This window comes from Hordeum vulgare, chromosome 3H (genome assembly GCF_904849725.1).
Source record: "Hordeum vulgare subsp. vulgare chromosome 3H, MorexV3_pseudomolecules_assembly, whole genome shotgun sequence".
Taxonomy (NCBI): Eukaryota; Viridiplantae; Streptophyta; class Magnoliopsida; order Poales; family Poaceae; genus Hordeum; species Hordeum vulgare.
In genome coordinates, this window is record NC_058520.1 from 614501944 (window position 1) to 614574032 (window position 72089).

The window sequence follows — 72089 nt, forward strand, 5'->3', positions numbered from 1 at the left end:
GCGTAGCACCTGTCGGCCAGGCATGACTTGACATCTCCACTGAAAGCTCCGCGCAAGACAAAGCCGCTCCATCTCCTGCCTCTGTTTTCTAGCTCTGCTCCACAAACGATGCTCCCAAAAGAGAAAACAACACCGCAGTACCGTTATCATCCTATCTAGAAGAACAGATCCTAGAGTTTTCCCTGAAGCAGGATGAATGGTTCTACCGTAGTTACACGACGATGCCAAAGTATCTAAAGCTCGTAGCTATCTTTCTTTTTTGAAACGGATGCAAAAGCTTTGCCTCATCTCATTAATTAAGAAGAAGAGAGTTTCCCGGTTGATTAACAAAAAACCGGGCGAAAACAGTTACAACACGTCCACACAGGACACACAGCGCCCTAGCAACCCACACAAGAACGCACACACGTCGTCGAGGAAAGAACATCATAGAGGCTGCAACCCTTGTGCCATTGTCATCACCCCTATACAAGGACGACTCCGACTCAACCATCGACAACCATCGAAATGTAAGCGTCAGCCGTTTTCCCTGAGTTGTTGGATGGAAAAAGGGATCCTCACCAAATATTTGTGTTGTTCATCTCTGTCTTGGAGCTCTGCGCGCTGCTGCCCTTCTTCTTCAATATGAAAGATTTCAACTTAAGAAGAAAAGGGGGGCAAAGGTCTAGGCACAACTTGGAAAAGGAAGAGTCCAAATCATACATTTTGCATCATATGAAATGCAGCACTGGTGGGCATGCTCAGGCTGACCCACCGGTTAACTAATAACACAATTAACAAGACAGCCTATGCTTAGGCCGGCGGTTAGGTAGCAGTGTACTCCAGTTAACCAGTTTTTAATTAGTGGTGTCTTTTGCTCTGTCAATTTTCTTGTAGCAAAGAGAAAGGGTCGGGAACCATGCGAAGCTACTTCGTGCTGCTGATCGATCGGTGGATCTGTCTACGTGGTGTCAGTGTACGTAGTTTAGAGCAAACTAAAGTAGACCAGTGTGCAAGTGGTACTAATATATATTTTGGCCATGGATCTACCTACCTTGGCATGATTTTCCTGATCCATCCATCTTATCGTATCAATTAATCATGAAAGCTTCTATCCAAACCTTGGCTTCATTTTCCTGAACCATCCACCTAAAACAACTTCGACTCTTTCTCTTGCAATTATATACTTTTGCTCCCCGTGATAAAAAAACAGTCTTGTAATTAGATATTTTTGTTCCCTGCCAAAAAAGTACTTATGAAGATGATGAACGAAAATGGGACGAACATTTGTGAAAATAAACTCTGAAAATTATAAGTATTTTCAATGTCCTTTTCATTATAGTATTATTATGCACATAAAGTATCCAATACAGCGAAATGGGTCGAACAAATGCAATGCAAGTGGTCAGCCATGGCGAATGGTAGAAACGCTGTGCTGATCGCTGCAGATGCACTCTTTGGAACAAGTAATCAAGAAGCTAGTCAGGCCCGAGGTTAGCCAATACACATTTGAAGAGTAAGTTGTTAATCAAGTCGTGTCTTTTGGCTTTTGCTATGTTTGTTTCTAGGTAGGAAACCGTGCGGAAGCTACTCATGGATGGAGCTTTCTGAGAGATGAGTGTTCTTGTTTTCTCTACTTTGACAGCAAGTCAGTCGTGTAGAGCCCCTCTCAGTGTAGGATCCAAAGGAGTATAGTATATAATTTGCCCTCTCAGTGTAGGATCCAAAGGAGTATAGTATATAATTTGGTTTCGGGCCTACCTTACCTTGTTTTGATTTTCCTGGTCGATGGATCGATCTTATCGTATCAATCATGACACCTCCACCCAAACCAACTAGAATGAATTACCAAGAACGAATGAATTCCCTGTGGATATCTCTGATAGGGAAATAAGTTGCTTTTCCCCCCTATATATCACAGTAATATATGCAAAGTTGACGTTGAATTAAGAGTCTGGCGGCCATGAAATTCCACGAGTTCCTGATTTGTTTACTGGTAGCTACCTGCGTCGTCAACTTGGAAGAAGAATTTCGCGTTTCACTGGCTAATGATGATGTGTCTTTGCTTTTTCTGCAGAGATTAGGTGTATTTGCTAGTGACGAGAAAAAGGATACTGATTTCTTTACCGACAAAAAAAAGAGAGAAAGAGGGTTTATAAGGAGCGTGCTATGCATCCGCAGACTGATCTCCGGGCCGCGTCGGATTTGACGCATCGAAACGAGCTGAGTGCATCTTCATCAGTACAACACATGTTTTGTTTCAGAATTACTTCTATAACGTATGCCTTGTTTCATAATTTTTTGCAACTGTTTTTTCTTGTTGCATTTTTTTTTGTAATCAAGGTTTTGTTGTAAGCTTTGTTTAACTGAGGTTTTGTTATAAAAAAAATTCAGCAAAGACTGTGTTGTAAAACATAGACCCGTGTAGACCATTTCAAGACTATATTTTCCCTGTTGCAGGAGCGCCTTCCATGAAAGACGGTATTCAGGCCTAAACACTTGTCATGTACCGAACGTGACGGACGCGGACGCTGCCATCCGTAGGATGATGGTAAACTTTTCCGATGTTATGACTACAATCCAGAACCAAAAATGTGATACCCGTGGTGGTCGATCGATCGGTCTCAATCCACCGGAACAGAATCAGAGCATAACACGGCTCTGCACTAAACAATGATATGTTCGATTACACACTTTGTTCCCCACTCACCTTTAAAGTCCCTTTTGTTTTCTCTCGATATTTTGGCTACGCGTGACTGAGTGCATCGTCCAGTAGCAGTTCTCATATGCAGTATATTTCGAAATTCAGACAAGAAAGCAGAACAAAGTAAAAAAAAAAAAGTACAAGAACTGTAGTATTTTTTTTTGGGTAGACGAACTGTAGTATTGTATCTCAATACAGAATACAATCATAGAATTTTTTTTATTTTTATCTTTTGGAACTGGAATACAGGCATAGAAAATCAATCCATGTGCACATGCATGCATGCCAAGACGAGGAGCTTCAATGCCGTTTCTTCCAAGTTCAATGAAAAGAAATATGGAGCTACTACGTGCGTGCGTGGCAGCCGTCGATCGAGGTTCTACCACCTACTTCCATCGCCGGGGAGCGAGTGATCCGCCATGGACGACCACTCGACCAGCTTAGCTAGGACGCCGTATCAATCTACTTGTGGTTCAGAGAAAGCGGATATCGATCGCTGGTTGGCGCGTTCAGAATGAGGCGGATGCGCGCGGGGGGCACGGCTGCGACGGCCAGAACTGGGCGGGCTTGACCTTGGAGACGCTTGTGAGCACGCCCAGCGGCGTCACGTCGCCGACCACCGTCACCTTCTTGCTCGCGATGTCGATGTCGAACGAGGTCACGCCCTCCATCTTGGCGATGTGCTTCTTCACCTTGCCCGCGCACCCCTTGCAGTGCAGCGACACGCGCAGCACCACCACCACCTGCGTCGTCCTTCTTCTTTCCGTGGTCGTGGAGGAGGACGACCGCGCCAGCACCGCCGCCTTCTCCTGCTGCTCCTCTTCTTGGACGGCGGAGATCTCCGACGACGACGAAGCAGAGGACGTCCCTGACGACGACGAGGACTCTGCTTGGTGCACGGTCGACGGCGGTGCCTCCTTGGCAAAGGGAGCCGGCAGGGAGAGGTCAGCGGGGAACGCGTCGACGAAGGACGGTGTCTTCCCTTCGCCTCCGGGGAGCACGTCGATGAAGGACGGCGGCGGGGGAGGGGGCAGCGCGAGGACGTCGAGGTCGTCGGACAGCAGGCGGGAGGAGTTGAGGAGGAACCTGGACGACGTGGCCGGGCTGACCAGCCTCTTCGCCGAAGGTCTGCTACTGGCGCCAGTAATCCCAGCAGCAGCAGCGGTGGTGCTCTTCTTCTTCTTCTTCTTCTTGCTGCCATGGCCGTTCTGCTGCATCTTGGTGTCCTCTAACGACGCCGAGCCTTTGGTGGTGATGCTACTGGTGCTTGGCCTGGGCGGCTTGGAGGTGGAGGATCGGTGCGGGTCGCGGAGGCGCGGAGAGTGGCGGTCGATGGCCCGGCCGCTGCTGCTGCCGACGCCGGCGACGGTGCCTGTGGAGGCGATGATGTTGGTGGCGTCTGCGGAGGAGCAGGAGATGGAGATGGAGGGCAGGCCCAGCCGCTTGTGCACGCCCTTGAGAAGCAGAGACGCCATGGAACGGAACGGAGCAAGATGGTTGGGTTGGGTTGGGTTGGGTTGGGTTGGTTCACAAGCACAAGGATGATTCTCTTAATCTTCTGGCTGTGGGCGAGAAAGGAGGTTTTAAACTTGGGACTTTGGAAGGAAGGAAGGAGGCAAAGCAAAAGCCAAAACCGTCTTGTGTTGAAGGAGTGTACAGCTCTGCTTGTGTTGACGTGGGGAACGTACGTGGCACGACGTGTGGTCCACGTGTGCGTGCAGCTGCCGCATAATCATAAGCGTCCATGCTCTGATCCAGCTGGACGGTTTCGGAATGTAGTGAGTGTGAGCCAGTCAGCAACTGTGCTACTGATCACTGGCAGTAGTGAGTGTGATTCACTGGCTTCACCTGCTACCTAACCGGACAAGAGCATCTGCATGCTCACTGACTTCATCATACTGCATGTCCTGTCTGGAATCAGCCCGTTAGTTAGTTGGCTAGATTCATCCACCGATCGATCGTACCATCAGCAACAGCAGCAGGGTTAATCTGTAGTACTTCTCTACTCTCCGCCTAAATTTTACTGGCTAATGCGACGAACAGGCTCTGGAGCTATCTGTACTAGTAGTTTGATTGATGGTGCCAAATCTGCACATGCATGCGATGCGAGCTCGCACATAGAGAGAGAGAGAGATTTACTAACGCAGCAGCAGAGACCTGAATTGATTTGAAAAATCTGTCAGCTGTGACAGATCATGGAGCTACCTCTGAGTGTTAATACTATGTGCTGCACAGCTTGTTCTCTCACCGGTAATAAACATACATGTATATGTATGGCATCCAATGTTCATGTTCAGATACGTCCGTTCGTTCGCACGGAGTGTATATTCCAGTGTAGGATGAAATTAGGGAGCGCCATCCCTCACTGGCCTGGGAATTTCAGAAAATAACGTCATTTGATTCCCTCAGGTCCCAACGACCCTATCCAGCGATTCAAACACAACCAGCACACTGCACACACACACACACACACACACACACACACACACACACACAGCCAGATGAAAAGACACACACGTCGATCTCTACAGCTTGGTCGGATTACTGCTCGTCGCCATCCACCGTACTTATGGTATAAGTCGGTCAGTGAGAAGAAGAATACGACGAAAGTGACCCGAATAGATTCGAGACATTTGGTACACACAACAGACGCCACTCTTCCTTCCTCAATCCCTTCCTTTATTTCTTTCTCACATACGTATTTAATTTCCAACTCTAGCCGACGGAAGGAGAAAAGGACCTGAGAGGAGGAAGAGCAAGGCCAACTTCCTTCGTACACATGTCACCGTCCACCTTTTAATTTTGTTGACATTTACACAACCACCAAAGAATTAGTAGCACAAATTTATTTACTTGTGCATGTGACAGATTTGGTGCAGATCACTCTTATTGACTGACTCACTCCTGTTGATTGGTGTGTCTAATGTTTTGTTTGCTGAAGTGCATGCATTGCAATTTGATTAGATTGCTGCACTACTCATTAGTCTTGGTAGTAGTTGGTGTTTCATTCATACTACTCAATTACTATTACAACTAATCGTGACTTGTATCAGGTGGGTGCCTGCATCGCTCGATGCAGAAGCTGGGGGTTTTCGCATCTCGGAAGAAAGCGACTTGTATCAGCCTCCATCAAACTTGCATTGTTTGAGCTAGCACTATTTTTTTCTAAATTATTAAAATGTGCCAAAAGGAAAGCTTCCATGAAGCTAAGAAAAGACGCACTAAACATGAACGACGTGTAACGCCGAGCTAGAAGTATGTGTAACTGAAATTAGGCAGCGGCGGGAGACGGCTATAAAGGAGGAACACACCAAAAAATTCCAAGGAAGGTGAATTATTAGTGTTGCGCTACATATATGTAGGTAGAACATGCTAAGCACAGTTGGCTGGCACAATGGTCAAATTGATCCCTTAATTTGTGCACCACAACTAGCCACTTCTTGTCCAATATGGAGGATATATAAGCCAATTACTGCGCCAATACCTAGGCCAATTCTGGCAACTTGATTTACTTTGTGGTGTAATCATGGCGGGGCGGGTATGGAACCTCGTCCACAGAAGCTCCACTGAAACAATGGCGCGCAGAGGCAGGTGTACTGTCTTCTTAATTTCTGCATCTTTTGAGGAGTAGTGTAGCCTTTTCAGATGCAACCTTTTCTTTCCAGTGTTAAAAAACAGACGTCATGTTGGCAGAAAAAGAGCAAAAGCAGCTATAAAATTTCCGAGCCAACGCCTAGAGTTGTCATGCGAAAAACCGATAAAATTATCATTGATGTTGTATATATTTTTGTAATGTTTCTTCTTTCTATATCTTTTCCCCTTTGCGTTTGCTCTATCAAAGTGTGCCTTCCTCCCACGGTGGCATGGTGTTTAATCTTGACAATCTACTCCCTCCATCCTAAAATATAACATCATTTACTATTGTCGTTTTAGACAGAGTGATAATAGTTTTTGTAATAGTATTTTAACTGCACTATGAAAATAGAGAGTTAAATCATATACATCCAAAGTGGAAACTGGCATATCTTTACCAACATTTCGGTTATACATATTTTAAAATATAACCTTGTTAAACTGTAGATCAAGAATATATTTGTTGTTCAGCGGACCCTTCCATTTTATAAACATGTTAGGCACAATGAAAGTTCTGCTTTGGGAGTATCCTTGGTGCATTCAGTCCTAATTCGATTAGTCAACTGAGCAATGGGCACGGGTATGCAAAGCGTCCTTGCAAAACCCAGGATCTTTCCAAAAGGCAAGCTATCACTCGTATCTTTCTTCATCTGATAAAAAATTCTGATTGGTTTTGTGATGGACCCTTTGGGAATATTTTTTCGATAGGAGCTACATCTCAAAATAAAGTAAAATTGATCGTAAGCTGCTTTTGCTCTTTTTCTCTCGCGTGTGTATGTTTGTTTGATCCAAACACACACCACGCGGCATGTATACGTTTGGTAGAGGGAGCCACGACCGCAATGGGCTCAAATTGAATCTGATGCTTCCTAAGAGCATCTCTAGTGGATCCTCTGTATGGACATGTATTGTAAATATACAAGTCTTCAGCCGTTTTTTACTGTCCAAAGAGTCCCAGCGACTCGTGTAAACGAGGCGTGGATACATCCAAGCCACGACGGTACGCGGCGTGGAAACATCCACGACCAACCCACGCTCGTGCTCGCCTGCTTCGTCCCGCAGCGCTACCTCGCCCCAGATCGCCGTCGCGCCGTCGCGTTCTTCTCCGGCCGCCCAAGGTATCCATCAACTCACGAGCGGGATGAGGGGACGAGCTCACGAGCGGGAGGAGCGGCTAGCGGCGGGCGGGATGGGGGCGGCTGCTGGCGGGATGGGGGCAGCGGCCGGCGGCGGGCGGGATGGGGGCGGCGGCCTGCGGCGGGCGGGATGGCGCAGGGGCGGGCGGCGGCCTGGCGCAGCGGCGGGCGGCGGCCTGGCGCAGCGGCGGGCGGCGGCCTGGCGCAGCGGCGGGCGGCGGCCGGCGCAGGGGCGCGCGGCGGGCGGGATGGCGCAGGGGCGGGCGGCGGGCGGCGGCCGGGGCGCGCGGCGGCCGGCGCAGAGGCGGGCGACGGGCGGCGCAGGCGCGCGGGTTGCAGCTGCTGCAGGGCTGTGTTGAATACGACTGAATATTCAGTCATATGACTGAATATGTAAACACAATGGTTGGCTTCTTGTGTTCTTTTGCACTGGCATTGTGTAGGACTTTTGGTTTGGTTTAGGAGATGAAATTTCATCTGTTTGCAGCTGCAGGCAGGGTCGTCGAAACAAATGTTCGGGAAAGCGAGGAACTTCTTTGAAGTAGTCGTTCCAGAGAAGAAGAAATCCGGCATCTCTTCCTCGATCGATTGATTGACGTCCATGCTTGGAACCGCCATGGCGTCGAGCGTTCTTCCTCTCTTCCTCCTCGCGCTCGGCGAATGCTGCAAGTATGAGTTCATCGTCGCCAGATGAAGATGACGAAGAACTCATGTCCCAAGTGGATGTGTTCATTGTGTTGCGTGAGAGACGATAGAGAAATCTAGGTGAGAAGAGAAGTCACAGGTAGAAGTGTGCTGGAAGAAAGGTGATAGGGGTGGTTTATGTAGATCAGAAATATGGCCGTTGGAAATATAGCCGTTTGAAAATATAGCCGTTGGAAATATAGCCGTTTGAAAATATAGCCGTTGAAATATACACGTCCTGATTTCCACGTCCTGTATACACGTTCCACTGAAAAACTGGGACGTGTAAAATTTACCAAGGTGTATATGGACGTGTATATGAAGATATAGACGTCCAAATTTACACGTTCCACTAGAGATGCTTAACGGGGGACTGCTTTCTTTATTCATCTCATTTAGAGCATTTACAACTCCCTCAATCGATCCCACATAAGCCCACGGACGCATTTGACCCGTGACGGGACAGGACAGAGAAGAGAAAAAAAGTTACCTAACCGGATCCCTTATATCATCCCTATGTTGGCCGTAAATCCTCCTATCCATCTTAAATATAGGAAGGATATAAGGTCTTACGGACACACTTGGAAATCCGGTCAGTCTGTCATGTAGGACACGACCCCACCCGGACCACCTTTTCTTTCTTTCTTTTTTATTTTTCTTTTTTCCTCTTCACCAATCACGTGTGAATGACCAGACGTGTGACAGAAAAAATAAAGAGTATGGCTGCACGGACGGACAAATATGACACACGCCCGATCACTGACCAGACACGTATGTAGATGATCTTAAAGCATCTCCAACAGATTTGCAAGTTGCGTCCGTAGATGATCTTAGAGCATTTCCAACAACCTCATAGGCGCGGCACACAATTTTTTCTTACAACACGTGCAAGCGCATTTTTTTCGCCCGAGTAGTCATTTGCTTCATCAGGCCTTGTAAATTTTAGCGCGCCACTCATATTTCAACTATAGTTCATAGATAAAAGCTACTCCTCATCGATAGTTCATACATAAAAATATAGTTCATAGATAAAAAAAGATAAGAAACGGTAAAATCTACTCGTTGTCTTCCTCTGACTCGGCGGTGTCCTCCTCCAACTCCTCCATCATGATGAAGGCGTCATTCGATCGTTCATCATTGGGTTCCTAAGTCGACCCTTCTTTAAGCTCGATGTTTAAGAGTGCGGCCTTCTTTCGCATACGCCTGTCCTCGGGATAGGCAGCTCGCTCCGCCCTCCTTTGCGCAAAGAATTTGCGCGCGTCGGAACGTCCTGCGGGAATTTTTGGTGACATGCCGCCATGGCCCGCTCGTCCACCTCAGCGATGTCGAGGCGGCGCTCCCGCATCTGGTTCTCGGGATGGTCCTCTTTGATGACAAGACGCAGGGGAGGTACGAGCCGCTGCGCCCACTCCTGCGTCATCACCTCGGGGGAGTTCATCTCCCTACGAGGTCGTCGGAGACGCCGAGCCGTTGCGTCGTACGCGTGGTCGGCCTGGTTTGTAGCCAGCGCCAAGAAACTAGGGTCTGTAATCTATTACGAGTAATTGTCATGCTGAGGTGGATTGTAAAACTCTAAACTCTACTTCTTCCTTTTTTTAATATATGAGGCAAATTTTATGCCTCCGTTTAAAAAAAAAAGAAATATTTCGTGGGTTTCGATCCATCTTATCTGTGCTTCATTTTCCTGGTCGATGGATCCAACTTATCATATCAATCATGACACCTCCACCCAAACCAAATAAAATCTGGTAACAAAAACGAGGTATCTATGGATCTGTGTGATAGGGAAACAAGTTGTTGTTTTCTTTAACTTATCAGAGAAATATATAATGAATGTTGACGTCCAAGCTTGCAGTTTTTCTTTCACTGCTGTGCTGTTGATGTGCTACTACATGTCGGCTAATGATGGATTTCGATCGACTTAGTTTTGCACTTGTGCTCCTGCTAGTGGTGGATGGAGAATAATGATATATGTATAATCCATAAGAAAAATGTGATACTGGTAGTCATCTTTGTGAGACCCCATCCATGTCCTCCACCCGAATAGAATGGAAATGGAGTAGTAAACAATGAGAAACATGCACCAGCCAGGGATAAGTTCGATTCTACACTTTCTTCCCCACTCAACTTTAATTTCCCTTCTTTTCCCCTCGAATCCCGATATTTTGAGTGCACGATCGACTAGACTAATAGTACAGTATATGCTTCGTTTCGAAATTCAGACGAGAAACCAGAGTAAGGCAGTAAAAGAAATATTCAGAATACACGTTTATAAAATTCAGTGTCGTGTCTCTTCTTTCATCATCAAGGAAAAAAAAAAGAGAAGAAAGACGAAGCTAGCCTGACGGACTCTACGTGGACAGACACAGAGACGGAGCAGAGGTCACTGGTTGGCGCGTTCAGAAGGATGCGGATGCGCGGGGCGGGCACGGTTGCGACGGCCAGAACTGGGCGGGCTTGACCTTGGAGACGCTGGTGAGCACCCCGAGCGGCGTCACGTCGCCTACCACCGTCACCTTCTTGCTCGCGATGTCGATGTCGATCGAGGTGACCCCCTCCATCTTGGCGATGTGCTTCTTCACCTTGCCCGCGCAACCCTTGCAGTGCAGCGAGACGCGCAGCACCACCACCACCTGCGTCGTCCTCGCCGCCGTCGTGGAGGACGACCGCGCCAGCACCGCTGCCTTCTCCTGCTGCTCCTCTTCTTTGACGGCCGTGATCTCTGAGGACGACGAAGCAGAGGAGGAGGAGGAAGAGGACTGTGCTTGCTGTGCCGGCGACTGTGCCTCCTTCGCGAAGGAAAGAGCGAGCGAGGCGTCTCTGGGGAACGCGTCGATGAAGGACGCAGGCTTCCCTTCGCCGCCAGGGAACACGTCGATGAAGGACGGCGGCGGAGGCGGGGGAAGCGCGAGGACGTCGAGGTCGTCGGACTGCAGGCGGGAGGAGTTGAGGAGGAACCTGGACGACGTCGCCGGGCTTACCAACCTCTTCTCTGAAGTCCCAGCAGCAGCGGTGGTGCTCTTCTTCTTCTTGTTGCCATGGCCGTGCTGCCTCTTAGTCTTAGAGCTGTCGGAGGACGGCGAGTCTTTGGTGCTGGTGCTTGGCCTGGGCGGCTTGGAGGTGGAGGTGGAGGTTCGGTGTGGGTCGCGGAGGCGCGGCGAGTGGCGGTCGATGGCCCGGCCGCTGCTGCTGCCGACGCCGGCGACGCTGCCTGTGGAGGCGATGATGTTGGTGGCGTCGGCGGAGGAGCAGGAGATGGAGATGGAGGGCAGGCCCAGCCGCTTGTGCACGCCCTTGAGAAGCAGAGACGCCATGGAATTGCTATGAGTCTTTGGGTTGGGTTGGTGGTGCACGATGAAATGAATGATGGTTCGCTTCTTCTTCGGCTTGTATTGTATTTGTATGTGTGTGCCTGCTTTCAAACTTGCACCTTTGGAAGGAAGGGAGGGGCCAACGCCAAAGCCAAAACTGGTCGACCAGCCACGTGGCACAACTTGTTATCCACGTGTGCACACCTTTGAAAGAACGGGGATAAGGGCATATAACCAATGCATAGCTTCAGAATGATGTTTTGTATGTCATGTAAGATCGGATGTGAGAAAAAGCAGGTTTGAATAACGAAACGAGAAACGAAAACCTTTGCAGGAGACAATTGCTCGAAGAGAAAAAGTGTGATCCGGTGTAAAAAGCTGAAAAAGTTAGAGGAAAAAAAAGATGGATATGTATTGAGTCTTTATTTTTTATTTTTTGATAAGACCTACTAATAATAGCTTGTATTGAAAAGAAAAAATTAATATAAATATTTAAACTATCTTTTATCATAAGACATCTATATCCAGTACTTCATGTAGGAGTACCTAACCTACCCACCAACTAAAAGACAGCATGCACGTCGCATACTGACTGAGAACAGATCCATGCATGTCGCTGAATCAGTCCATTAGTAACTGGAGTCAATGCATGATCTGCATCGATCAGTTCACCACCAACAACAGATTCTAATCGACAATGTGTGTAATCACGCACACAACTTTTGCCATGTAACACGGCCGATACTATTAGTTTTAGGATATATATTTTTTAGATAAAAGGCGTAAGGAGCATCTGACTTTAAATTGTCGAACTCGAACAGGACCAGCCAGCTACTAATTAAGTCTTACTCCCTTCGTTCTTAAATATAATTTTTTTTAAAGGTTTTATCACGAAAATACATATGAATGTATATAGATATATTTTAAAATATAGATTCATTTATTTTGTTTCATATGTAATCTTTTAGTAAAATCTTTAAAAAGACTTACATTTCAGAACCGAGGGAGTACAATAAAATGTTTGTGTCTACATGGCAATTACAGACCAAGGGGACTATGCCCAAAAGATCAGAAAAAACTAAGCTAGGCTTCATCCATAGCGTATTGATTGATGGCGTGGAGACATTTGACAGCTCAAACAACTCCAATGGCCGCTTCACTGCCTTTCCTCTTCGCTACAGCCTACAGGGCTCCATTGATGCAAAAATAAAGACCATTTAAACATATACTCCCTCCATCCCGTATTATTTGTCGTAAAAATAAATAGAAATGAATGTATCTAAAACTGAAATACATGTAAATACATTCATTCCTTGGACAAGTATTTTCGGACGAAGGGAGTAGTTACCTGGATCGCTCGAGAGAGTGCTCAATAGCGAGTTTAGATCACTGAATTTCACATTTCTTTACATATAGAGTACTAATTTTAAGGTGATGCTGAGATGCCTAGAGATTCGATGAAGATGCTGCTACGTGGTGCCAAATCTGCACATGCGCTTGCACATATACAGAGAGATTCATTGAATAGATTGAGGCCTGCTAAATCATAATCTAAACTAGCCGCTGCGACAGATGGATCATGGAGCAAGCTCAGTGCTACTGCAGATCTTCGTCTCTTATGGTAAATAAACATACATACATGGCATCCTATGTTCAAGACACGTACGTGCACATACATATATTCTAGCTTAGTAGTTGATTGTAGATCGAAAGTACATTTCCTAGCTCAAGCTCAAATGTTCCTAATGTAAACAGTAAAACATCCACCTGATCTTCGTCTCTTATCTACTCCCTCTGTAAACTAATATAAGAGTGTTTAGATAACTAAAATAGTGATTTAAATGCTTTTATATTAGTTTGCGGAGGGAGTACCAAGCAAGTCAAAGACGACTAGCACATTCAAAAGCACAAAGAGTTAGAGCCAGAGGAAGAGGAAATTCGAGGAATAAAGGAGATAGAGGGAGAGAATGGTTTGTGTTGTTCCGTCGTCGCTATCGACCCATAGATCAAAATCATACACACCCGTGCCAGAGAGAAGAAGAAAGGGACCCGAATATATTCCTGACATTTGGAACGACAGCCGCCACCCTTTTTTCTTCTCTATCTTCCTTTCCTCTCTTCCTCACATGCTCTAGCTGAGAGAAGGAGAAAAGGACCCGAGAGGAGTATTCATGTGTACCTTCCGATCGGCCGGCGTTCTTCGTCTCAGCAGCAAGTAACAGCTACATAAATTGATCCCTGCCCGGCAACTTTTAGTTTCTGACCTTCACACCACGAACCTGCAAAGAATCATGAGAATTTTGTTTACATCTGTGATGGACTTTTTGCACATCACTGTTAGTTGAACTTGTCTTATCGACCGACTCACTGACTGATCTCAACTCCACTTAGTGGTATGTCTAGCTTGTAGCAGCAGCATTTTATTTGTAGAAATGCATGCATTAATGTTGATTACCACTGTAGTCATATTGCTTTATTAGTCATGAGTAGTCGGTGTTCTGTTATTGTCATACTCAATTGCTACCACTACTACTGGTTAGCCGCATAGATATATATCAAACTTGCATTGCATGAGCTGTTAGCATTTTTTTCTTTTCTTATTTTACTAAATAGAGCCAAAAGGAAAACATGCATGAAACTGAGAAAAGACGCACTAGACATGAAACGTGAAAGGCCTAGCTAGATGCCCACCTGAAATCAGGCAGCGGCGGGAGACGGCTAAAAGGGTAGAATTAATACACAGGTAAGAAAAAACAAGAAAAGGCGAATAGTGTTGCAGTAAGCAGTAGTGATGTGTAGGACTTGGGCACAATGGTCAAACTGATTCCTTGATTTGTGCCACCACATCTAGCAACTTCTTGTCCAATATATGTGGAAGAAAAGCCAATGACTGCACCAATACCTAGGCCAATTTGGGCAAGCTTATTTTTACGTTTTGGTGTAATCATGGCCGGCATACATCCTCGTCGCCCGGAGAAGCTGCACTCTTCACAAACAATACTAGCACGCAGACGCAGGTGTACTGTCTTAGTCTCCTTAAATTATGTACTAGCAGTAGTGTAGCCTTTTCGGATCCGTTTGCTCCACCAAAGTGCGCCTAATTCCTTCCGTGGTCGCATGGAGTTTAATCTTAACACTCTACTACCAATGAGTATACTAGTATCGTTTTGGTCATAGCCAAAGATTTTTGAATATCAATATTTTAACTGCACTACGAACACATCCAGTAAATACATCCAAAATGGAAATTGAAATGTCTTCAACAACATTTCAGTTAATATATTATAAATTTCATCATCGAATAACCATGAAACCGCAACATTTATTTTAGATCGAAGGGAGTATGTAAAAACTATATGTGCTCCCTGTGATAAATGAGAATATATATGTTGTTCAGCGGACCCTTGCTTGCATGTTCCATTTTATAGATATGTTACACACAATACAAGCTAATGGCCAAAGTTCTACCTTTGGGAGCACTATCATGCATGAATCTAACTCCAACAACTCCAGTACCAAACCAACATATAGTTGGATGGTTATAAAAACAATGTTATCTTCGGTCCCTCCACGGTTCAAGTCACTTGATCCTGGTGCTCTCATTTTTCTTGATATATTTTTGATCGGTAGGGATGTATGCTCAGTGAGAGAAAACGTTTTCATGGATTGTGAAGGCACCTATGACGACTTCGTCAATCTTAAGATGATGTGTCGATTCAGCCTCTCGAAAGTGCTTACAGGTATAGGATACGTGCGCGTGAATCCATAGTAATGAGTGTATATGCACATGTATGAATGCTTATGTCTGTATTGTGTTAAAAAAGGATACCGGTAATTTTGCTTAGTGCTAATAGTATTATCTTGCTTTGGTGCATGGTGTCTAAATTTTACTAGTCAACGTGGAAACGGGCACGGGTGTGCAAAGCATCGTGGAAAAACATGGGCAAGACACGCACAAAAATCCCAGCGTCTTTCTGAAAAGCAAGCAATTAATCCTGTCTTTCTCCATCTCCTTTTCCCTTCTCCTCTCGCGCGTGTGTCTATGTGTGTGTAGTGTAGTAGCTGCTTTGATTTGATTCGTGTGGAGATGGATCGTTTCGGGAATATTTTTCTGGAAGGAGCTGCAGCTTTGTTTGGGCGACACACACACACTACGGCGTGTATGCGTTCGGTAGAGGGAGAAACGACGAATCCGATGCTTCCTACCGACGACTTTCTTTCTTTGGTTTGTGACATACAGTGTTCATATTGCCTTTTTTTTTCTCAAAGAAGTGCACATTGCTTTCTGAAAAATTCTCGAAAGATAAAAGCACCCAAATCCCAAGCGATTTATTTTCTTATTTATTTATTTGATTCAAAATAACTCACGGATAGTTTACTTTTATTCAGGATGAGGGGGCGGAGACAGGGGGACGAGCAGGGGCCTGCCCCCCCCCCCCCCCCCCTCCCCCCCAACGATCGAAAAACCTGAAGTATCTAGTGTATATTTCACTGATATGGGCAAGTGCGTATGTATTCCCCTCCCCCCCCTCCCTCTCAGCGGCTATATCCAAATCCTGGCCCCGCCACTGCACACCTTGTGGTTTCATTCATCTGATCTGAAAACCCGACAACAGCACGGAGGGAGTAGCTACGTCCACTAAAGTAGACGTGTAGCGCGAGCGAGCCGACATATTTTTCAAGAATTCAGTCCCTTCAAATGTAATGTTTTCCTCAATTCGTACGTGTTTTTTTTTGTGAAAACTAATTCATAGAGAGAGTGAGACAGAGATGGATTTGTACATGTTCGTCGGACTACTGCTCGTTCTCATCCATCCGTCAAAATCGTATACCCTCAAAAGAATAAGAAGAGAGGGACCCGAGGAATCGGTTCGAGACATTTGGAACCACAGCCGCCACCCTTTATTACTTTCTTTGTTTCTTTGTTTCTTTCTCGGAGTATTGTTAACTTCTACCTTTGATATTCCTCAAGTGGATCTTCGTTTGCGGCAAGTACGAGCTAGCAAAATCGGTGTGAGCTTTTTAGTATGGAAACGCTAAAAGTCTGATGTCAAATTTATAGGCATAGCACATCTAACTTTTTCATGGCAATTTATATCGACATGATGATGACAAATTAAGCTTGCAAGTACGACAATTTTCTGTCAAACAACTGAACTAAGACAGATTTGGCATGCTCCATAACTAAACTAGCCTAATTTACCATTTTTTGGCATTCACACCTGCACCAACGAAAAAAAAGAAACCTTTTTTTCACTTATGCATGTGATCAATTTGGTGCACTCTTAATTAAGCTCGTCTTATGAGCCGACTCACACTTTAGCAGCAGCAGCCGCTATTCTTTTTTTTGGGGGGGGTGATCCCTGAGTCGTCGTGACTTCTAGCTGGTGTTCCGTTATTGTCATATTCCATTACTACTACTCATGATTTTCTCTGTCCAAAATAAATGTCTTAAGCTTAGTATAACTCTGTATTAGAGCTGTTATAAAGTTGAGACATTTATTTTGAAATTGAGGGAGTGCTTTGCACGAGCTACCACTTTTTGCAAAAAAAGAAGTTCTTCTTTCATGAAGCTAAAAAAAAGGCGCCAAAGCAATGAAACCATTTGTAACGCCGAGCTAGATGCATACCTGAAATTAGGCAGCGATAGCGGCAGGAGGAAAGAATACACTATAGAATTTAAGGAAAGGTACTCCAGTGAATAGTGTTGCGGTACATGGACGTAGGTAGCATGTTCCATAATGGTCAAATCGATCCCTTAATTTGTGCACCACGACTAGCTGGATAATAAGCCAATTACTGCACGAATTCCTAGGCTAATTTGGGCAGTAAGTACCTTTTTTACTTTCTGGTGTAATCATGGCCGGCTTGCATTCATCGATCCTCGTCCGGAGAAGCTGCACTGAAAGTCTGAAACAATGGTGTACCTTCGTCCAAGTGTATATATAGGGCATGCGCGTAGTTCTAGGTTGTCAATTTAACTAGTTAAATATATATTATATGTGATAAAAATTACATATTCAAAAACTACATTCCCACATGAATCTAATGATATATTATTTATTACATTATGCACCAGTCCCCTTAATTATGCACCAGTCGTAGTAGTATAGTCTTTACATGGATCTGTGTGTCTTTCTTTCCTTGCATTGCTCCACTATAGCGTGCATTTTATGTCATTGTACGGTTCCATACTGTTTAATGCTAGTAGTTCGAACCCCTTAATTTGTGCACGTTGTGAAAATTCAAGTCAACTAAGAAACGGGCATACATGCAGAAAGCATCGTGGACAAAATTAACCGGACGCAAAAATCTCAGCATCTTCTGAAAGCAAAGCTATCACTCCCATCTTTCTGCATCCCCTTTTCCCGCTTTTTGCTCCCGTGTACATGTGTGTGTGTGTGCCGCTTTGATTTGATTCGTATGGAGATGGATTGTTCGGAATATTTTTTTGTCAGCTTTGTTTGATCGACACACACCGCGGCACATATATACACAGGCATAGTCGGCAGTAGGTGTTTGGTAGAGGGAGCCACGAGGACGATGAGCTCGAATATAATCTGATGCTTCTCCTTGTGGGGTGGCTTTCTTTCTTGGTTTGTCATACATGTCTTTTTGGTATTTGTGGTGTGTTGGAGGCACTCACAGTGCTTCATTTATATTTATTAATTCATCTCCATATTCATGGATTCATCCCAATCGAAACGGGAATTTCAGAATGCCCCGCGTTTCGACTGTACCGTGGTTCTCAAACACCGACCCACGATCATGCATCTTATTCTTATCCTTTTTAGTTGGAAGGGGTAACAATATCTTATTCTTAGTTGATCATTATTACTCTAGGAATTAAGAACACGACACCTTAATATACTTATAGTGCATCGACAATAAAAAGAGATTACACATATATACTAGTATGTAACTAAACGACAGCGCCGTTGTGCATCGGCTGGTCAGTCAATGGGGACCGGCGGCCATGAGGCGCACGCACCGGTGGAGGGGACGGCTGCTTTGGGTGTGGTGGCATTGGGAAGGGCTCCGTCGGGACTGGCGGGAACCCGGCCACTTTACTTCGCGGGCTCTCCATTGTTGCTCCACTAGAATCGGCACCAACGGCGGACAAGTGGACTAGCAGCACCGCTATCACCGCCGTCGTGACGGCCGACCTTGCCATGGTGGACAACTGATCTCTGTGTATTTTCTGCATGAAGAATATGTCTGTGGACAGGTTGGGTCGACGAGTTACAATGGCATCCCCAAGAGAATTAGCACAGTTTAAATAGTAGTAGTACCGGTAGCAAAGTGAGGTGATTAGTAATTGCCAATTAAGTTGGCAATAACTACAGTACGTTTGATCCATATCCGGTGCAAACTCATTAATTCCAACTTTTTTTAGACAAACTCATCAATTCCTACTAACTATAGGTCAGCAAAGTGAGGTGATTAGGGGGTGTTTCTTTACATGGACTTTTTGGTGTAGGGACTAAAAAAAGTTCCCTTTAGTCACATGTGAAAGAAACAGGAGAAACTTTTAGGGCTAAAATGATGTATTTGGGATTAAAGGAAGAACTCCCTATGGGTGGGACTTTTTGAGACTTTTTTGACACCTTTTCCAACAGTGCCCCTACTTTTAACATGTCATTTAATAACTTCTAGTACATTACTAGGGATAACATGGTCTTTTTACATGTTACTTAATGACCTCTAGTCCCTGTTTAGTCCTTGGAAAGAAACGGGTAGGGACTAGGGACTTTTTAGTTGGGACTAAAAAAAGTCCTAGGACTTTTTAAAGAAACAGGGCCTTAGTAATTGCCAAATAAGTTGGCTTTAACAACAGTTCGATCCATATATATCTGATGCAAACTCATCAATTCCAACTTTTTTTAGACAAACTCATCAATTCCTACTAACTCTAGGTTCCTTTGCAGCAAAGTGAGGTCATTAGTAAGCTAGCCATATGTAATCCACCCCTAGATTTCCGATAGGCATGTATATAATCAACGTCTAGGGAGGGAAATGACCCAAAAATCAGCCCCAACATTGGCATTAGCAGGTGGTCCTTGGGGGGGGGGGGGGTCGTCGCTTGAATGATTGTTTGCGTCGAGCTCCTGCACCAAAACAACGTAAGTGAAGTTCCCCTTGCCGATCTCAAGAGAAACATTTTTGTCGAGATTTTCGCAGAATTTGGTCAGGACTTCCCACTCTATCACACATTGATAGATTCATTCTTTTCACCATTGTCGATTAATGTGTTACATGATTGGAATGGCATACTGCTCCCCCTCCATGGGTTTGTCGACACTTTCACACTGCTCGCATTGTTTGTTCTGCTTCAACATCCCATAACAATTAATTGGTCATAGCTACTTACTGTAGTAATCCGAGACTAGAGGTAGAGTTTGAGAAGATATGCTATTGTTAGCTGTATTTAGTATCCGTCCATGCTTCATGTTAAATGTTGGAAGAATGCATGGATGCAGAATGTAGGAAAAAAAATTGCATGCAAGCACAGAATGTATGACAGTTACTCCAAACGGCCGGGCTGCTGTGTGCAATGGGCCGGGCCTGAATGCCAGATCAACGTTCCTTTAACACCTACTACGCAATGCATTAAAGCTTTCCTCTGCAACCAAAAAAAAGTTATATACCCAGCACAAGCCCAGACCTGTACAGTGTGCACGGATGTGATCATCAGATCGATTATCTAGGAATTAAATAACCTTCACAATATTGATATATTCCCTTTATAGAAAATCTAGGAATTAAATACATCAAAATGTAAAACCAATCCACAAACGTAAGTGCAGATCAGGAAACTCATATAACTCTTGTTAAGTTTATGGATTATGGAAGCAACAAAATGTGGTAGTCTTCGACAAATTCTCTTCCTAAGTCTCGAAACTCTGCTTGGAATGTGGCAAAACCGCAGGTAGCCGTATTGATGTCGTTTCCTTTATCCCCTGTTCTAAACTGCCTACTGTGTGGCTTTTTGCCAATTTTCAGTGAAAATTCAGGTGAATGTTCCACGGTCTGACCCCGACTATTTAAGAAAAATATACATATTGCGTAACAAAGATGAATAATTAAGTAGCTGCAAGAATAATGTATATATGGGAGGACCGCCACTGAATATTAATGGTTTTGAAAGAGTACCATGAATACTAATTGACCACGATCGTGTCCATCTCAGGCTAATTATTACATTTGCTAATTCAATGACAGCCAGACACATCATTCCAATTTAACTATCCTCTCTATCGATGACCTAAAAACAAAATGTAATCTGCGAGACGGATGGACGATGATCTAGTTGGGGGCGAAGAAGATCTCGGAGTCGAGCCTCTTGGAGCGGAACATCTTCTCCATCTCCGGAGTGGTGTTGAAGGCTGTCTCTAGCACCGCCGGCGAAATTGCCTTCCACACAGACGTCTTCCCCGCCAAGTGGCTAAAGATTGGGCTACATTTGTTTGACAAAATAACACAACATCAATTATATAGATAGATTGAGCAGAATATAATTGAAATGTATGCGAATAAAATTGCAACAGGCTGTAAGATTACAATAGTTCTACAAACATATATTTTCCACAATGATTTGGCATAAGAATAACATAATATTTACCTCCATTCAAAATTATATTGTACACTAAACCTATAGAAAGTATATATGACAGTAGGAGATTAGTTTTAACATCTGTTTCCTCTATCTTTACTTACAATTAGAAAAGATAACATGCGATGTTGAGAATATATAGAAAAGATAAAATTTTAATTTCAAAATGTGCAAAACATGCCACAAAATTATGCAGCAAATCAAAGTGGTATTTTAGGAAGAAGCTCCTAGTTGAATTTTTGCAAATCTGAACGAAAATAATGCCGAACAGAATTAATGCATTAGATACCCTCCACACAAAAATGCTTTAGATGAGATACATGGTCAACAATTATTATATTCTACTCCCTCCGTTTTTAAATATAAGTCTTTTTAGAGTTTTTAATAGAGGACTACATACGGATGTATATAGACACACTTTAGAGCGTAGATACATTCATTTTGCTTCGTATGTAGTCTTTTAGTGAAATCTCTAAAAAGACTTAATATTAAGGAACGGAGGGAGTAGGTCAGATGATATTCATGGTAATAAGATACGTAATAGAAAGAGCATATATATTTTGTAGGACGTACTTGGGTGTGGTGATGATGGAGAACCACTCCATGCCAGTGTCGTCGGCGATCTTTGAGACGACGAAGAACCTAGGCACGATGAAGAGGCACCCTGCCTCCGCACGGGTCTCCAGCACGCGGGTGCCGTCGATGCCCACCACCTGCACGCGCCCACCACCGCGCACGATGTACGTGACCTGGTATGCCGAGTCGCAGGAGAAGCCCGGCGAGCACATGGAGCGGCTGCCGATCCTCACCAGGTCGGCGCCCAGCCCGACCTCCTTCACCAGTGGCAGGTTGGCGGTGTTGAGCACCACAACGCAGCCGCCGCCCGGGATGTCGACGTCCAGCGGCGCCTCCAGGCAGTTGAGCACCACGCCCTCCCGGTCCTCGGCGCGCGCCTCCGGCATCCGGTGCCCCGCGGCGACCTTCACGACGCCGGAGCCAGGCTGGGTGGACACGATCTTGGCGGCGGCGTCCTGGTCGAGGTCCCAGGCGCGCGCGACGAACTCGGTGGAGAAGCCGGTGAAGATGCCGGTGGCGCCGGTGAGCTGGAAGTTGGTGAAGCGGCCGGGGGTGTGGCCCTTGGAGGTGTCGCCGAGGAAGAGCACGACGAGATCCGCGGAGGAGCCCTCTGCGTTGTGCCACCAGGTGACGGTGCCGAAGGGGAGCGCGAGCGCGTCGCCCTCCTTGACGGGGATCACCTTCTCCTTGGCCGCCTCCGGGAGGACGAGGCCGCAGGAACCGGCGCCCTGGAGCACGTAGGCGACCTTGGCGGAGTCGGAGTAGCTGGGGAGGGCGAGGCCGCCGGCGGAGAGGTGCAGCTTGGCGGCGCCGATGGAGGCCGCGCCGAGCATGGGCAGGTCGGCCGGCGACCAGTCGTAGTAGGCGCCGCCGTCGCTGCCGTAGGCCTTGGCCGGCTTCTTGGGCGACAGGTCCATCGACATGACCTCGGCGTTGGAGCTGCGCTGCACCATGGTTGTCTTGTGGTACGTGCGTATGCGTGGAGGAGAAGGATGTGAAGAATGTGCTGCAGATGGGAATGGGAATGGGATGTGGAAGGGTGCGTATTTATATCCTTGATGGGAATTGGATAAGAGATGGGAATAGTTCTTGTTGCGGAGAGATTAACTATGAGTTTGTTGGAGCCCCAACTGATCTCATCTTAGATCTTATCATATGCACGGAGAGATTAACAACTCGACTTCGCCATGATATGCATGCATGCAGGAACGGATATAGGATTATCTAATGTTCTTTTTAGCAACCCTCGAGTATTAGATTTTATGTGCGCGTGATCTGCATGCGGCCCGCTTCGCCATCGATGGACCGAGCCTGCTAGTTGTGGTTGTCTAGATGAGCTTTGGATTGCCAGCCGTCGAGGTACCTGCGGACAAGGTATTTTCTATTTGGCGCCAAATGCATCAGTTAATATGCATCTTAGTTAACTCACGTTACTGGCGTTTGAACTGGACCGGTCCATCTAGAGTTTGTCAAGGTTTTTTTGACAATTTTATGAACTTATTTGAATATCGATGAACTTTTTCAAAATTTCAACGAATACTTTTTAATATTAATAAAATTTTATGAGTAGCGATGACCTTTTTGGAAATTTGATGAACATCTTTTTAAAAAATTATGCACTTTTTAAAGATTTATGAACTATTTTTCAGTTTGATAATCTTTTTCTAAAAATACCGGAATTTTTCTTAATTTTTACAATTTTTTGTAATTTTTTTTAAAATTCAATGAACTTTTCCTAAATTTGATGAACTTTTTTCATTTTCAATGAATTTGTTTTAATTGATGAACTTTTTCCAAAATGGATGAACCTTTTTTAAAGATAAAAACTTTCTTTTAAATGTATGAACATTTTTTCTTTAAATATGTAAACTTTATGTGCGCTTGATCTGCATGCGGCCCGCTTCACCATCGATGGGCCGAGCCTACTAGTTGTTAACATGCATCAGTTAACATGCATCACATGCATGAGTTAACATGCATTTTAGTTAACATGCATTTCCTATTTGGCGTCACATGCATGAGTTAACATGCATTTTTGTTGACTCACCTTAGTGACCTTCGAACTGGACCGGTCCATCTAGGTGTTTGTGACGTTTTTTGACAATTTTACGAACTTATTTGAATATTGATGAACTTTTTTCAAAATTTCAATGAATAAGTTTAATATTAATGAACTTTTATAAGTAGCGATGAACATTTTGGAAATTTGATGAACATGTTTTTGAAAAATGATGTGCTATTTAAAGATTTATGAACTATTCTTCAGTTTGATAATTTTTTTTAAAAAAATAGCTGAAATTTTCTTAATTTATACATTTTTTACAATCCCGTATGCAGTTTCCTTTGTCCATGGGTATGTTACTTGCACAAGATTCGATCGTCCGTATCTCCATACCCAGTTCAATCTCGTTACCGACAAGTCTCTTTACTCGTTTCGTAATACAAGATCCCGTGACTGACTCCTTAGTTACATTGCTTGCAAGGCTTATTGTGATGTTGTATTACCGAGTGGGCCCGAGATACCTCTCCGTCACATGGAGTTACAAATTCCAGTCTTGATCCATGCCAACCCAACAGACGCCTTCGGAGATACCTGTAGAGCACCTTTATAGTCACTCAGTTACGTTGTGACGTCTGATACACACAAGGTATTCCTCCAGTGTCCGGGAGTTGCATTATATCATGGTCATAGGAACAGATACATTGACATGGACAAAACAGTAGCAATAAACTCACATGATCATATGCTACGTTCATAGTTTGGGTCTTGTCCATCACATCATTCTCCTAATAATGTGATCCCGTTATCAAGTGACAACACTGATGGGGAACGTCGCATGGGAAACAAAAAATTTCCTACGCGCACGAAGACCTATCATGGTGATGTCCATCTACGAGAGGGGATTTCCGATCTACGTACCCTTGTAGATCGCGCAGCAGAAGCGTTAAGAAACGCGGTTGATGTAGTGGAACGTCCTCACGTCCCTCGATCCGCCCCGCGAACCGTCCCGCGATCCGTCCCACGATCTAGTGCCGAACGGACGGCACCTCCGCGTTCAGCACACGTACAACTCGACGATGATCTCGGCCTTCTTGATCCAGCAAGAGAGACGGAGAGGTAGATGAGTTCTCCGGTAGCGTGACGGCGCTCCGGAGGTTGGTGGTGATCTAATCTCAGCAGGGCTCCGCCTGAGCTCCGCAGAAACGCGATCTAGAGGTAAAACCGTGGAGATATGTGGTTGGGCTGCCATGGCTAAGTTGTCTCAAATAAGCCCTAAATCCTCCGTATATATAGGTGGGAGAGGGGGGGCCTTGCCTTGAGGCTCAAGGAGCCCCAAGGGGGTCGGCCGAGCCAAGGGGGGGGGGGGGAGTCCTCCCCTTCCTAACCGAATCCAACTAGGTTTGCAAGGTGGAGTCCTTCCCCTTTTTCCCACCTCCCTTTTTTTTCCTTTTCCTCTTTGATTTTCTTCCTATGGCGCATAGGGCCTTCTTGGGCTGTCCCACCAGCCCACTAAGGGCTGGTGCGCCACTGCCAAGGCCTATGGGCTTCCCCGGGGTGGGTTGCCCCCCCCCCCGGTGAACACCTGGAACCCATTCGTCATTCCCGGTAACTCCGAAAACCTTCCGGTAATCAAATGAGGTCATCCTATATATCAATCTTCGTTTCCGGACCATTCCGGAAACCCTCGTGACATCTGTGATCTCATCCGGGACTCCGAACAACATTCGGTAACCAACCATATAACTCAAATACGCATTAAACAACGTCAAACCTTAAGTGTGCAGACCCTGCGGGTTCGAGAACTATGTAGACATGACCCGAGTGACTCCTCGGTCAATATCCAATAGCAGGACCTGGATGCCCATATTAGATCCCACATATTCTACGAAGATCTTATCGTTTGAACCTCAGTGCCAAGGATTCATATAATCCCGTATGTCATTCCCTTTGTCCTTCGGTATGTTACTTGCCCGAGATTCGATCGTCGGTATCCGCATACCTATTTCAATCTCGTTTACCGGCAAGTCTCTTTACTCGTTCCGTAATACAAGATCCCGCAACTTACACTAAGTCACATTGCTTGCAAGGCTTGTGTGTGATGTTGTATTACCGAGTGGGCCCCGAGATACCTCTCCGTCACACGGAGTGACAAATCCCAGTCTCGATCCATACTAACTCAACGAACACCTTCGGAGATACCTGTAGAGCATCTTTATAGTCACCCAGTTACGTTGCGACGTTTGATACACACAAAGAATTCCTCCGGTGTCAGTGAGTTATATGATCTCATGGTCCTAGGAACAAATACTTGACACGCAGAAAACAGTAGCAACAAAATGACACGATCAACATGCTACGTCTATTAGTTTGGGTCTAGTCCATCACGTGATTCTCCTAATGACGTGATCCAGTTATCAAGCAACAACACCTTGTTCATAATCAGAAGACCCTGACTATCTTTGATCAACTGGCTAGCCAACTAGAGGCTTGCTAGACAGTGTTTTGTCTATGTATCCACACATGTATATAAGTCTTCATTCAATACAATTATAGCATGGATAATAAACGATTATCTTGATACGAGAATTATAATAATAACTATATTTATTATTGCCTCTAGGGCATAATTCCAATAGTCTCCCACTTGCACTAGAGTCAATAATCTAGCCCTCACATCATCATGCGAATTACATTGTAATAAATCTAACACCCATACAGTTCTGGTGTTGATCATGCTTTGTCCGTGGAAGAGGTTTAGTCAGCGGGTCTGCTACATTCAGATCCGTGTGCACTTTGCATATATTTACGTCCTCCCCTTCGATGTAGTCGCAGATGAGGTTGAAGCGTCGTTTGATGTGTCTGATCTTCTTGTGAAACCGTGGTTCCTTTGCTAAGGCAATGGCACCCGTGTTGTCACAGAACAAGGTTATTGGATTCAGTGCGCTTGGCACCACTCCAAGATCCATCATGAACTGCTTCATCCAGACACCCTCCTTAGCCGCCTCCGAGGCAGCCATGTACTCCGCTCCACATGTAGAATCTGCTACGACGCTTTGCTTGGAACTGCACCAGCTTACCGCACCCCCATTAAGAATAAATACGTATCCGGTCTGCGACTTAGAGTCGTCCAGATCTGTGTCAAAGCTTGCATCGACGTAACCCTTTACGGCGAGCTCTTCGTCACCTCCATACACGAGAAACATCTCCTTAGTCCTTTTTAGGTACTTCAGGATATTCTTGACCGCCGTCCAGTGATCCACTCCTGGATTACTCTAGAACCTGCGTGCCATACTTATGGCCAGGCTAACGTCCGGTCTAGTGCACAGCATTGCATACATGATAGAACCTATGGCTGAAGCATAGGGGACGGTGCTCATATGCTCTCTATCCTTATCAGTTGCTGGGCACTGAGTCTTACTCAATCTAGTACCTTGTAAAACTGGCAAGAACCCTTTCTTGGACTGTTCCATTTTGAACCTCTTCAAAACTTTATCAAGGTATGTGCTTTGTGAAAGTCCTATCAAGCGTTTTGATCTATCCTTGTAGATCTTAATGCCTAGAATGTAAGCAGCTTCTCCTAGGTCCTTCATAGAGAAACTTTTATTCAAGTAATCCTTTATGCTCTCCAAAAACTCTACGTTGTTTTCAATCAGCAATATGTGATCCACATATAATATTAGAAACGCCACAGAGCTCCCACTCACTTTCTTGTAAATACAAGATTCTCCAACCACTAGTATAAACCCAAATGCTTTGATCACCTCATCAAAACGTTTGTTCCAACTCCGAGATGCTTGCACCAGTCCATAAATGGATCGCTGGAGCTTGCATACCTTGTTAGCATTCTTAGGATCGACAAAATCTTCGTGTTGCATCATATACAACTCTTCCTTAAGGAAACCGTTAAGGAACGCCGTTTTGACATCCATCTGCCAAATCTCATAATCGAAAAATGCAGCTATTGCTAACATGATTCTGACGGACTTAAGCATTGCTACGGGTGAGAATGTCTCATCGTAGTCAACTCCTTGAACTTGTGAAAAACCCTTTGCCACAAGTCGAGCTTTATAAATGGTCACATTGCCGTCAGCGTCCGTCTTCTTCTTAAAGATCCATTTGTTCTGAATAGCCTTGCGGCCCTCAGGTAGCACTTCCAAAGTCCACACTTTGTTTTCATACATGGATCCTATCTCGGACTTCATGGCCTCCAGCCATTTGTTGGAATCTGGGCCCACCATTGCTTCTTCATAATTTGCAGTTTCATTGTTGTCTAACAACATGATTGACAAAACGGGATTACCGTACCACTCTGGAGCAGCACGTGGTCTCGTCGACCTGCGTGGTTCGACAGGAACTTGAACCGGAGTTTCATGATCATCATCATTAACTTCCTCCTCAGCCGGCGTCGCAACGACAGAGGTTTCCCCTTGCCCTGCGCCACCATCTAGAGGGATGAGAGGTTCGACAACCTCATCAAGTTCTATCTTCCTCCCACTCAATTCTCTCAAGAGAAACTCCTTGTCGAGAAAAGCTCCGTTTTTAGCAACAAACACTTTGCCCTCGGATTTGAGATAGAAGGTGTACCCAACTGTCTCTTTTGGGTAACCTATGAAGATGCACTTTTCCTCTTTGGGATCCAGCTTTTCAGGCTGAAGCTTTTTGACATAAGCATCACATCCCCAAACTTTAAGAAACGGCAACTTTGGCCTTTTGCCATACCACAGTTCGTATGGTGTCGTCTCAACGGATTTTGATGGTGCCCTATTTAAAGTGAATGCAGCTGTGTCTAATGCATAACCCCAAAATGATAACGGCAAATCGATAAGAGACATCATAGATCGCACCATCTCTAATAAAGTACGATTACGACGTTCGGACACACCATTACACTGTGGTGTTCCAGGCGGTGTCAACTGTGAAACAATTCCACATTGTCTTAAGTGAGCACCAAACTCGAAACTCAGATATTCACCCCCACGATCAGATCGTAGGAACTTGATCTTCTTGTTACGATGATTTTCAACTTCACTCTGAAATTGCTTGAACTTTTCAAATGTTTCAGACTTGTGCTTCATTAAGTAGACATAACCATATCTACTCAAATCGTCAGTGAAGGTGAGAAAATAACGATATCCGCCGCGTGCCTCTATGCTCATTGGACCGCACACATCAGTATGTATGATTTTCAACAAGTCACTGGCACGCTCCATTGTTCCGGAGAACGGAGTTTTAGTCATCTTGCCCATGAGGCATGGTTCGCACGTGTCAAGTGAATCAAAGTCAAGTGACTCCAAAAGTCCATCGGCATGGAGTTTCTTCATGCGTTTTACACCAATATGACCTAAGCGGCAGTGCCACAAAAATATGGCGCTATCATTGTTAACTATAACTCTTTTGGTCTCAATGTTATGTATATGTGTATCACTATCAAGATTCAATATGAACAATCCTCTCACATTGGGTGCATGACCATAAACGATGTTACTCATAGAAATAGAACAACCATTATTCTCTGACTTAAAAGAGTAACCGTCTCGCAATAAACAAGATCCAGATATAATGTTCATGCTCAACGCAGGCACTAAATAACAATTATTCAAGTTCATAACTAATCCTGATGGTAACTGAAGTGAAACTGTGCCGACGGCAATTGCATCAACCTTGGAACCATTTCCTACGCGCATCGTCACTTCATCTTTCGCCAGCCTTCGCTTATTCCGCAGTTCCTGTTTCGAGTTGCAAATATGAGCAACAGAACCGGTATCGAATACCCAGGCACTATTACAAGAGCCGGTTAAGTACACATCAATAACATGTATATCAAATATACCTGATTTTTCTTTGGCCGCCTTCTTATCAGCCAGATACTTGGGGCGGTTGCGCTTCCAGTGACCCATACCCTTGCAATAGTAGCACTCTGTTTCAGGCTTAGGTCCAGCTTTGGGTTTCTTCGTCGGATTGGCAACAGGCTTGCCGCTCTTCTTTGAATTACCCTTCTTGCCTTTGCTGTTTCTCTTGAAACTAGTGGTCTTATTCACCGTCAACACTTGATGCTCTTTACGGAGTTCAGACTCTGCGACTTTCAGCATCGCAAACAACTCGCCGGGTGACTTGTTCATCCCTTGCATGTTGTAGTTCAACACAATGCCTTTATAGCTTGGCGGCAGTGATTGAAGGATTCTGTCAGTGATAGCCTCTTGAGGGAGTTCAATCCCCAGCTCAGCTAGACGGTTTGAGTATCCACACATTTTGAGCACATGTTCACTGACAGACGAATTCTCCTCCATCTTGCAAGCATAGAATTTATCGGAGGTCTCATACCTCTCGATCCGGGCGTTCTTCTGAAAGATGAACTTCAACTCCTGGAATATCTCATATGCTCCATGACGCTCAAAGCAACGTTGAAGTCCCGGTTCCAAGCCATACAAGACTGCACATTGAACTACTGAGTAGTCCTCCTTACGTGTTACCCAAGCGTTCTTAACATCCTGGTCAGCCGTAGCGGGTGGTTCATCTCCTAGCGCAGCATTAAGGACATAATCCTTCTTCCCAGCTTGTAAAATTAGCTTAAGATTACGAGCCCAGTCTACAAAGTTGCTTCCATCATCTTTCAACTTAGCTTTCTCTAGGAACGTATTAAAATTCAGGGTGACTGTCGCGTGAGCCATGATCTACAACACAAATATATTCAAAGTGGACTTAGACTATGTTCAAGATAATTAGAGTTTAACTTAATCAAATTACTTGCTAAACTCCCACTCAAAAAGTACATCTCTCTAGTCATTTGAGTGGTTCATGACCCACTTACACTAGCTCAAGTCCGATCATCACGTGAGTTGAGTATAGTTTCAGTGGTAAGCATCCCTATGCTAATCATATCATCTATATGATTCATGATCGACCTTTCGGTCTCATGTGTTCCGAGGCCATGTCTGCACATGCTAGGCTCGTCAAGCTTAACCCGAGTGTTCCGCGTGTGCAACTGTCTTGCACCAGTTGTATGTGAACGTTGAGTCTATCACACCCGATCATCACGTGGTGTCTCGAAACGACGAACTGTAGCAACGGTGCACAGTCGGGGAGAACACAATTTCGTCTTGAAATTTTAGTGAGAGATCACCTCATAATGCTACTGTCGTTCTAAGCAAAATAAGGTGCATAAAAGGATTAACATGACATGCAATTCATAAGTGACATGATATGGCCATCATCACGTGCTCCTTGATCTCCATCACCAAAGCACCGGCACGATCTTCTTGTCACCGGCGCCACACCATGATCTCCATCAACGTGTCGCCATCGGGGTTGTCGTGCTACTCATGCTATTACTACTAAAGCTACATCCTAGCAAAATAGTAAACGCATCTGCAAGCACAAACGTTAGTTTAAAGACAACCCTATGGCTCCTGCCGGTTGCCGTACCATCGACGTGCAAGTCGATATTATCTATTACAACATGATCATCTCATACATCCAATATATCACATCACATCGTTGGCCATATCACATCACAAGTGTACCCTGCAAAAACAAGTTAGACGTCCTCTAATTTTGTTGTTGCATGTTTTACGTGGTGACCATGGGTATCTAGTAGGATCGCATCTTACTTACGCAAACACCACAACGGAGATATGTGAATTGCTATTTAACCTTATACAAGGACCTCCTCGGTCAAATCCGATTCAACTAAAGTTGGAGAAACTGACACTTGCCAGTCATCTTTGAGCAACGGGGTTACTCGTAGCGATGAAACCAGTCTCTCGTAAGCGTACGAGTAATGTCGGTCCAAGCCGCTTCAATCCAACAATACCGCGAAATCAAGAAAAGACTAAGGAGGGCAGCAAAACGCACGTCACCGCCCACAAAAAGTTTTGTATTCTACTCGAGGAGACATCTACGCATGAACCTAGCTCATGATGCCACTGATGGGGAACGTCGCATGGGAAACAAAAATTTTCCTACGCGCACAAAGACCTATCATGGTGATGTCCATCTACGAGAGGGGATTTCCGATCTACGTACCCTTGTAGATCGCACAGCAGAAGCGTTAAGAAACGCGGTTGATGTAGTGGAACGTCCTCACGTCCCTCGATCCGCCCCGCGAACCGTCCCGCGATCCGTCCCAAGATCTAGTGCCGAACGGACGGCACCTCCGCGTTCAGCACACGTACAACTCGACGATGATCTCGCGTTCTTGATCCAGCAAGAGAGACGGAGAGGTAGATGAGTTCTCCGGCAGCGTGACGGCGCTTCGGAGGTTGGTGGTGATCTAATATCAGCAGGGCTCCGCCCGAGCTCCGCAGAAACACGATCTAGAGGTAAAACCGTGGAGATATGTGGTCGGGCTGCCATGGCTAAGTTGTCTCAAATCAGCCCTAAAACCTCCGTATATATAGGTGGGAGAGGGGGGGCCTTGCCTTGAGGCTCAACGAGCCCCAAGGGGGTCGGCCGAGCCAAGGGGGGTAGTCCTCCCCTTCCAAACCTAATCCAACTAGGTTTGGAAGGTGGAGTCCTTCCCCTTTTTCCCACCTCCCCTTTTTTTCCTTTTCCTCTTTGATTTTCTTCCTATGGCGCATAGGGCCTTCTTGGGCTGTCCCACCAGCCCACTAAGGGCTGGTGCGCCACCCCCAAGGCCTATGGGCTACCCCGGGGTGGGTTGCCCCCCCCCCCGGTGAACACCCGGAACCCATTTGTCATTCCCGGTACATTCCCGGTAACTCCGAAAACCTTCCGGTAATCAAATGAGGTCATCCTATATATCAATCTTCGTTTCTGGACCATTCCGGAAACCCTCGTGACGTCCGTGATCTCATCCGGGACTCCGAACAACATTCGGTAACCAACCATATAACTCAAATACGCATAAAACAACGTCGAACCTTAAGTGTGCAGACCCTGCGGGTTTGAGAACTATGTAGACATGACCCGAGTGACTCCTCGGTCAATATCCAATAGCAGGACCTGGATTCCCATATTGGATCCCACATATTCTATGAAGATCTTATCGTTTGAACCTCAGTGCCAAGGATTCATATAATCCCGTATGTCATTCCCTTTGTCCTTCGGTATGTTACTTGCCCGAGATTCGATCGTCAGTATCCGCATACCTATATCAATCTCGTTTACCGGCAAGTCTCTTTACTCGTTCCGTAATACAAGATCCCGCAACTTACACTAAGTCACATTGCTTGCAAGGCTTGAGTGTGATGTTGTATTACCGTGTGGGCCCCGAGATACCTCTCCGTCACACGGATTGACAAATCCCAGTCTTGATCCATACTAACTCAACGAACACCTTCGGAGATACCTGTAGAGAATATTTATAGTCACCCAGTTACGTTGCGACGTTTGATACACACAAAGCATTCCTCCGGTGTCAGTGAGTTATATGATCTCATGGTCATAGGAACAAATACTTGACACGCAGAAAACCGTAGCAACAAAATGACACGATCAACATGCTACGTCTATTAGTTTGGGTCTAGTCCATCACGTGATTCTCCTAATGACGTGATCCAGTTATCAAGCAACAACACCTTGTTCATAATCAGAAGACCCTGACTATCTTTGATGAACTGGCTAGCCAACTAGAGGCTTGCTAGGGACAGTGTTTTGTCTATGTATCCACACATGTATATAAGTCTTCATTCAATACAATTATAGCATGGATAATAAACGATTATCTTGATACAGGAATTATAATAATAACTATATTTATTATTGCCTCTAGGGCATAATTCCAACAAACACTTGTCTATGGCCAGGAAACCTTGACCATCTTTGATCAACCAGCTAGTCAACTAGAAACTCACTAGGGACTGTGTGTTGTCTATGTAACCACACATGTATCTGAGTTTCTAATCAATACAATTCTAGCATGGATAATAAACAATTATCATGAACAAGGAAATATAATAATAACCAATTTATAATTGCCTCTAGGGCATATTTCCAAGAGTCTCCCACTTGCACTAGAGCCAATAATATAGTTCACATCACTATGTGATTGTAATGAATCTAACACCCATACAGTTATGGGGTTTGATCATATCTTGCTTGTGAGAGAGGTTTTAGTCGACGGGTCTGAATCTTTCAGATCCGTGTGTGCTTTACAAATCTCTATGTCATCATGTAGATGCTGCTACCACGCGCCATTTGGAACTACTCCAAATGACTGCTCCACTATACGAAGCCGGTTTACTACTCAGAGCTATCTAGATTAGTGTCAAAGCTTGCATCGACGTAACCCTTTACAACGAACTCTTTAATCACCTCCATAATCAAGAAACATTCCTTAGTCCACTTGTTACTAAGGATAACTTTGACCGCTGTTCAGTGATTCAATCCTGGATCACTCTTTGTACCCCTTGACAGACTCATGGCAAGGCACACAACAGGTGCGGTACGCAGCATGGCATACTTTAGAGCCTACGGCTAAGGCATAGGGGACGACCTTCGTCCTTTCTCTTTCTTCTGCCGTGGTCGGGTTTTGAGTCTTACTCAAATTCACACCTTATAATACAGTCAAGAACTCCTTCTTTGACTGACCTGTTTTGAACTTCTTCAAAAACTTGTCAAAGTATGTATTCATCCAAAGTTTTATCAAGCGTCTTGATCTATCTCCACAAATATTGGTGCTCAATGTTCAAGTAGCTCAATCCAGGTTTTCCTTTGAAAAACACTTTTCAAACAACCATATATGCTTTCTAGAAATTCTACATCATTTCCGATCAACTATAATATCAACTACATATATTTATTAGAAATTCTATAGTGCTTCCACTCACTTCCTTGGAAATACAAGTTTCTCATAAACTATGTATAAACCAAAAAACTTTGATCATCTTATAAAAGTGTATATTCCAACTCTCAGATGCTTGCTCTAGTCCATAAAAGGATCGCTGGAGCTTGCATACTTGTTAGCATCCTTAGGATCGATAAAACCTTCTGGTTGTATCACATACAACCTTTCCTCAAGGAAACCGTCGAGGAAACAATGTTTTGACATCCATCTACAAGATGTCATTTTAAATAATGCAACAACAGCTAACATAATTCTAATAGACTTTAGCATCGCTATGGGTGAGAAAGTCTCATCGTAGTCAACTCCTTGAACTTGTAAGAAACATCTTTGCGACAGGTCGAGCTTTCTTAATGGCGACATTTACCATCCTCGTGTGTCTTCCTTTTAAATACCCACTTCTACGTAATAGCCTTACGACCATCAAGTAGTTCTTCCAAAGTATACACTTTTTTTTTCATACATGGATCCTATCTCGAATTTCATGTAGTCTAGCCATTCATCGGAATCCAGTCCCACCATCGCTTCTCCATAGCTCGTAGGTTCATTGTTGACCAGCAACATGACCTCCAACATAGGATTATCGTACTACTCTGGAGCGGTACGTTTCCTTGTTGACCTACGAGGTTTGGTAGTAACTTGATCCGAAGCTTCATGATCACCATAGTCAGCTATCCACTTCAACTAGTGTAGGTCCCACACGAACATCTTCATGTGCCCTGCTACTCATTGGTTGAGTGACGGTTCATTCACCTCATCAAGTTTCCACCATCCTCCCACTCAATTCTTTCGAGAGAAACTTTTCCTCGAGAAAGGACCCGTTTCTAGAAACAAACACTTTGCGTCCGGACCTGAGATAGGAGGTATACCCAACAGTTTTGGGTGTCCTATGAAGATGCATTTATCCGCTTTGGGTTCGAGCTTATCAGACTGAAACTTTTTCACATAAGCGTCGCAGCCCCAAACTTTTAAGAAACGACAGCTTAGGTTTATCCAAACAATAGTTTGTACGGTGTCATCTCAATGGAATTACGTGGTGCCCTATTTAAAGTGAGTGTGGTTGTCTCTAATGCCTAACCCAAAAATGATAGTGCTAATTTGATAAGAGACATCATAGTATGCACAATATCCAATAGGGCGCGGCTATGACGTTCGGACACACCATCACACCATGGTGTTCGAGGTGGCATTAGTTGTAAATTTATTCCCACATTGTCTTAATTGTGTATCAAACTCGCAACTCAGATATTCATCTCTACGATTATATCGTAGACATTTTATCGTCTTGTCACGACGATCTTCAACTTCACTCTGAAATTACTTGAACCTTTCAATAATTCAGACCTGTGTTTCACCAAGTAAATATACTAGTATCTACTCAAATCATTTATGAAGTAAGAACATAAAGATATCCATAGTGTGCCTCAGCACTCATTGGATTGCATACGTCAAAATGTATTACTTCCAGTAAGTTACTTTCTAGTTCCATCTCACTGGAAAACGAGGCCATCAGTCATCTTGCCCATGTACCATGATTTGCATGTCTCAAGTGATTGAAAATCAAGTGAGTCCAAACGATCCATCTGCATGAAGTTTCTTCATGCATTTACACCAATAGGCATGGTTCGCATGTCTCAAACGATTCAAAAACGAGTGAGTCCAAAGATCTATCACTATGGAGCTACTTCAAGTGTTTTACACCAATATGACTCAAGTGGTAGTGCCACAAGTAAGTGGTACTATCATTACTACTTTGTATCTTTTGACATCAAGTATTATGAACATGTGTAATATGCTAAGCGGAAGCGTATATAACGCGGTTGATGTAGTGGAACATCTTCGCGATCCAAATCGCAGTCCGTCCCACGATCTCATCACGGTCCGTCCCGCAATTCCATCATGATCCATCCCGATCTAGTGCCGAACGGACGGCGCCTCCGCGTTCAGCACACGTACAGCCCGATGACGATCTCCGTCCTCTTGATACACCAAGATGGACGAAGAGGTAGATGAGTTCTCTTGCACGACGGCGTAGTGGTGGTGGTGGTGAACAATCCAGTAGGGCTTCGCCAAGCTTCTGCAGAACTAATCTACAGGAGTAAACGATCTAGAGGGAGAGAGGGTTGCGCCTTTGCTTGAGGTACAAAAAGCCTCTCTACCCTCTAGTTTATATACAGGAGGGAGGGAGGGGAGGAGGCAACCCAAAAACTCTAATAGGGATCGACCGAAGTGGAGAGGAGGTGGAGGAGTCCACCTCCAATCCTACTCCTAGTAGGATTCCACCATTTCTTTCCCTTCCCCTTTTTCCCTTTTCTCCCTGATTTGTTCCTTGGCCGAAATAGGCCCTATTGGGCTGGCCGCACCAGCCCATGGCATGTAGACTTTATAGAAATATTATGCTCTCATTCTTCAGTTATATTTGTTTGAGAGTTGGGAAAATAGTGACGGTAATTCGCATGCATCATAAGACTATATAAAAAATAATGAGTATCCAATGAATGATGATAAAAACCAGCATGTGGGTTAACAATATTGATGTGGTAATATGAAAAAAGGTGTTAGTGCATTATTATCAACTCAGTCAGGTGTCAAAATTAAGAGATGTAAAACTTCTTGTTCATCTAAAAATTTAAAAGGAGATGGTGATGATGTGTGAGCATTTCTATTCTCCTTGAAAACCATGTGTTGTTTTGAGTGAGAGTCACGGATATTTAACTCCTACCAACCCTCTCCCTCGGGGCATGCGAGTGGTATTTTGATTTGTGATGAAACTAATAAATCTTTGCAATAAGTATATGAGTTCCTCATGACTAATGTGACACCATGGACATATGCACTCCCACCTCCTCATATTTGCTAGCCTCTTCGGTATCGTGCATCGCGCGTTCTCACCTTGAGGATCGGTGAAACTTTTGCTGGTGCATCCAAACCCCGTGACATGACCCGCTCTGTTCCACATCAACCTTTTTATAAACTCCTCAAAATAGACACCATACCTACCTATCATGGAATTTTTATAGCCATCCTGAGATATGTCACCATGCAAATGCCATCATCACTTCACATGACTAGTTCATTAATTATTATAATGCTTTGCATGATCATATAGAGCTAACATGGCATTTGTGGCAAAGCCATCGTTCATCATATTTTTGATACATGTCACGCTTGATCTTTGCACATCCTAGTACACTTTAGAGGCATTCATTCAGAGTCATATCGTCCTATTAGTTTTCATGATGAGTTGTAAGTAAATAAAGTGTGATGATCATCATTATTAGAGCATTGTCCTAGTGAGGAAATAAGAAATGTGGGAGGCCAAATGAGTCCACCATAAAAAATGAGAGAAAAAGAGAGAAGGGACTTTGCTACTATCTTTTACCATACTTGTGCATCAAAGTGGCACCTTGTTCTTCATATAGAGAGTCTCATGTTATAACATTCTTATGCTAGTGGGAATCACTTTTTCATAAACTTGGCTTGTATATTCCAATGACTGGCGTCCTCAAATGCCCGAGGTCTTCATCAGTAAGCAAGTTGGATGCACACCCCACTTAGCTTCAGTGAAGCTTTCATACACTTACAGATCTTGTGCATCATTTGCATGGCAATCCCTACTCCTCGCATCGATATTTAGCAATGGGCATCTTCATAGCTCGTTGATACGCCTAGTTGATATGAGACTATCTTCTCCACTTTTACCCCTTTGAAACCGACCACCATATTCTATTCCATCTTTATGCTATGTCCAATGGTCCACGCTCGTGTATTGCGTAAAGAATAAAATGTTGATGCATATTGAAAAAGTATGATCCATGCCTTGCTAATATAATAAAGATGGATGGGGGGTAAAACAATCTTTGTGGATCGTATACTTTGAAAGGTTGATGATTTTCTGCTTATACCTATAAGCATTGCTATGTTAATATTTGTTAATTCATCATTTCTCAGTGAGCATACATGCATAAGGTTACATCATGGATAGCATGTCACATCAATAATTCTGTTATTATCATTTACCTACTCGAGGACGAGCAGGAATTAAGCTTGGGGATGCTTGATATATATGTCTCCAATGTATCTATAACTTTTGATTGTTCCATGCTGATATATTATCATTCTAGTATGCTTTTGGGCTATTTATTTACCATTTTATATTATTTTTGAGCACTAACCAATTGACCCAGTGCCAATTGTTGTTTTCTGTGTGTTTTTCACTTTGCGGGTTTTGAATACCAAACAAGGTCCAATTGCCCTGAAACTTTTCGATGATTTTTCTGGACCAAAAGAAGACCAATGAGCATCAGAAGAAGGCTGGAGGCCTAACGAGGGGCCCACAAGCTATCAGGCCATGTCCTGGGGGGTCACGCACTGATAGCTTGTACCCCGTGGTGTCCCTCCCGACTCCGTTCTTCTTCTTATAAAATCTTATTTAGCCTAAAAACACTAGAGGGAGTCCCAAAACACTTTTTACGCCGCCGCAAGTCTCTGCTTCGATGGGAGGCCATCTGGAGCTCCGTTCCGACACCCTGCCATAGGGGGGGTTGATCACGGAGGGCCTCTTCATCAACCTTCTACCCTCACGATGATGTTTGAGAGTTCACCATCGACCTACGGGTCCATACTCAGTACTTAGATGGCAATCTCTCTCTTTGATCTTCAATACAATGACCATCTCATTTTCGCTTTGATCCATATGATGTCATTTCTTTTGTGCGGTGCGTTTGTTCGAATCTGATGAATTGTGGGTTTATGTTCAAATTATTCATGATAAATATTTCAGTCACCTATGAATACTTATATGATTCTTATGTGCATGATTATGATAACTTCGTAATTCTCTCCGGTCTATTGAAATAGTTTGGCCAACTAGATCGGTATTTCTTTGGTGAGAGAGGTGATTTGTGGTAGGTTCAACCTGGCGAATTTCTATATCTTAGTGACAGAATGGGACAAGATGCGTCTTTGTTTTGCTGCTACTATGGATAAAACGATGGGGTTTATTCATATTGCTTGAGTTTCCTTTGTCTACATCATGTCATCTTACTCCTTGCATTACTTCATTTGTCATGAACTTAATACGTAGAGAGGCAAGCATAGAAGCGCTCTTGAAGTGAAGTAATAGTAATAGGTGCGGGTAGGAGTCGGCCTATTTGTTTATGGACGAGATGTCTATGTACGCATGATCATTGCCATGAATATTGCATAACTATCAAGTTTTCTGCTAATTTCCCAACAGTAATTTGTTTATCCACCGTATGCTATTTTTCCATGTGAGATGCCATTAGGGAAGGCTATGGCCCCAATTCTATCCACAACATATTGGTAAAACCTTCATTACCTTGCTTTTATTTACTTGTCTTTATTTTAACTTACTATCTACAATTATCTACACACCTCAATTGCTTCCAAATAACAAGACAAGAGGATTGACAACCCTCTTGCCCACGTTGGATGCGAGTTGTTTGGTGTTTTGTGTGCAGCCGCTAAAGACGGTTGTGGTTGATATTCCTATTGGTTCGATAAACCTTGGTTTTATAACTGAGGGAAATATTTACCCACTTTGTGATGCGATAACCTGTTCCTCTTCAAGGAAAACTCAACGCAGATCATGAGTATCATGGCCTCAATGCCACGTTCTACATGAACCAAGTGGCGTGTGTTGGTTCTTGTTTTCTATGTTGTATTTGAGTTTCAAGAAATCACCGCACAAAAAGTCCGAGAAAAAAATCAGAAAAAACGATTTTTGTGCCGGAAGAAGACCATGGGCACGGGAGATTGATTGCACGTTAATATTAAGGAAGATATTGATGACACGTTGATATTATTAGGATCTAATCGTCACATTAATATTAGAAAATATATTGATTGCACACTGATATTAGGTGTGATATGATTACATGGTTAGCATGGTATTATATTAATTTCACGCTAAACATATATAGCGCTAAATACGAGAGCTACAGAGACCATTGGATAGACGTGTTTGAACGGATAAGATGTGTTGGATCTGCAACTTGCTTTTTATATATTGGTATAATATAAATATTAATGTGGTAATATTAAATGCATTCAATCATAAAGATATAGCCGATTTGTACAAATTAAGGACACTGAATCTGATCAGATCTTTTTTACCTTATTTGAGTAAACCGGGAGTAAATGGTCTCTATCTATGAGTCAATATATAAAGATAGAATCATGTATTTTTCTGGACGCCCAACTAGAAACGAGAATAGGAGGTTTGAGTAACAGTCTGATCTTATATGGAGGGAAAAACTATTCTTCTTTGCCTTATGGTGCTTGTGCAGCTAGGAAATTCCATTCATGTTGGTACGGAACCACTATCGTTGTCCCTGTATATGTTTCCTTTCTCGTGTCTACCAAAGTAGAGTAATATTGTCAGTTGAGCTGCACAAATGTCTTTGAACTTCTTTCTGAAATTAGACTTTAAAAAGTTTATGTATGTTCATGTCTACAGAGCAATGCAGGACAGAAATTGCCTCTTCAGGCACCACATGCATAGAACTATCTTGCCGTTTTGCCTGCGAGAATACCTTCGGAAATCATGCCATCGGATCAGCGTGTAGGGCCATTAGCCTAACCACGCTGAATTGTTACTGCAAGGTCTGTGACTAGAGTTTCACTAAACCATTGTACGAATCAAATAATGGATAATGATGTGATCTAGCAATAAAATCCTCTTGTGACATGAAGGTCAGAATGTATATTGATCACCAATTTTGAGTGTTATGTATTACTCCCCGTTTAAATAAATGACTCAACTTTGTTCTAACTTTAGCAAAAACTTGATATAAAGTTGTGTCATTCATTCTGGAATGGAGGGAGTATTTTCCTTTGTCACATGGAATCTTAGATTTAGTTATTTTGTGTTTGCATGGCCTCAAGGTTCGTAAGTTCAGAAACACCTAGTTTAAGCAGTATTGGTGGGAATTCATGTCCATCGAGGTGTGTTGAGGACACAAACTAGAAGGGCAGCAGTTCGTGCTATATGCCAGGATGATGAACAATGCAATCGAACTGCTTGAACATCGAGCCTTATATATAACACCATTTTGAAGGAGATGGTAGCAGAGGGACATGAGTTTGAGAAGTCGATTCCAACCTCCAAGCATGCATGAACGACGTTCCAAACTTAATTTCGAGTTAACATTTTTGATTGATCAATCGAATTAACTTGGACACATGGTGATGTGGTATGCGTGCCGATCTAACCAAATTGAACTAAAAGTCAAACAGTGAACTAGTGTGAATTAATTGCAGTGTATGAACTGGATTGGCCGTAACGAAACATGTATCGTTCGGATGGAGAACGGAAAAAAAGAAATGGTTGGAGTGCGGGAGGTGGGCACCAGGCGACCAGCCAGCCTATGCTAGTGGGGACGGGGCCTTTAGCCTCGGCCCGTAAGGGGCTTTAGTCCCTGTTCATCAACCGGGACTAAAGGGGCGGGACTAAAGGCCTAACATTTAGTCCCGCCCTGTTACAAGCCGGGTCTAAAGGTGCTCCACGTGGGCGCCTCGTAGCGTCCCACGGCCAGGACCTTTAGTCCCGGTTCGTTACACGGGTCGGGACTAAAGAGTTTTAGATTTTGCTTATTTTTGGGGTTTTTTTAATGAAATTATTTTTGGGTTTTAGGGTTTTAGGGTTTAAGTGTTCGGGAGATTAACGTGATGCCTCGTTTGTTGTTCGGGAATTAATTTTCATATAATTTAAATAAAAATAATTATGCATATATATAAGGTTAACTTATCTTACAAGCGAGCATATATATACAATTATATGGAGATCTGAATTATCGGGACTAGAGCCCGTCTATTTGATTACATGGACGAACATCAGTAATGGCCCCTAGCTACACTAAATCGTCCTTTATCATCTATAGCTTCCGTCCTCAGAAAGGTCGCAAGCTCCTCTGCAACAACAATCGCGTGTTGCTCTGGTAGGACCTTCGTCGTCATGGCCGTGTGCTATATAAGAAGAGGAGATGAATATGAATATCAATCATGATAACAAAGAATGACGGGTAAAAATAGAGGTGTGAATGTTCATTGCTTACGTCGAATCTGTGATCCTTGTGCTCAGAGGTAAACGTGCGAATGGTCTCGCAAACATAGTATCCGCATAGATGCGTTCCCCGTGGCTGTTGGTCGCACTTTACGAGAATAGAATATATATAATCAAAATAATAATCTAGCATCATAAATGTATTGAAAATAGAAGTATATCATACTACTACTTACCTGAGCCGCTCTAAAGGTCAGCTTCTCATGCTCGATACCGGGAGTCACGCACTTGAACCGCTTCCAAACCCTGCCCGACAAGGATAATGATTTGCTAAGTTTTTCATTAATTGATATATCAGAAAATCCGAAAGAGACCGATAGAGCGTAAGAATGATTGAAATTACCCTTGGAGCATGTCCTGCAGGCTTTGGAACTGTTCCAAGGGTCTCGATAATGGGTCGAAGGCATCAACTCTTCCCTTATCAATTTGAATGTCCAACAGAATCCAATGAAAGCTGCACATGTATATATATATATGTGTGTGTGTGTGTGTATGTCAGTAACTTATCAATTACACTTATAAGTGAATGGACACAACAGAGTAAAGACCCTCACCTGAAGTTGTATGGAAACAGTATGTGGTCACAAAAATTTTGATCTGTTAGAAACCTTAGAAGGTTTTCCTCCATCTCCTTGGGATACTTAGTTAGCGTCGCTATATGTATTTTATCTGGATCAATAAACCCAATATTTAGGATGCTCTTACTTTTACAATCCAAAATCTTCATTCTGCATAATAGAGTACAAGTTATATATAGACAATGAATTGAAATAACTAAACAAGTTATATGTAGACAACGAATTGAAAACTTACAGACAATAGCAACTCATAAGCGATTTGTCGAGGGCGTCGCCATTGTACATCTGGAAGAGTTCATCAAAGTCGGTATGGATTTGTTCGGGGCGGCCGTAGTACTCCTGTGGGACACTCAGCACGATCATCGTTCTCCCATTCTTTGGTTCACTTAAGTACCATTGATGCAAGTAACACATATTTGTTGGGAGATCATCTTTGCTGACCAAAGGCTCACCCATGACAAACTGTGGCTTATGGGCTACCATAGCCTTGGGTATCCTGTCGTCTTGGGAAGATAGCAATTCTTCAACCGAGACACCACATGCAGCCGCCAACTCCTTTGCTCTTTCTAAAGCTAGCCCCTGCACCGGAGGGGGAACATTCTCGGTTAACACCTTGAGGGGTGGGATCGACTATTTGGCCTGTTGTCCAAGCTGAGGAACGTCTGATTTTTTCTTGCTTGTAGTTGAACTTGATTTGCTCCCACTAGCACTTGCACGTGATCTGCTCTTTTTCACTTCCTTCTGCAATGTGCGTGTATAGTCATCAGGCTTATGGTGTAAGTCATACTGTGATGGAAGGGTCGTGAAGTATTTTGCAAATGCTATTTGCTTCTCGGTGTATTCCGGACGGGGCTCGGGTTCCTTCTTTTTCATCTGTGCATCATGATGTTCCTTTGCTATCCTGGCGTTTTCCTCGGGGGTACGATCATAAGGTCTGATAGGAAGATTAGCATGACGTACCTTTGGGAGGGGCGACCGTTTGCGCTTTGGGGTGCTCTGTGTCTTAGGAATCGTCGGCGGAGCGTTCTTGGTGGCACGCTCCCGCTTTGTATCCGTGGCAGGCTCAGGCTTTGTATCCGGAGCGGGCGGCGGCGGAGACGGACGACCCAAGTCCGGCGGCGGTGATCGAGATGGACTCGTGTTGTGCTGGCCGACGTCCTGTGGAGGGCTTGGAGGTAATGGAGGTGTAGGTGACCTGCGACGACTCGGAGGCAGTGTTGTCCTTGGGGCCGAGCCTGGAAGCTTGATGTAGTTCTTGTCCCATAGGATGACTCCACCCAGTATTTCTCCGAGTGTCATCTCATCTTCGGGTCCAGCTATGTCGAGCTCCATATCATTAAACCCCGTCATGATTTCATCCACCCCGACTTTAGCAAAGCCAGCTGGAATCTCACGGCCATGCCAGCGTGCATCAGGGCCAGAAGGTAAAGCTTGTCCGACGGCCACCTTCATGGATATGTTCTTGAATTTCTGATGGAGTTCACATGATGTTGACTCCTTGATTCCATCCACGGGGTAGCCGGGACCGCCCTCTATCATTCTTCGTTCATCGTCGGGCGGGGCCTCAGATTCAGCCACGCTGCTTTTCCGCTTAGATGGGGCGCCGGTAATATCAAGTGCAGGATCTTCTTGGCGCGGTACTCCTCTAAGCTCATCAATCTACTTCTGTTGCTCGTTAATCCTGGCAAGCAACTGGTTGAACTTGTCATTCTCCTCATCCTGCTGCCGCTTCTTTGCTCTCTCTCTCGGCTTTTGTAAGTGTCTTGGTCTCTCGCAAACCCAAGCCACCACGGGTAAGATGGACCGAAGCCTCGCGTTCGTCCTCCATGTTCGTCATTGCCGAGGACCAGTGTGAGCAAATTCGTTCTTTCTTGGAAGCATCTTCTTCATCAGTACCAGCAACTTTTCGAATGACGAGTCAGTCACACCGGTCTCTGCCTTCCACTTCAGCAATTCCAGTGTGCTACCCAGCTTCTTCTGGCCATCTTCACAAGTTGGGTACAACAATTTGTTGTGGTCCTGTAACATCTGCTCGAACTGCAACCTCTTCTTTTCCGTGTCGCAACCTCGCCGTGCATCAGAAATGACCCGTCCAAGATCATCAGCGGGCTCATCTGGTTCCCGTTCTTCATCCTGATCTTCTTCTTCATTGTATTCCATTGCGGTATCAGCATACTCAGGGAACATAGATCGGTAGTTGTCATCATCGTTCTCTTCTTCTTCATCGTCGTCTTCCATCATAACCCCTCTTTCTCCGTGCTTGGTCCAAACATTATAGCCCGACATAAAACCGGACCGAAGCAGGTGGCTCTGAATGACTCTTGAGGAAGTGTAATCCTTCTCATTCCGACATTCAACACATGGACAAAACATATAGCCACCACCATGCTTGTTCGCATCGGCTGCATCTCGAAAAGAATGCACGCCTTCTCTGTAAGCGGATGTGCGTGGATCACCGCACATCCATGGATGACTCATCTGTGTTATACGACAATATATCAAATACAATCACGATCCTAAAAATTAGTACCGCACGGTCTAAACGAGGAAATATAGTTGCTAACCTTTTAGAATAAGTAGAAATAAAGAGGAAGAGGTTTAAGCGTGGCTCAGGCATCTCATATCGTAGTTGTGTTCGGTGAACTGAAGCGGCATCGCTCTAACACACATTTCAACAAACACCTCTAGTGCATCAAAAAAAGTGAAGAGCTAGCACCCACCCACAATCCTCCATCCAAGAAAAATGCAACAAAGAGGGGAGAGGGGGGCTGTGCTATATATAGGCAGAGGACTTTAGTCCCGGTTTGAGACACAAACCGGGACTAAAGGTGGCGCACATGCGGGCTGCCCACCGCGTAGCCCTTTAGTCCCGGTTTGGGACACGAACCGGTACTAAAGGCTCCTTACGGGCCGGGACTAAAGCCTCGAGGGAGGCATTGGGAATTGGGGCGACGTGGCCGGGCCTTTAGTCCCGGCCCAGAGGCAGGCCGGGACTAAAGGGTCCCGGCCAAAGGCCCGTTTTCCACTAGTGCTAGGCACACATGCTTTTCGTGGTTCAGAGTGGACCCATGCGGTGGGTCATCTATGAAGCTTTAGAAAGCTGTTAGAGCATCTCCAACATCATGTCCATTTACCGGTTTAGGCGATATGGCCCTAAAACCACCGCCCAGCAGCTCGTCTAAACGGACGTCTAAATGTCCACATGGCCTAAATGGGACTCGACATCGTCTAGAGCTAGACGATGTGAACCCATCGTCCAAATCTCAACCGAAGGCCAGTGACTCCTTCCCGTGGAGACCAGGAAGAGGAGTGTTGCACCACCGATCCCGCTGCAGTCGGGCTGCTGGATCCACCCGCTGCAGTCGGGCTGGATCGAGATGCCGCCGCTACTGCCGCACTCGAGGAGAGGGGAGAGTCGTCGCCACCGCGGTGATTGGGAGGAGGGGAGGGCCTCCGCCGCTGCGCTCGGGGGTGGAGGGGAGGGCCGCCGCCACCGCTGTACTCGGGGGTGGAGGGGAGGGCCGCTGCCACCGCTGCAGTCGGGCTGTTCGATCCACCCTCCGCGGTCGGGCTGGATCTAGATGTTGCCGCCGCTATTGCGCTCGAGGGGAGGGAGAGCCGCCGCCACCGTCGCGCTCGGGGGGAGGGGAGGGTCGCCGCCACCGTTGTGTTCGGCGATGGAGGGGAGGGCCGCCGCCACCGCTGCAGTCGGGCTGCTGGATCCACCCGCTGCAGTCCGGCTGGATCTAGATGCCGCCGCCGCTGCCGCCCTCGGGGGGAGCGGAGAGTCGTCGCCGCCTCCATGCCCGGGTGGAGGGGAAGGACGGGGTCGCCGTGTGGGGTGTGTGTGTGTGTGTGTTTTGCGGGGAGGAACGGGAGGATAGGGAGCATGGGAGATGTTAACTGAACATGTTAAGTGCAGGTTAACTGAACATGTTCAGTGCTGTTAAAATGGTAGTTGAATTAGTAGTTATGAAATAATAATAAAATAAAGAAGAAAGAATATAAACGCTATGTATATAGACATTCTGTTGTAAAATTAACGTGTATATCAAAGAATTTTTATAGACTATTGTCTATATAGGTATATAGACATCCAAATTTAGACGTGCTATTGGAGATGCTCTTACGTAAATTTGCAATTAATTCTATATATAGGTATATAGCCCCCAACCTCCTGAATTTCACCGAGGTGGGCCCCTTTTGTTGTTCTCTCCAATCAAAACATGCCAATTGTTCTGGCCCAGTAAGATCATCTACAACCAGGACCTGAAAATCCGGACCCTCAAAGGCCCGCGGACGTGCCCACGCGAGTCCGCGGGCATTGACCGGGCACCCCTCAAATCCTATTGTCCACATCCGTTTATCTCATATCCGATCTCTCATATACATACTAGCATGCAATATAGTTAAAAAAACATAGATCAACCCACAAATACAAAATCGTACAGAGGAATGCACATTCCAGTCACCAAAAGATCACCTTCGGATGTCCAAAAGATCGCCACAGCTCACATAATTCACATAAACGACGGACAAATTTAAACCAGATTACTAAAAACCTTAAACATGAAGACGGAGACAGTGAACATTCACCACTTGCTCGTCGGCCCTTTTCCCTTTGGGTCAACGGCGCAGCTATACGAGTCGGAGGCTGGCGGGGACTCGTTTGAGTCGCCCAATGAGGAGTCGTGGTCGTCATCGTCGTCGTCGGAGACGGTGATGAGCCCTTTTAGCCGCCAGAGCTCCGTGTCCTGCTGCCGCTTGAGCCTCGAGAGCCGAGCCACCTTCGTCGCTGCCTACGCCGCCTTGCGTTTGGACTGCTCAATAACTAACGGTCTTTTTCAATATCGTTGTTTTTCTTTTTCTGCTTCTTTCTCGTTTTTTCGTTTTTACTTTCTTGCTTCCTTTTTCTTTTTCAAATAATGCTTGCGCCACTACCTGGGAAGACCTAGAATCACTGAAGCAAAAGTTTCCCAGAGCATCAACTTGAGGACAAGTTTGTTTTTGAAGATGGGGGGGGGGGGGGGGGGAGCGCTTTAGAAAGGCGCCAAATAGCGATCCGGGCGCTCATGCTGGCACACTATTCGGCCCGGCTAAATAACGCAAACATTCGCTGGCTGGCATGTCGCTTCGGTGTTGGTCGTCATGGGTTAGCTACTGACTGGTTTTACCAAAATAAAAAGCTGCTGACAGGTTGCGATTGACCAGTAAATCGTTGACTTTTGGAAAAATTGAAAAAACAGAATAAAAATGTGAATTTTTAAAGAGAACGAACGTTTGGCTCGCGGGAGCCATGGAGGTCAAAATTTTTGAAAAACTTAAAACTTGAAAAGTTTAGTTCCAAAAAATCTGAAAAAAATATACAACTAAACAAGGATGTGATCCGTGTGTGTGTAAAATTGCAGGTCGAAATACTTTGAAACACGAACTGTACAAAAAGGACAAATTCATGTTCTGAAATGATGAATAGTAACATGTGTTACAAAAATCTATATTTGTCTTTTTTGCACAGCCCTCATTTCAAAGTATTTTATTCTGAAATTTACACACTTGTGTATTATACCTTCATCCATTTATGTATTTTTTTCAGAATTTTTTGAAATATTAAAATGTGAATTTCCATGAAACTTGAAGTTTGAATTTAAAGGCCTCCATGGAGCTCGGGAGTCAAAAGCAATTTCCGATTTTTAAACGTACATGAAAATTCCATAAAGGTAAGCAAATTTGGAAAAAAAATCGAAATTGAATGTTCATAGGATTCAATTTTGAAAAAAACATCAGCAAATTTGAAAAAAAACAATTTAAAAATATGTTCTCGATTGTCAATTAAGTTCACTGAATTAAAAAAAAGTTCATCAATTTGGAAAAAAAATCACAAATTTCGAAAAAAGTTCATCGAATCGCAAAAAATGTCGATTCAAAAGAGAAGTCCAGGTATTACCAGGAAAATTCAAAGAACCAGGATGAAAACGTGAATTCAGGAACATACATAAAATTTCAATGAACTAGGTAGTACGGTGAAGCATCGCCGCAACTGTAAATGGGAAAAATGTTGCGGTGTTAGCTTCCTTCGGCATGCAGCTTGCCAGAGCTGGAAGGAGCGACAACTTGTTGAGATGGCACTATGTGGTATAACCCTTATGCATCATGACAACCCCTACCTGATAATTATTACGGTAAGTGTACGATGCGAATACTTCCGTCCTTTTCCTACTGATCAATTCGAGACACAATGTAAGTTGTTTTTTGCAACAAAATTTGCATTTTCTTGAGTTTTCTCGGTCAAAAAAGGCCGATAAATGGTCGAACGTGTCGCAACTTGCATACAGTGTCAGAAGTCATTAGAACCTGGTATGGATGCCTACCATGGGCATGTCTACCTTTCTATGGAAGTTTAGATCATTTCAAGAATGTCTAAAAATAGACTATGTTCAACGGAGGGTGTCCGGGTAGGCCAGAAGTCTCCGTGTGAGAGCGTTTCTCGACATCCTCGAAATGTCCCCATTTTTTGTGGACTTATATGACCAATTCAAGGCATCACACTAATCTATATTTGTTTTCACCATGTATTTTCATTTTTTGGAGTTTTCTCTATCAAAGAAGGTGGATAAATGGTCGGATGTGTTGCAACTTGCATATGGTGTTCAAAATCGTTCTAACCTGACATGCATACCTACTGTTGGCATACCCACGTGCTTGCAAAAGTTAAGACCATTTCAAGGATGTCCAGAAATAGATCATGTTGAACGAAGGGTTTCGATTTTCTAGCTTTTTTTGTATTTTCTAGAGTTTCCCCATTGAAAAGAAAGATATATGGCCGAACATGACACAATGTGTAAATTGTGTCGAAAGTTAGTCAAACCAGACATGGATGCCTCCTCTGTTTGTGCAAAGCTGCTGCAAGAAGTTGGGATAATTTATCCATAGTCCAAAAGACACCAGTTCATAGTAGTGTGCCACACTAGACCAAACGAATGCATATGTGAGAATCCAGTTTGTCCAAATTTTAATGCTTGTCGTATTTGCAACTATCGCCATTATCAACGAAAATGAACATTTTCTTATGTCCAAACCATTTCTTGAAATTTGCAAAAGAAGTTTGGAGTTTCAAATTGTCTAAAAGAGTTTTGTAAAGTTAAAATGTTTTCAAAAAACTTAATAACTTCTCAAAACTTGAATAAAAAATTAGAATTTTTTGCAAACTAATACATTTTTAAATTCTATCAACTTTTTTTCAACACAAACGTATCTTAAATTAATGAACAGTAATTTTTTAAACATGAATATTTTCCAAAACTTTAGTGTGTTTCTTGAACTCTAAACAATATTTGAAAACATGGCCATTTTTCTACCTTCTAGTAAATATTTTCAATTCCTAAGAGGTTTCATAAGAATTAAAAAACCAAATACATGAATAATGAATTAAGAAAAAAAAGTAAAACAAAACAAGAAAAACGCTTAGGCCATGTCCCAGCTATGCGACAACATAACTGCGATCAGGTATTTGACGTTTAGAAGTTTTTTTTCAAATCAATGATTTTTTTGTCAAACTCATGTACTTTTTTGTCAAAATTTGTTAATTTTTTAATTTCATGATTTTTCATATTTCCAAAATAAAATAATGGGACAATTCACGAATTTGAAAAATATCACAATTTAAAAAAAATGTGATTTTTTTTAGAAAGTCATGCATTTGAAAATAAATTCAGGGATTTGAAAAATGTGATTTTTAAGAAATTATTCATGGTTTCTATAAATATTCACGAATTTAAAACAGGAACACTTTTGAAAAACTGAAGAGTAATTTCCAAACAAAACAAAACAAAAAACCAGAGAGGAAAGGTGCACAACAAGAACAAAAGAAAATAACTACACACACCTACATAGCTATCAAATTTTGTTATAGCGGGTTCAAGTACACGCAGTGTAGGGAGTTTTAACTCACTCAGCGCACCTATTTTTTTAGGATTAAAAAAGAGAAAGAAAACGTAAAGTACAACGTATAAGTTTCGGTGGGCGACCCACCATACATATGGAAGTCGGTTACATGTTTCAAATGTCCGTATTACTCTTTCTACGCTTAGTGAGGGGATTTTCGTTGGAAATATGCCCTAGAGGCAATGATAAGTAGTTATTATTATATTTCCTGTTTAAAGATAACCGTTTATTATCCATGTTATAATTGTATTGAATGAAAACATAGACACATGTGTGGATAAATAGACACAACAATGTCCCTAGCAAGCCTCTAGTTGACTAGCCAGTTGATCAAGGATAGTCAAGGTTTTCTGACTATGTGCAAAGTGTTGTTGCTTGATAACTGGATCACATCATTAGGGAAATCATGTGATGGCTAGACCCAAACTATGAACGTAGCATATTGATCGTGTCATTTTATTACTATTGTTTTCTGCGTGTCAAGTATTTGTTCCTATGACCATGAGGTCATATAATCCACTCGCACCGGAGGGATGCCTTGTGTGTATCAAACGTCACAACGTAACTGGGTGATTATAAAGGTGCTCTACAGGTATCTCCAACGGTGTCCATTGGGTTAGTATGGATCAAGACTGGGATTTGTCACTCTGTGTGACGGAGAGATTTCTCGGGGCCCACTCGGTAATACAACATCACACACAAGCCTTGCAAGCAATGTGACTAAGTGTAAGTCATGGGATCTTGTATTACGGAACAAGAAAAGAGGCTTGCGGGTAACGAGATTGAAATAGTTATGTGGATACCGACGATCGAATCTCGGGCAAGTAACATATCGAAGGACAAAGGGAATGACATACGGGATTGCCTGAATCCTTGACACTGAGGTCCATATCGAAGGATAAGTTATTCGGAGAATATGTAGGATCCAATATGGCCATCCAGGTCCCGCTATTGGATATTGACTGAGGAGTACCTCGGGGAATGTCAGTTCTCGAACCCGCATGGTCTGCACACTTAAGGTTCGGCGATGTTTTAGTAGTTGAGTTATATGTGTGGTTACCGAATGTTGTTCGGAGTCCCAGATGAGATCACGGACGTCATGAGGGTTTCCGGAATGGTGCAGAGACGAAGATTGATATATAGGATGACTTCATTTGGTTACCGGAAAGTTTTCGGGCATTACCGGGAATGTACCGGGAGTGACGAATGGGTTCCGGGTGTTCACCGGGAGGGGGCCAACCCACCCGGGGAAGCCCATAGGCTTTAGGGGTTGCGCACCAGCCCTTAGTGGGCTGGTGGGATAGCCCAACAGGCCCTATGCGCAGGAGATAAGAAATCGAAGGAAAAAAGAAAAAAAAAAGGAAAGGACTCCACCTTCCAATCCTAGTTGGACTAGGATTGGAGGTGGACTCCTCCACCTCCTTGGCCGGCGGACCCTTCGGGTCTTGGACCCCAAGGCAAGCCTCCACACCCCTCCTCCTATATATAGTCAAGGTCTAGGGCTGATTTGAGACAACTTTGCCACGGCAGCTCGACCACAAAACATCACGGTTTTTCCTCTAGATCATATTTCTGCGGAGCTCGGGCGGAGCCCCTACAGGAGTAGATCCTTCACCACCACCGGAGCGCCGTCACGCTGCTGGAGTACTCATCTACTTCTCCGTCTTGCTTGCTGGATCAAGAAGGCCGAGATCATCATCGAGTTGTACGTGTGCCGAACGTGGAGGTGACGTCCGTTCGGCACTAGATCGGAGCGGATCGTGGGACGGATCGCGGACGGTTCGTGGGGCGGATCGAGGGACGTGAGGACGTTCCACTACATCAACCGTGTTTCTTAACGCTTCCTGTTGTGCGATCTACAAGGGTATATAGACCCAAATCTCCTCTCGTAGATGGACATCACCATGATAGGTCTTCGTGCGCGTAGGAATTTTTTGTTTCCCATGCGACATTCCCCAACAGTGGCATCATGAGCTAGGTTCATGCGTAGATGTTATCTCGAATAGAACACAAAGGGTTTTGTGGACGGTGATGTTCGATTTTCTGCCCTCCTTAGTCTTTTCTCGATTCAGCGGTATTGTTGGATTGAAGCGGCCCGGACCGACATTATCCGTACGCTTACGAAAGACTGGTTTCATCGATTGACATGCAACCTCATTGCATAAAGATGACTGGCGGGTGTCTGTTTCTTCAACTTTAGTTGAATTGGTTTTGACCGAGGCGGTCCTTGGAGAGGTTAAATAGCAATTTGCACATCTCCGTTGTGGTTTTTGCGTAAGTAAGATGCGATCTACTAGATACCCATAGCAACCACGTAAAACATGCAACAACAATTAGAGGACGTCTAACTTGTTTTTGTAGGGTATGCTTGTGATATGTTAGGGCCAAAGACGTGATATGATATATTGGATGTATGAGATGATCATGTTCTAATAGTTAATATCGACTTGCACATCGATGGTACGGCAACCGGCAGGAGCCATAGGGTTGTCTTTTAAACTAACGTTTGTGCTTGCAGATGCGTTTACTATATTGCTAGGACGTAGCTTTAGTAGTAATAGCATGAGTAGCACGACAACCCCGATGGCGACACGTTGATGGAGATCATGGTGTGGCGCCGGTGACAAGAAGATCGTGCCGGTGCTTTGGTGATGGAGATCAAGAAGCACATGATGATGGCCATATCATGTCACTTATGAATTGCATGTGATTTTAATCCTTTTATGCACCTTATTTTGCTTAGAACGACAGTAGCATTATGAGGTGATCTCTCACTAAAATTTCAAGACGAAATTGTGTTCTCCCCGACTGTGCACCGTTGCTACAGTTCGTCGTTTCGAGACACCACATGATGATCGGGTGTGATAGACTCAACGTTCACATACAACGGGTGCAAAACAGTTGCACACGCGGAACACTCGGGTTAAGCTTGACGAGCCTAGCATGTGCAGACATGGCCTGAGAACACATGAGACTGAAAGGTCGATCATGAATCATATAGTTGATATGATTAGCATAGGGATGCTTACCACTGAAACTATCCTCAACTCATGTGATGATCGGACTTGAGCTAGTGGAATTGGAACATGAACCACTCAAATGACTAGAGAGATGTACTTTTTGAGTGGGAGTTTAGCAAGTAATTTGATTAGTTAAACTCTAATTATCTTGAACATAGTCTAAGTCCACTTTGAAAATATTTGTGTTGTAGATCAATGGCTCACACGACAGTCACCCTGAATTTTAATACGTTCCTAGACAAAGGTAAGTTGAAACATGATGGAAGCAACTTTGTAGACTGGGCTCATAATCTTAAGTTGCTCCTGCAAGCTGGGAAGAAGGATTATGTCCTTAATGCTGCACTAGGAGATGAACCACCCGCCGCGGCTGACCAGGATGTTAAGAACGCTTGCTTAACACGCAAGGAGGACTACTCAGTAGTTCAATGTGCAGTCTTGTATGGCTTAGAGCCGGTACTTCAACGTTGCTTTGAGCGTCATGGAGCATATGAGATGTTCCAGGAGTTGAAGTTTATCTTTCAGAAGAACGCCCGGATCGAGAGGTATGAGACCTCCGATAAATTCTATGCTTGCAAGATGGAGGAGAATTTGTATGTCAGTGAACATGTGCTCAAAATGTCTGGGTACTCAAACCGTCTAGCTGAGCTGGGGATTGAACTCCCGCAAGAGGCTATCACTGACAGAATTCTTCAATCACTGTCACCAAGCTATAAGGGCTTCGTGTTGAACTATAACATGCAAGGGATGAACAAGTCACTCGGCGAGTTATTCGCGATGCTGAAAGTCGCAGAGTCAGAACTCCGTAAAGAGCATCAAGTGTTGATGGTGAATAAGACCACTAGTTTCAAGAGAAACGGCAAAGGAAAGAAGGGTAATTCAAAGAAGACCGGCAAGCCTGTTGGCAATTCGACGAAGAAACCCAAAGCTGGACATAAGCCTGAAATGGAGTGCTATTATTGCAAGGGTATGGGTCACTGGAAGCGCAACTACCCCTAGTATCTGGCTGATAAGAAGGCAGCCAAGGAAAAATTAGGTATATTCGATATACATGTTTTGATGTGTACTTAACCAGCTCTCGTAGTAGTGCTCGGGTATTCGATACCGGTTCCGTTACTCATATTTGCAACTCGAAACAGGAACTGCGGAATAAGCGAAGGCTGGTGAAGGATGAAGTGACGATGCGCGTGGGAAATGAGTAGCATCAAGGATCTGAACATAAATTCTTCCACCAAGTAATCCAACTAGCATCAACTACAAAGAGTAATCAACACTACTAGCAACCTTACAAGTGACAATCGGAGTCGCGAGACGGAGATTGGTTACAAGAGATGAACTAGGGTTTGGAGAGGAGATGGTGCTGATGAAGATGTTGATGGAGATGACTCCCCTCCGACGAGAGGAGTGTTGGTGATGACGATGGCGACGATTTCCCCCTCCGGGAGGGAAGTTTCCCCGGCAGGATCGTCCTGCCGGAGCTCTAGATTGGATCTGCTTAAGTTCCGCCTCGTGGCGGCGGAGAATCCACGAAAAAGCTCCTCCTTGAATTTTTTTTGGAATGAAACCCTTCATATAGCAAAAGAGGGGGGCCAGTGGGCTGTCAGGAAGCCCACAAGCCCTGTAGCCGCCACCAGGGGGTGGCGCCTACCAGGCTTGTGGGGCCCTGGTAGCTCCCCTCTGGTACTTCTTTCGCCCAGTATTTTTTATATATTCCCAAAAAAATTCCACGTTGATTTTCAGGGCATTTGGAGTTGTGCAGAATAGAGGACTCAGACTTGCTCCTTTTCCAGTCCAGAATTCCAGCTGCCGGTATTCTCCCTCTTCAAATAAACCTTGCAAAGTAAGAGAGAATAGGCATAAGTATGGTACCACAAGGTAGTATAACAACCCATAAAGCGATAAATATCAACATGAAAGCATGATGCAAAATGGACGTATCAACTTCCCCAAGCTTAGACCTCGCTTGTCCTCAAGCGAAAACCAAGTTCCATAAACATGTCCACATGTTTAGGGATGTGATACGTCTCAAACGTATCTATAATTTTTGATGGTTTCATGCTGTTATCTTGTCAACTTTGGATGTTTTGTTTACCTTTTATATCTTTTTTTGGGACTAACTTATTAACTGAGTGACAAGTGCTAGTTCCTGTTTTTTGTGTTTTTGACTCTTTCAGATCTGATTTTGGAACGGAGTCCAAACGGAATAAAATCCCCAAAATGATTTTTTCGAGAACGGAAGAAGATCGGGAGGCTTGAGGGCCAAGAAAGTGGGCCCACAGGGAGCCCACAAGCCATGTTGCTGCGGCCAGGGGGAGGCTGCGGCAACCAAGCTTGTGCCCCCCTGGCGCTCCCCTGCCCTAGGTCTTTGGCCTATAAATTCCCTAAAAATCCAGAAAAAATAAGGGCGTCCATGAAAATACTTTTTCGCCGCCACAAGCTTCCGTTTCCGCGAGATCTCATCTGGAGACCCTTCCCGGTGGCCTGCCGGAGGGGACTTTGGAGTTGGAGGGCTTCTTCATCAACATCATCGCCCCTCCAATGACTCGTGAGTAGTTCACTTCAGACCTACGGGTCCGTAGTTAGTAGCTAGATGGCTTCTTCTCTATCTTGGATCTTCAATACAAAGTTCTCCATGATCTTCATGGAGATCTATCAGATGTAATCCTCTTTGGCGGTGTGTTTGTCGAGATCCGATGAATTGTGGATTTGTGATCAGATTATCTATGATATATATTTGAGTCTTTGCTGATTTCTTATATGCATGATTTGATATCCTTGTAAGTTTCTCCGAGTCTTGGGTTTTGTTTGGCCAACTAGATCTATGATTCTTGCAATGGGAGAAGTGCTTGGTTTTGGGTTCATACCGTGTGGTGACCTTTCCCAGTGACAGAAGGGGCAGCAAGGCACGCATCGTGTTGTTGCCATCAAGGGTAACAAGATGGGCTTTTATCGTAGATATGAGATTGTCCATCTACATCATGTCATCTTGGTTAAGGCGTTACTCTGTTCTTTTGGACTTAATACACTAGATGCATGCTGGATAGCGGTCGACGTGTGGAGTAATAGTAGTAGATGCAGAAAGTATCGGTCTACTTTTTTTGGATGTGATGCCTATAGATATAATCATTGCCTTAGATAACGTCACGACTTTGCGCGGTTCTATCAATTGCTCGACAGTAATTCGTTCACCCACTGTCTATTTGCTTTCATGAGAGAAGCCACTAGTGAACACTACGGCCCCCGGGTCTATTCACAACTATCGTTTCCACTTTCACTTTTGCTTTGCTCTGTTTACTCTTTGCTTTCAGTTCTTACTTTGCAAACAATCTATAAGGGATTGACAACCCCTTCATAGCATTGGGTGCAAGCTTTTTGTGTTTGTGAAGGTACTTGTGACTTGACGTTCTCCTCCTACTGGATTGATACCTTGGTTCTCAAAACTGAGGGAAATACTTACCGCCGCTCTGCTACATCACCCTTTCCTCTTCAAGGGAACACCAACGCAAGGCTCCAAGGTCGCGGGAAAATCCTTTGCATATTTGCCAAGGAAGTCCCTAAAGGCGTAGCCGTAGCAGAAGGATTCCTGGTGCCGTTGCTGAGGAGAATCAAGACAAGTATAGTCTCCCATTAGCCCGCTTGTTTCCGGCGCTGTTGGAAGGTATTTTGTCGATAAAACATAATACGGACATGAGGGCATCATGATCACACATAGAACAGCAATACATCGTAAAGATTCTTATGGGAAAGTAACAATTCCTTCACAAAGCAAAGTATGAAGCAAAAAACCTTACCGAGAAGTAGCCAACAACAGTCCATAGTCATTGAAGCAATTGCAATTTATCATAACATCAGAAAGAGTCAAATAAGAGCTTGTAAAGCAAACCCACATACTCAATCATCTCTTTTGTTTTCCACAATTGTTACAACTCAAGTGGTACCCATGGTATCAAAGTTTCAGCTAGACACATAGGAAGATAGGGTCTTATAGTTTTGCCTCCCAACCATTTACCTCAAGGGTAAAGTCAACAATAATAAAGCATAAGTACCCATCTCCAAGTTGATATATGAATATAGATCTTTTCCAAGCATGTGACGGTAGCCAAGACAAAGGCAAAATGGGGGATTGGTGAAGATCACCATGACTCTTACAAGGGCAAAAAGTAAAGGTACAAGATAGGCCCTTCGCAGAGGGAAGCAGAGGTTGTCATGCGCTTTTGAGGTTTGGATGCGTGTCCTCTTAGTGCGGAGGAACGTCACTTTATATTGCCTCGTGTGATAAAGAACTTTATTATGCAGTCTGTCGCTTTTATGTCTTCCTCATCACAGGTTCGTATAAAGCTTATTTTCCACACACTAATAGATCATACATATTAGAGAGCAATTTTATTGCTTGCATCGATGACAACTTACTTGAGGGATCTTATTCAATCCATAGGTAGGTATGGTGGACTCTCATGGCAAAACTGGGTTGGAGGTTTATGGATGCACAAGTAGTATCTCTACTTGGTGCGGGAGTTTTGGCTAATATGAGGTGGAAGCAATCGTCACATGCTAAGGGATCTCTAATCATATAACATTGTTTGGAACCAAGCAAACACAATTCATTATGTTGTCTTCCTTGTCCAACATCTACTTCTAAGCATGTAATAGTTTGGTGAGTGCTCACAATTATAGAAAGTGTCTAAGATGATATATTTATATGTGAACCTCTCTTTCCTTATTACTTATTAATTGCAACAATGACTGAGGTCTACGTTGGTTTATTCTCAACAAGTTTCAATCATCATACTTGTTATATGTGAAGCTATCACTTTCCATAAGATCATCTCATGATCTTACATGCTAACATTCTTTTCATACTTTTCATCACGACACAAAACAAAGCCCTTGACTAAGATACTCTTTATTATATAACTCACAAGCTCGAATACATCGGGGAGACACAAGGCAAAAGACTCAAACTAAACACTAAAGACTTATTCCACTAAGAGAAGAAATAAAAACTGAAAAGAAAAGAACTAAAACAAAGGTAAAAGCAAAAGATAAAATGGTGATACGATACCAGGGCAACTCCCCCAAGCTTGGCAAAAGCCAAGGGGATTGCCCATACGAATGCTTAGTTGTCTTCCTTTGGTGGTGATGGTTGTGGAGTTGTTGGAGTAGTGTGATCCTCCATCTTCCAAGGCATAGGTGCTCCATCGTGGCAGGATGAACGAGTCGCCGGAATCCTCAAATCTGCAGCCAATCGTATTGATTTAAATCTATACTCATACTCGCAGTTTTGGTTCTGGAGGTCATAGATCTGGCCCTGAAGTTGATCAACCCTGTCATAGAGCCTAGAGAGGTGCTTCCCAATGTCAATGGCATCCATATTGTGATTGCTGGTGAACTCTGTGATCATCATGTGTTTGGCGTTGAGTCCACGCTCCACAATCCCTTGGCACTTGAAGACTTGTTGCTCCATTGCTTCGAGCCTCGTCTCCATGCTTCCGGTCTTCTTAGGCCCCTCAACATCACGGATGTGCAACATCCCCTCACTCATCTTGATAGGTTGAGGGTGTTTCAGCACTTCCGTGAGATAGGGATTGATGACCTTCTCGAAGATCTTGTCCTTAGGAGCTTTTGGGGAAGTCATGACGATCTAGATCTGCAATAGAAACAGGCTCAAAACGAAAACAGAGGAAAACTGCGCGATACGGAGATCAAAACCCTCGGGCGTATATATAATGATTTTTTCTGGACCAAAAGGAGTGCTCCGCAAGAAAATGGAGTCCGGGAGACACACGAGGTGCCCACAAGCCGTGTAGCCGCCGCCAGGGGGTAGGTGGCGGCTACCAAGCTTGTGACCGCCTTGTGCGCTCTCCGTACTGCTTTTTATTTTTCTAATTTTCTAAAAATTCCAAAACGGAGGAAATTTCCTATTGGAAAAGCTTCAGAGTCCAATTACTTACCAAAACACATACCTCTTCGTTTTCAGGGTCAGAAACAGACTGATAAACATCCCTTATGTACTCCTCTGGAGTTATGATATTGATGATATTGGTCTCAACATTTATGGTAGTACCGGAGATATAATGCTTGATTCTTTGCCCATTTACCACTCTAGGAAAATTTCCTTCCGTGTTATTGATTTTGATGGCACCGGAACAATATACTTCCTCGACAATGTAAGGACCTTCCCATTTAGAGAGAAGCTTGCCTGGGAAGAATCTTAAGCGAGAATTGTATAGCAGGACATAATCACCTACATTGAACTCTCGTTTCTGTATTCTTTTATCGTGCCATCTCTTAACATTTTCCTTGAACAACTTGTCATTCTCATATGCCTGGGCCCTCCATTCATCTAATGAGATGATATCAAACACCGCTTCTCACCGGCAAGTGTGAAATCGAAGTTAAGCTCTTTGATTGCCCAATAAGCCTTGTGTTCTAGCTCAAGAGGTAAATTACAGGCCTTACCGTAAACCATTTGATACGGCGACATGCCCATGGGATTCTTATAAGCAGTCCTATAAGCCCATAGTGCATCGTCAAGTTTACTAGACCAATTCTTTCGAGATCTATTGACAGTCTTTTGTAAGATCAATTTGATCTCCCTATTACTCAACTCCACTTGACCACTAGACTGAGGATGATAAGGAGATGCAACTCTATGGTTGACATCATACTTAGCAAGCATCTTGCGGAAAACACCATGAATGAAGTGTGAAACGCCATCTGTCATCAGATATCTAGGGACTCCAAATCTTGGGAAAATGACTTCTTTAAGCATCTTAATAGAGGTGTGGTGATCAGCATTTCTAGTGGGGATAGCTTCTACCCACTTAGTGACGTAATCCACAGCAACTAAGATGTGAGTGTACCCATTGGAACTCGGGAAGGGTCCCATATAATCAAAGCCCCACACATCAAACAGTTCAATGACAAGTGAATAGTTCATAGGCATTTCCTGACGTTTACTAATGTTCCCTATTCTTTGGCATTCTTCACAAGACAATACAAACTTAAGGGCATCCTTGAAGAGAGTGGGCCAATAGAAACCAGACTGCAATACCTTATGAGCAGTTCTATCTCCAGCATGGTGTCCTCCGCAGGCTTCGGAATGACACTTATGCAGGATATGTCCCTGTTCATGTTCAGGCACACAACGTCTAATAAAAACATCTACTCCTTCCTTATAAAGGTGAGGATCATCCCAAAAGTAGTGTCTCAAATCAAAGAAGAATTTCTTCTTTTGCTGGTAGGTGAAACTGGGTGGTATGTATTTCGCTACGATATAGTTTGCGTAATCAGCATACCACGGTGCACTATGTGAAGTGCGGATGACATTTAATTGCTCATCAGGAAAGCTGTCATCAATAAGTCGTGGGTCATCAAGGACATTCTCTAGCCTGGACAAGTTATCTGCCACAGGGTTATCAGCACCCTTTCGGTCAACAACGTGCAAATCAAATTCCTGTAGCAGGAGAACCCATCTGATTAGCCTAGGCTTAGCGTCCTTCTTCTCCATAAGGTACTTAATAGCAGCATGATCGGAGTGAATAGTGACTTTGGAATCAACTATATAAGATCTGAACTTTTCACATGCAAACACGACTGCTAAAAACTCCTTTTCCGTAGTGGCATAGTTTCTTTGGGCACTGTCTAGAGTTTTACTAGCGTAGTGAATAACATTCAACTTCTTGTCAACTCTTTGTCCTAGAACAGCACCGACAGCATAATCACTAGCGTCGCACATGATTTCAAAGGGCAAGTTCCAGTCAGGTGGTTGAACAATAGGTGCGGTTATCAAGGCCTTCTTAAGTATTTCGAAAGCTTCCTCACAATCCTCATCAAAAACAAAAGGAACATCCTTCTGCAAGAGGTTGGTAAGAGGCCTAGAAATCATAGAGAAGTCTTTAATGAACCTTCTATAGAAACCAGCATGACCTAGGAAACTCCGTATACCTCTGATATCTATGGGGCAAGGCATTTTCTCAATTGCATCAAGCTTAGCCTTATCAACTTCAGTGCCTCTTTCAGAAATTTTATGTCCTAAGACGCTGCCTTCATTAACCATAAAGTGGCACTTCTCCCAATTCAAGATGAGGTTGGTATCTTTGCATCTCTGTAAGACTCAATCAAGGTTGCTGAGGCAATCATCAAAGGAAGACCCGTAAACGGAGAAGTCATCCATGAAAACCTCGACAATCTTTTCACAGAAGTCAGAGAATATAGCCATCATACATCTTTGAAAGGTGGCAGGTGCATTGCATAAGCCAAAAGGCATACGTCTATAAGCAAAGATACCGAATTGGCAGGTGAAAGTGGTTTTCTCCTGATCAGATTATGCCACAGGTATCTGCGAGAAACCTGAATAACCGTCTAGAAAGCAGAAGTGTGTGTGTTTGGATATCCTTTCTAGCATTTGGTCGATAAACGGCGAAGGATAATGGTCTTTCCTGGTTGCCTTGTTCAGTTTCCGGAAGTCTATCACCATCCTATAGCCAGTAATAATCCTTTGTGGGATTAATTCACTCTTATCATTAGGAACGACGGTGATACCTCCCTTCTTAGGTACGCAATGTACTAGACTTACCCAATCACTATGAGCAACAGGATAAATGATTCCTGCTTCCAGAAGCTTTAATATTTCTTTTCTCACAACCTCTTTCATCTTAGGATTTAATCTCCTTTGATGATCAGCAACTGGTTTGAAGTCAGGATCAATTTTAATCTTGAGCTGACATAGAGTGGGACTAATACCCTTAAGATCATCAAGAGTATATCCAATAGCCGCACGGTGCTTCCTCAAATTTTTTAGTAACTTCTTCTCTTCGTGATTCGAGAGGAGAGCACTAATAATAACAGGATATATCTGCTTCTCATCAAGATAGGCATACTTAAGAGTATCAGGCAACTGTTTAAGCTCGAACACAGGATCACCCTTCGGTGGGGGAGGATCCCCAAGCAGTTCAACAAGCAGATTATTCTTGAGAATAGGATATTGTTCTAAGACAATTTTATCTATCTCATCTCTTTCATCCATATGAATATCATTTTCATGCTCAAGCAGATATTGCTCTAAAGGATCCGTAGGAGGTACGCCAATAGAGGCAAGAGCAATGATTTCATCCCTACCAGACGACTCTTTTTCATGGGGTTGTCTTCCAAACTTGGAGAAGTTAAATTCATGAGACACATCCTCGAAACTAACAGTGATAGTCTGCTTAATTCAATCAATGCGAGCATTGACAGTGTTGAGGAAGGGTCTACCAAATATGATGGGACAAAAGCTATCTTGTGCAGTAGCAAGGACGAGGAAATCAGTAGGATACTTCGCCTTACCACACAGGACTTCTACGTCTCTCACAATTCCCAGAGGGCAGATAGTGTCTCTATTAGCTAGCGTAATAGTGACATCAATGGGTTCTAACTCAGCAGGTGCAATCTCATCTTTGATTTCATCATATAGGGAATGGGGTATTGCACTAACACTAGCACCCATATCACATAAACCATGATAACCGTGATCTCCTATCTTGACAGACACAATGGGCAGGCCAACTACAGGCCCATATTTGTCTTTCGCGTGAGGTTTAGCAATTCTAGCAGAGTCCTCACAGAATTTGATAACATGCCCGTCTATGTCTTCGGCTAAGAGATCTTTGATAATAGCAACACTAGGTTCAACTCTAATTTCCTCAGGGGGTGCAAGTGGTCTAATGTAACCCCTATGTATCACAGTTGGAGCTTTAGAATAATCCTTTTTCCTAGCAGGGTATGGTGGTTTCTCAGCGTAGGCACAAGGAACAATAGGATCACTAAAGGCAATGACTTTCTCCTCAACTAGATTGGGTTTAGCTATGTTGACTTCTATAGGGGGGTGATATTTAAACCACTTCTCTTTGGGAAGATCAACATGAGCAGCAAAAGATTCACATAGAGAAGCTACTATCTCAGAGTCAAGTCCATACTTAGCGCTAAAATCTCTAGAAGTGTTTGTTTCAACAAAAGATTTAACGCAATCAAACTGGAAATTCATACCTGACTCCTTACCTTCCTCAAGCTCCCAATCTTCAGAGTTACGTTTGATTCCTTCCAATAAATTCCACTTGTGGTCAATATCCTTCTTCATAAAAGAACCGGTACAAGAAGTGTCAAGCATGGTACGATCTTCATGAGAAAACCGAGCATAAAATTTTTGAGTGATAATTTCTCTCGAAAGCTCATGATTGGGGCATGAATATAGAATTGATTTAAGCCTCCTCCAAGCTTGAGCTATGCTTTCCCTGTCACGAGGCCAAAAGTTATAAATATAATTCCGATCACGATGTACTAAATGCATAGGATAGAACTTTTGATGAAATTCCAATTTCAACCGATTGTACCCCCATGATCCATTATCATCACATAGCCTATACCATGTCAACGCCTTATCCTTCAAAGATAAAGGAAATACTTTCTTCTTTACCTCATCCTCGGGCAAACCTGCAAGCTTAAATAAACGACAAACTTCATCTACATAGATCAGATGCAAGTGTGGATGTGAAGATCCATCTCCTATAAAAGGATTAGCCAACAGTTTCTCAAACATACCCGAAGGAATTTCATAAAATATATTTTCAGTAGGTACCTCAGGTTGAGGAACAACTCCTCGTGCTTCCGTTCATGGTGAAGATACCCCAAACAAATTCCTCAAAGGAACAGTTTCCATAGTGACAAGTGACAATAAATTTCAGCACAGTATATAAATGTTTCCTTACCAAATTCCACTTACCAAAGGCGCTTCACTCCCCGGCAACGGAGCTAGAAAAGAGTCTTGATGACCCAAAGTATAGGGGATCAATCGTAGTCCTTTCGATAAGTAAGAGTTTCGAACCCAACGAGGAGCAGAAGGCTCTGATAAACAGTTTTTAACAAGGTAATAACTGCAAATACTAAAAGTAGCGGTAACAAGTGATGGTGTAGCGAGGTGAACGTAGCAAGTGAAAAGTAACAAGTAACAAGTAGTAGCAATGGTGCAGCAAAGTGGCCCAATCCCTTTTGTAGCAAGGGACAAGCCTGAACAAAGTCTTATAGGAGGAAAAACGCTCCCGAGGACACACGTGAATTTCTGTCATGCTAGTTTCATCATGTTCATATGATTCGCGTTCGTTACTTTGATAGTTTGATATGTGGGTGGACCGGCGCTTGGGTACTGCCCTTACTTGGACTAGCATCCTACTTATGATTAACCCCTCTCGCAAGCATCCGCAACTACGAAAGAAGAATTAAGACAACGTCTAACCATAGCATTAAACTAGTGGATCCAAATCAGCCCCTTATGAAGCAACGCATAGACTGGGGTTTAAGCTTCTGTCACTCTAGCAACCCATCATCTACTTACTACTCCCCAATGCCTTCCTCTAGGCCCAAATATGGTAAAGTGTTATGTAGTCGAGGTTCACATAACACCACTAGAGGAAAAGACAACATACGTCATATCAAAATACCGAACGAATACCAAATTCACATGACTACTATCAGCATGACTTATCCCATGTCCTCAGGAACAAAAGTAACTACTCACAAAGCATAATCATAATCATGATCAGAGGTGTAATAAGTAGCATCAAGGACCTGAACATAAACTCTTCCACAAAGTAATCCAACTAGCATCAACTACAAAGAGTAATCAACACTACTAGCAACCTTACAAGTGCCAATCGGAGTCGCGAGACGGAGATTGGTTACAAGAGATGAACTAGGGTTTGGAGAGGAGATGGTGCTGATGAAGATGTTGATGGAGATGACTCCCCTCCGACGAGAGGAGTGTTGGTGATGATGATGGCGACGATTTCCCCCTCCGGGAGAGAAGTTACCCCGACAGGATCGTCCTGCCGGAGCTCTAGATTGGATCTGCTCAAGTTCTGCCTCGTGGCGGCGGAGAATCCACGAAAAAGCTCCTCCTTGAATTTTTCTGGAATGAAACCCTTCATATATCAAAAGAGGGGGGGCAGTGGGCCGTCAGGGTGCCCACAAGCCCTGTAGCCGCCACCAAGGGGTGGCGGCTACCAGGCTTGTGGGGCCCTGGTAGCTCCCCTCTCGTACTTCTTGTGCCCAGTATTTTTATATATTCCTAAAAAATTCCACGTTGATTTTCAAGGCATTTGGAGTTGTGCAGAATTGAGGACTCAGACTTGCTCCTTTTCCAGTCCAGAATTCCAGCTGCCGGTATTCTCCCTCTTCAAATAAACCTTGCAAAATAAGAGAGAATAGGCATAAGTATGGTACCACAAGGTAGTATAACAACCCATAAAGCGATAAATATCAACATGAAAGCATGATGCAAAATGGACGTATGAGAGCTCTTTGGTGTTTCTAATATTATATGTGGATGACATATTGCTGATTGCAAACAACGTGGAGCTTTTGGTGAGCATAAAAAGTTACTTGAATAAAAGTTTCTCTATGAAGGACCTAGGAGAAGTTGCTTACATTCTAGGCATTAAGATCTATAGGGATAGATCGAAACGCGTGATAGGACTTTCACAAAGCACATACCTTGATAAAGTTTTGAAGAAGGTCAAAATGGATTAGTCCAAGAAAGGGTTCTTGGCTGTATTACAAGGTATAAAATTGAGTAAGACTCAATGCCCAGCAACTGCAGAAGATAGAAAGACAATGAGTTCCGTCCCCTACGCTTCAGCCGTAGGTTCTATCATGTATGCAAGGTTGTGCACTAGACCAGACGTCAGCTTGGCCATAAGTATGGCAGGCAGGTTTCAGAGTAGTCCAGGAGTGGATCACTGGACGACAGTCAAGAATATTCTGAAGTACGTGAAAAGGATGAAGGAAATGTTTCTCGTGTATGGAGGTGACAAGGAGCTCGTCATAAAAGGTTACGTCGACGCAAGTTTTGACACCGATCCGGATGACTCTAAGTCTCAAACCGGATATGTATTTATTCTTAATGGGGGTGCGGTAAGCTGGTGCAGTTCCAAGCAGAGCGTCGTAGCAGATTCTACATGTGAAGCGGAGTACATGGCTGCCTCGGAGGCCGCAAAACAGGGTGTCTAGATGAAGCAATTCATGACAGATCTTGGAGTTGTGCCAAGTGCACTGGATCCATTGACTCTGTTATGTGACAACACTGGTGCCATTGCCTTAGCAAAGGAACCAAGGTTTCACAAGAAGACCAGACACATCAATCGACGCTTCAACCTCATCCGCGACTACATCGAAGGAGAGGACGTGAATATTTGCAAAGTGCACACGGATCTGAATGTAGCAGACCCGCTGACTAAGCCTCTTCCACGGGCAAAACATGATCAACACCAGAACTGTATGGGTGTTCGATTTATTACAATGTAAATCGCATGGCGATGTGAGGACTAGATTATTGACTAGTGCAAGTGGGAGACTGTTGGAAATATGCCCTAGAGGCAATGATAAATAGTTATTATTATATTTCCTGTTTAAAGATAATCGTTTATTATCCATGCTATAATTGTATTGAATGAAAACATAGATACATGTGTGGATAAATAGACACAACAATATCCCTAGCAAGCCTCTAGTTGGCTAGCCAGTTGATCAAGGATAGTCAAGGTTTTCTGACTATGTGCAAAGTGTTGTTGCTTGATAACTGGATCACTGATACGTCTCAAACGTATCTATAATTTTTGATGGTTTCACGCTGTTATCTTGTCTTCTTTGGTTGTTTTATGTACCTTTTATATCTTTTGTGGGACTAACTTACTAATTCAGTGCCAAGTGCCAGTTCATGTTTTTTCCGTGTTTTTGACTCTTTTTAGATCTGATTTTGGAACGGAGTCCAAACGGAAGAAAAACCCCGAAATGATTTTTCCCGAATGGAAGAAGATCAGGGGGCCCTTGGGCCAAGCCAGGTGGGCTCCAGGGAGCCCACAAGCCCCCACTCCGCCACCAGGGGAGGCAACAGTGGGCAGGCTTGTGGCCTCCCTGGCCGCCCCCTGGCCTAGATCTTTGGCCTATAAATTTCCAAATATTCCACAAAAAATTAGGGGAGCCTCGAAAATACTTTTCCGCCGCCGCAAGCTTCCATTTCTGCGAGATCTCATCTGGAGACCCTTCCCGGCGCCCTGCTGGAGGGGACTTTGGAGTTGGAGGGCTTCTTCATCATCATCATCGCCCCTTCAATAACTCGTGAGTAGTTCACTTCAGACCTACGGGTCCGTAGTTAGTAACTACACGGCTTCTTCTCTCTCTTTGATCTTCAATACAAAGTTCTCCATGATCTTCATGGAGATCTATCCGATGTAATCTTCTTTGGCGGTGTGTTTGTCGAGATCCGATGAATTGTGGATTTGTGATCAGATTATCTATGATATATATTTGAGTCTTTGCTGATTTCTTATATGCATGATTTGATATCCTTGTAAGTCTCTCCGAGTCTTGGGTTTTGTTTGGCCAACTAGATCTATGATTCTTGCAATGGGAGAAGTGCTTGGTTTTGGGTTCTACCATGTGGTGACCTTTCCCAGTGACAGTAGGGGCAGCAAGGCACACATCAAGTAGTTGCCATCAAGGGTAAAAAGATGGGTTTTTTATCATTGGTTTGAGATTATCCTTCTACATCATGTCATCTTGCTTAAGGCGTTACTCTGTTCTTATGGACTTAATACACTAGATGCATGCTGGATAGCGGTCGACGTGTGGAGTAATAGTAGTAGATGCATAAAGTATCGGTCTACTTGTTTTGGACGTGATACCGATAGATATAATCATTGCATAGATATCGTCACGACTTTGCGTGGTTCTATCAATTGCTCGACAGTAATTTGTTCACCCACCGTCTACTTGCTTTCATGAGAGAAGCCACTAGTAAACACTACGGCCCCCGGGTCTATTCACATCCATCGTTTACACCTCCGCTTTTACTTTGCTTTGTTACTTTGTTGCTTTCAGTTCTCACTTGGCAAACAATCTATAAGGGATTGACAACCCCTTCATAGTGTTGGGTGCAAGCTTTTGTGTTTGTGCAGGATCTTGTGATACTCCTCCACCGGACTGATACCTTGGTTCTCAAACTGAGGGAAATACTTACCGTCGCTGTGCTACATCACCCTTTCCGCTTCAAGGGAACACCAACGCAAGGCTCCAAGGCCACGGGGAAAATCCTTTGAATACTTGCCTAGGAAGTCCCTTAAGGCGTAGCCGCAGCTGAAGGATTCCTGGTGCCGTCGACACACCTGTTTCTGGCACCATTGGAAGGACTTTTGTGCATTAGCATACCTGACATCAGAAGCATTTCTGGCGCCGTTGCCGGGGAGGAGAAATCAAGATCTATCCAAGTAGGTCTCACAAACTCTTCTCTTGCATTTACTTTTGTTGCCAGTTGCCTCTCGTTTTCCTCTCCCCCACTTCACATTTGCCGTTTTCATTTGCCTTTCTCCTTCGCCGTTCTCTTTTGCCTTTGTCGTTTTCCTTTGCCGGTTCTCTTGCTTGCTTGTGTGCTTGTTTGTTTGTTGAAGTCATGATGGTTGAAAACACCAAACTTTGCGAATTCTCGAGCACTAACAATAATGATTTTATTAGTACTCCGATTGCCCCCGCCTCTAGTGCGGAATCGTATGAAATCAACACAGCTTTGTTGAATCTTGTTATGAAAGAGCAATTCTCTGGCCTTCCTAGTGAAGATGCCGCATCCCATATCAACACCTTCATTGAGCTTTGTGATATGAAAAAGAAAAGAGATGTGGATAATGACGTGATTAAGTTGAAACTTTTTCCTTTCTCGTTGCGAGATCGCGCAAAAACTTGGTTTTCTTCTTTGCCTAAAAATAGTATCGATTCTTGGGATAAGTGCAAAGATGCTTACATATCCAAGTATTTTCCGCCGGCTAAGATCATCTCCTTACGTAACGATATCATGAATTTCAAGCAACTTGATCATGAACACGTTGCACAATCTTGGGAGAGGATGAAGCTTATGATTAGAAATTGTCCCGCTCATGGCTTGAGTTTATGGATGATTATACAAATCTTTTACGCTGGCTTGAATTTCCCTTCTCACAATATCTTGGACTCCGCCTCAGGTGGAACGTTCATGGAAATCACGTTAGGAGATGCTACAAAACTGCTAGACAATATCATGACCAACTACTCTCAGTGGCACACTGAAAGGTCGCCTACTAGCAAAAAGGTGCACGCTATAGAAGAGATTAACTCGCTTAGTGCTAAGATGGACGAGTTGATGAATTTTGTTGCTAGTAGAAATGCTACCGTAGATCCTAATGACATGTCACTATATTCTTTGATTGAGAGTAGCAACGCTAGTTTGGACATGAATTTTGTTGGTAGGAACAATTTTGGCAACAACAATGCTTTTAGAGGAAACAATGTTCCTAGGCCTTTTCCTAGTAACTCCTCTAACAATTATGGCAATTCCTACAACAACACTTATGGAAATCACAACAAATTACCCTCTAATTTAGAGAGTAATATCAAAGAGTTCATCAACTCTCAAAAGATTTTCAATGCGTCCATAGAGGAAAAACTACTCAAAATAGACGATTTGGCTAAGAGCGTTGATAGGATGTCTTGTGATATTGATGCTTTGAAAGTTAGATGCGCTCCTCCCAAGGTCAACTTGGATGAAACTTTGAAAGCTATGCGTATCTCCATGAATGAGAGAAAAGAAAGAACCGCCCAAATTCGCGCTAGACGTGAATGGTTTAAAAGGGTGCGTTCTAGTGATGCAAATCACGAAGATCTTAAAGTGCTTGGTGTGTCTCCTCTTGAATCTTTGTTTTCACGTGTCAAACCTATTTACGGAGGGGCTGGATATGAATCCACTTTGGTTGGAAAATGCCCCAATGATTCGGAGTCCACCTATCTTGATGATAAAGGTGTGGAGAGTGGAGTAGAAGAAGTCAATATTTTGGGTAGTAATGAAACTCCCACTTTGGGTTTCAAGGAATTCAATTATGATAATTGCTCCTTGTTTGAATGCATTTCTTTGATGCAATCCATTGCAAACTATCCACATGCTTATAGCCAAAGCAAAGCCTTTACCACGCATATCGTAGATGCTATGATGAAATCTCTTGAAGAGAAGCTCGAACTAGAAGTCTCTATACCTAGAAAACTTCATGATGAGTGGGAACCTACTATCAAAATCAAGATCAAAAACTATGAGTGCAATGCTTTGTGTGATTTGGGTGCTAGTGTTTCCGCGATTCCAAAGTCTTTATGTGCTCTTGGTTTTCATGAGATTGAAGAGTGTTCTCTTAATTTGCATCTTGCGGATTCTACTGTCAAGAAACCCATGGGGAGGATCGATGATGTTCTTATTGTTGCAAATAAGAACTATGTACCCGTGGATTTCATTGTACTTGACATAGATTGCAATCCTTCATGTCCCACTATTCTTGGTAGACCTTTCCTAAGGACTATTGGTGCTATCATCGATATGAAGGAAGGGAATATTAGATTTCAATTTCCTTTAAAGAAGGGCATGGAGCACTTTCGTAGAAAGAAAATAAGATTGCCTTATGAATCTATGATGAGGGCTACCTATGGTTTGAGCACCAAAGATGACTATACGTGATTTCATCACCTTTCGCCTAGCTAAGGGCGTTAAACAAAAGCGCTTGTTGGGAGGCAACCCAACGAATCTATCCTTTTTCTTTCTGTTTCGTGTTTCCCACACTTTCATAATTCTGTTACGATTGTGTTTTTTGTGTTTCTTTTTGCGTTTGTGCCAAGCAAAACCGTTATGATTAGTCTTGGGGATGATCGTTTGGTCATGCTGGAAAAGACAGAAACTTTCTGCTCACGAAAAGAATATTCATTTTTTTGTAAGAGCTTTTGAGTTGATTCTTTTTTGCTTCTGATTGCTACGCAAATTCTTCAGACTGTCGTAATTCGTCAGAATGTTTGAAGTAAGAGAGATATACGAAATATACAGATTGCTACAGACTGGTCTGCTGTTAACAGATTCTGTTTTTGTTGTGTTGGTTGCTTATTTTGATGAAACTATGGATAGTATCGGGGGGTATTAGCCATGGAAGATTGAAAGTAT

At 43.8% G+C, this 72089-nt stretch overlaps 3 protein-coding genes and 1 long non-coding RNA gene across 5 annotated transcripts; 1 reads left to right on the forward strand and 3 right to left on the reverse strand.

Annotated features, from left to right (window-relative positions):
• Positions 1–2883: 2883 nt before the first annotated feature.
• On the reverse strand, positions 2884–11511 carry LOC123445683 (protein SODIUM POTASSIUM ROOT DEFECTIVE 1-like). Of its 2 annotated transcripts, XM_045122708.1 has the most exons (2): positions 11430–11511; positions 2884–4137 (listed from the first exon to the last, which is right to left on the reverse strand). In XM_045122708.1, the coding sequence occupies exons 1-2, from the start codon at positions 11448–11450 to the stop codon at positions 3193–3195; spliced, it is 966 nt and encodes a 321-aa protein (XP_044978643.1). In that variant the 5' UTR covers positions 11451–11511; the 3' UTR covers positions 2884–3192. The 2 variants fall into 2 exon arrangements, with proteins under 2 accessions (XP_044978643.1, XP_044978642.1); XM_045122707.1 differs by lacking the exon at positions 11430–11511 and having other exon boundaries at positions 2884–4246.
• On the reverse strand, positions 10390–11522 carry LOC123445684 (protein SODIUM POTASSIUM ROOT DEFECTIVE 1-like). The gene has a single exon (XM_045122709.1). It carries the CDS (start codon positions 11448–11450, stop codon positions 10536–10538), a length of 915 nt encoding a protein of 304 aa, XP_044978644.1. The 5' UTR covers positions 11451–11522; the 3' UTR covers positions 10390–10535.
• A 9030-nt stretch (positions 11523–20552) lies between these two features.
• LOC123441157 (11S globulin seed storage protein 2-like) lies at positions 20553–22589 on the reverse strand. The gene is made up of 2 exons (XM_045117662.1): positions 21634–22589; positions 20553–20904 (listed from the first exon to the last, which is right to left on the reverse strand). The coding sequence occupies exons 1-2, from the start codon at positions 22587–22589 to the stop codon at positions 20754–20756; spliced, it is 1107 nt and encodes a 368-aa protein (XP_044973597.1). The 3' UTR covers positions 20553–20753.
• Positions 22590–40662: 18073 nt separating this feature from the next.
• LOC123441158 lies at positions 40663–41235 on the forward strand. Its single transcript, XR_006630422.1, has 2 exons — positions 40663–40772; positions 40921–41235. It is a non-coding gene; the product is annotated as an uncharacterized LOC123441158 (long non-coding RNA).
• Positions 41236–72089: the final 30854 nt, after the last annotated feature.

Coding starts and splice junctions, on each gene's coding strand:
- LOC123445683 (XM_045122708.1), bottom strand. CDS start 11,450: ATGGCGTCTCTGCTTCTCAAG. Junction 4,138..11,429: donor TGGCGTCTCTGCTTCTCAAG/GGCGTGCACAAG, acceptor CTGCTTCTCAAG/GGCGTGCACAAGCGGCTGGG.
- LOC123445684 (XM_045122709.1), bottom strand. CDS start 11,450: ATGGCGTCTCTGCTTCTCAAGGGCGTGCACAAGCGGCTGGGCCTGCCC.
- LOC123441157 (XM_045117662.1), bottom strand. CDS start 22,589: ATGGTGCAGCGCAGCTCCAACGCCGAGGTCATGTCGATGGACCTGTCG. Junction 20,905..21,633: donor TCCATCATCACCACACCCAA/GTACGTCCTACA, acceptor AAACAAATGTAG/CCCAATCTTTAGCCACTTGG.